Genomic DNA, 54,851 nt, shown 5'->3' with positions numbered 1-54,851 from the left:
TCTTCTCTGATTGCATTGTATTCCACATGCATATTGTTGTTGACATTGCTAATGAGTGTATTATTTCATGTGTGTAGTGTGGGTATTTACATACCTTATACCACTTAAGCTGCTGATCACTTTATGAAATAAGGACAGAAATTATTATCCCTATTCCATAGAAAAGGAATCTCTGAGACTGCAGGATAATTTATTAACAACTGGTTTGAGGAGGGGGGCTTCCCAGGTGGCACTGTAGTGAAGAATCTACTTGCCAGTGCAGGAGATACAAGAGATACAGGTTCAATCCCTGGGTCTGCAAGACCCCCTGGAGAAGGAAATGGCAACCCACTACAGTATTCTTGCCTGAGATACGCCATGGACAAAAGAGCCTGGCAGGCTACAGTCCATAGGGCCACAGAGTTGGTCACAACTGAGCATGTAGGCATTCATGGATTGGGGACTCACTCAGCAGTTCCTTGCTTAGCCTAGATTTGCATGCAAGTCCACTGGAGAAATTCCCTTCAAGCCCAGGTGACTTGACTCCCCTCATTGACCACCTCCAAGCTTGGAAGGCACTTACTTAGGGGACAAATCGCATTAATAATAGCTAAATGTTCCCTCAGAAGTCATTCTGAAGTACCAGAAGGGACTTCCAGGAATGATACTCAGGCGATGGATACACATTTACAGCCAATTTTTAGAAGGTGAAGGCAGTTTCTTTGACTATATGCCCCACCCCCATCCCCACTGGCTCGCTCAGTGACTTTGGACAAATCACTTAACCTCTCAGTACTTAACATTTACACTCCTGTAAACCGAACGTGTAATATGCATCATTACTTATTCCGGCTCGTGCAGAACCCAATTTGAAAATTAGGGACCGATTTATGGTGGATCGTAAGTAATAACGTCAAATTTTCAACACAATGTACATCTTCTGAGCCCTCTCCATTCCTCAAAGACTATTTTTCACTCTCATTTAAATGGCAGTGGCTATTTTAAAGGAGGCTGAGTTTATACTTTTCAGTGATCCATAACTTTTACATCACTAAGGTAAGAATGGTTTTTGCTGTGAAAAAATTAAAGCAACGCCTAACTAGACAGCAAAAACTGGATATCTTCTATTGCCCTTTTCATCTGTTCTGGCTTTGAAGATTTGGGGAGAAAGCAGTTTGCTAACCAGAAGTTTTAGAACTTTATTTCAGCACTGATAATAATGCTTTGATGAGAATGCTTTAGGTTCTACATGTTGAGGAAGAAGAAAGGCACTGAGAAGTTCCAAATCCAGGAAAGTTGGGAAAGATAAACTTGGGAGCCGGTGACTGCCAGCGCCCCGGGCCAGTTCCCCACTTGGGTTGTGGGTCGGGTGGCCGCGGTGTCTCGCTGACCCCTGGAGGTTCTGGCAAAGAACCGGAGCCCCCTCGCGGCCGAACTGCCCGCAGAGGCCACAGGTCCCTTTAAGGAGTCCCGCGGGCAGGGACCCGGGAGCTAAGGGGGCGGGAGGACGGCTTGAGAGCGGGCGCCACGTGACTCGGCTGCCAAGTTGGTTCGCGAGTTTGACAGAAGTTTGAATTGGACTCGGGGGCTTTCTGCAGCCGGCCGGGCAGAGCGGCGGCCGCGGCCTCGGAGAGCGCGAGCAGCAGCGCCCCCCGCGACTCACCCAGCCAGCCTGGATCCCGGGCGGCCGACGGCCGCTCCAGCTCCGGTACCGCCCGCTTCCCGCGCCGCGGGTCAGCAGCCCTCAGCCCCACCACAGTCCCCGCAGCCCCCGCAGCCCCCGCGCCGCGCCCCGGCCCCGCTGCGCCAGCATGTCCTCGACGGAGAGCTCCAGCCGCACCGCGGACAAGTCGCCGCGCCAGCAGGTACTCCCCTCACGCCCCTGAGGCTCCCTCTCGCCTCTCGTCCTCTACCGGGGTGTCGGGCCGACCCTTATTCCTCCCCTTCTCCCGAATGTGAGTGGGAGAAAGAGGGCAGCGCCCTCCCTGGTCCTCCACCGCCCTGACCCCGGGCGGGCTGTGTCTCTGCAGGTGGACCGCCTGCTCGTGGGGCTGCGCTGGCGGCGGCTGGAGGAGCCGCTGGGCTTCATCAAAGTTCTCCAGTGGGTGAGTTGCAGCCCCAGCCGAGGGCTATTTCGGGAGCCTGGGCTGTGACGCTGACCCTAAGCAATGTGGCCGGAGTTGGGGGGTGGGGTGGGGAGGTGCTGCGGCTGGCCGGGCGGAAGGGTGGGGGGCGGCGACAGGTGGGCGGGGGAGGGGTGCGCTGGGGTTGCTTCTCCAGCACTTGGTGGCAGGAGGGTGAGGAACGAGGCATGCGGAGTCCCGGATTCAGTCCTTCTATGTGCAAGGAGCTTTTGCCCAGGGCGCTCACATTTCACCCGGGCGAGAGGACCCGGGTGTAACCTTTCCAGAACTCTGATCCTGCACATACCACTCCTGGGTGGCGGGAGGGGGGAGGAGGACAAGGGGGACGAGGAAAGCTGCGGAGGGCAGAGGAGGGAAGGAGGCAGGCGACGGGTACCATCCTGTCCCCAGACCTGCCAGGGCCTGACTGATCCTGGAGGTGGACTCAAGGGACAGGGTCCTGGCTGGCAGGCCTGCTCTATTGAGATCACGTGTAATCTGCGTTGCTGTAACTGCGGGAGCAAGTGCGTGAATGAATGAATGGATTTCATGGCCCGAGGATGAAATAAAGAAAAGAAAAATAAGACAATAAAAGTCAGCCAAAACGTGCCTTGTAGACTAAGATATGGAGAAGGCAATGGCAACCCACTCCAGTACTCTTGCCTGGAGAATCCCAGGGACGGCGGAGCCTGGTGGGCTGTCGTCTATGGGGTCGCACAGAGTCGGACACGACTGAAGTGACATAGCAGCAGTAGCAGCAACAGACTAAGATAGAACATTGAGCTGGAAAGCTGGGGCCTTAGGATACAGACCTGGACCTGCCTTTTCTATCTACTTGACCTTGGCAAAAATCTCTTCTTTGGGCTTCAGTTTCCAATATTAATCAAATGTTGATCAGACCGTCCCTAGAGTCCCTTTCTGCTCTAAATAGGTTGGCATGCCAGAACATTACCCTGATTAGACTTATTCTGTGGCCTTGAAGAAATCATTTGCCCAGGGCCTCAGTTTCCCTGTAGTGGTATAGGGGAAACACCATCTTCTCCTGCCTGACTGGTACTTTGAGACCTTAGCATGTTCTCTGTCCGTCCCAGTGTATAAATTAGGATCCTGGACAGGTGCAGTCACTCTTTCAAATTATAAAGACCTGTCGGGAGCATTTAGCGCACTATCAGAGAAGAGATTTGTTAGACAATCCGCACACCAAATGGTGTGTGAATAACTTAATTAATATGCTTTCAGCACAAAATTCAGCTGGGGAATAAGTTACCATTAATACTGAGGAGGATTGAGTTCTAAAGGGCTTTTAACTCACTGGAGACAGGAGTTAACACTGTGTCACTGATTCGTAAATCGTCCTTTGGATGAGAATCATCAGATCTGGAATTTAGAAGCAATAGTGCATTTGGGGTTATCTTCCCATATCTGACACCCTGACTGGGGCTACAGGCCAGACTGGGGAGCTCCCAAGTGCAAACTCTGGGACCTAGTGGGGACTTTCCACTCTCCCTACTGCCTCAAGAGCATTTGGAATAACTGCTGACTGAGCTCTTTCACCTCTCCTCACTTCCCTGCTCTGACGCACCCCTTGAGTATCTGAGGGGGCCATGGAAGAGTAATCTTAAGGCTCTGTGTGTCTGCTATCCAGAGCTGGGAAGCCATTATGAGCAATCCAGAGGAGCAGAACCGGAAATAAAACAGTACGGTTTTATCATTAAACTAGACAATTGGATCTAAGGGAAATTTGAGAAAGACTGTCAAGGGATGAGGAAAACAATGAGGTTATTAGACCACGGAATCATCCTCCATGGGGGGCGGATTCTGAAAGGCTTCTTTCTTCAACCTTTCTATCCTTTTCCCAAACCTACCCCAGCCAACACCCATAACATTTCTGTAAGGCTGCACAAAGCAATGCCTGGTCTTGTCCACAGTCAGCTCTGATCCCTAAGAGTTAAAACCTGTTTGACTTTTAAGATCCTCAGTTTCTTAGAGAGGAAGTTATGCTTTTCTCTCATAATACTCAATCCAGGAGTCCATGGCTAGGTTCTGAACTCAGCTTTCATTCAAAGGGTAGCTTCATAAAGAGATGCTTTGCTTTTACTGCCAACCTGGTAACCTGAATTCAAAGTGAGTTTCACTTGCCCTGAGTCTCTCCAGGTGAACACAGGTACTGGCCCCAGGAACCAGCACCAAAATGACAGTGAAAATATCATTTGGGACTTTTTGCATATTTCCTGCTTGGAGGGATCAAATACTCCTGTCTCGACAAAGGGAAAAAAACACCACACACAAAGCTTGCAGTTATTGTAATGATAACTGAAAACTCTGTTGTCACTATTACCAAAAAAGCAAAGCTTTTACTGGAATCCTGGTGAGATAAAGTAATGTTATTCTTCTATTAGCGTATCTTTTTAAAATTTTAACATGAACTAATCTCACCTCAATTTCAGTTCTGGGGTCTCACTGAGTCTACACTAAGCTAGGCAAAGAACATGGGCATATACCAATTATTGGAGAACTAGTTTTTCTCAGCTTTCTAGCTATGGAAGCTGGGGTAAGTGATGAAATCTTCATGGGTCTAAGTTTCTTATCTGTAAATGAGGGTAAGATACATCTCATGAGCTCTCTGGAAAGATTACAGAAAGCAATATCTGTAAAGCATTGGAGCATCTGAGAAGACCATGGTGAGCCTGGCAATCCAAGAGGTATTCAGTAAGTATTGGTTCCCAGACCTCTCATTCTCCCTAACTTTCCCCCTTATGCAGACTGTCAGCTAGACTTGTCCTTTGGTAAGATCATTTAGATGTTACTGCCAAATCCCTATTCTGTTCTTGTTCATTAGCTAAGTTGTGTCCAACTCTTTGTGATCCCATGGACTGTATCAAGCGAGGCTTCCCTGTCCTTCACCATCTCCTGGAGTTTGCTCAAACTCATGTCCATTGAATTGGTGATGTAATCCAACCATCCCTACCTCTGTTGCCCCCTTTTTCTCCTTATCCTCCTTCTCCCCTTTAGCCCCCTCTGAGGGTAAGGTATGAATCGCTTGGATTATTCAGTCACTGTTCCAATGAAGTGAAAGTGAAAGTTGCTCAGTCGTGTCCAACTCTTTGCAACCCCATGGGTATAGTCCATGGAATTTTCTAGGCCAGAATACTGGAATTGGTAACCTTTCCCTTCTCCAGGGGATCTTCCCAATCCAAGGATCGAACCCAGGTCTCCTGCATTGCAAGCGGATTCTTACAAGGGAAGCCCGCTGTTCCGATAATGTCATATTATGTTTAACTGGGCATGCCCTTGATCAGTAACTCACCTTTGAGGTACCAAAGTCACTTATTTGGCTCTGGGGTCTCGGTAGTGAAAATAAGGTATTTCAATAAATATGGAGAATTCAAAAGCACACCATCAGAGTCTGTAACAACCAATGAGATGATTGTGGGAATAGGCTTTGGGGGAGATCTTGTCTTCCTTGTGCTCTGCGCTAAGTGGAAATGTTAGTGTTCTCAGGACTGACAAAGGTTATCACCAAAAAGCAAGTCAGCACCAAAGTGGAGCCTCATCCTTAAACTAGCAAGGTTATTCTTACATCTTTCCAAAAGAGATGCAGAGGCAGGAGAAAGAGGAAGAGGAGGAGGAGGAGGAGAGTGTGGCCACTGCTGTTCCCAGCAATGCAGGCCCATGAGGAAGAGGGCTAGTTGGTATCAGAGCCCTGGAGATGCCCCTTGTCTCAGGGTCTCCATCCTTCCTTGGCTTCTGTTCTTCATGACCAGCTTGGTGCCTAGTAACAGGGGTGATTACTGGTCTTCTGCACTCTTCCCTGTGGCTCAGTCCCCTGATACAGTTCAGGAAAAAGGCATATCTGGTGCAGAAAGGTGGAAGGAGCTGGGAAAGCATCTTTCTCTGCTCCTGCATCCCAAGGTGCACAGCTACTTCCTCCCTCTTTGCAATCCTCCCTGCACAGACTGGAGATATCTTTTTTCAGCCTTAATAATTCTGTGATCCTGGGTTATGTTTTGGCTTTTATTTGAGCATGACTCCTTTCTGGATGCAAACTCTTGAGAGCAGGTACTGGTCTTATTCATCTTGGATTCTGCAGCGTCTGGCACAAAGTAGATACTCGATAACTCTTTGTTGATTAATGAATGGATGACATAGAAAGAGCAGTGAACCGGTAATCAGGAGTTGTGAATTCTAAGCTTGGCTCTCACATTGGCTAAATGTGACCTTGGGAAAGTCACTTAATCTTTTGGGACTTCAGTTTCCACCTCTATGAAATGAGACTGTTGCGCTTGATAATCTCTGAGATCCTTTTTGCTCTGCTGTTCTGTGAACCTGAGAGATTTTCCCGAGATTCCACCGTCCATTCACTTAATAGCAAACTGTCATCTGTTATCTGACACCTTCTGACTGTGTTGTTCTGATTTAACCATATATTCTGGTTAATAAAATTATATAAGTTGTTTAGAGACTCCTGACTTTCAAAGAATCAGAATAGAAGAGAATACAGTTAATACTAATGTTACTATGGGTGTATTTTGCCCATGGAGGAATCATAAAGCAGGGTTCAGGATTTTTAGAACCTCAAGCCTGTCTTCTGGACACAGCAGAACTTTCTGCAATGATGGAAAAGTTCTATAATCTGTGTGGTTCAGCATGGAACCTACTAGTCACATGTGTCTAGTGAGCACCTGAAATGTGGATAGTGTGACCGAGCCACTGAATCTTAAATGTTATTTAATTTTAATTAATTTAAATGTAAATAGCCACATTTGGCTAATTGCTACCATAGTGGATAGTGAAGCTCTAGGGTACAAGCTCCATGAAGACAGAGATTTTGCTTTTCTTTTTTGTTCACTAATAAGTCATATTGCCTAGAACAATGCCTGGGACATAGTAGATGCTCAATAAATGACATCTTTCTGTAGCTGGTCAGGAGTGCCAGTCAAGAGAGTGCTGGTAAAACAGAAGCTCCATAACTAACTGTTCATTGCCCTAGGTGAGAAGTGCCAACTTTTAGGGGGGACCTATACAGAGCCACTCACTAACTGCTAACAGTAAAAATATATCCAACTGTCTGCCCTTCCTAGAATGGTACGTCCTAATTGTGTCCAGTTCTGGACACCAGAAGCTAAGAGGAACAAAGAAACTTCCATGAGGACTCAGAACCACAGAGCTGACAAAAGATTAGAGAATCCTTATGAGGGTGAGCTAGAGGAGTGCCATGGTTATGCCAGGGAGGCCACTTGGAGTATGTAAAGGTAATGATGCAGAGGTTTTGAGTGACTTCCCTTCAGTTCTGTCAAGAAGATGAGCAAACAGGGTTCTACTGTGGCCTCTGTAGTTTAAGTCAGATCAGGAGGTTATTCAGGCACTGGAGAGAGATTATACTATCTCCTTTCCTGGAGGAGTGTTAAGATGGAGACAATTCTTGTTTGTTCGAATTAAACCTCCTAGAAACAGAGAGGTACCCATTATGACCTTTAGAGAGGGGTCAGTGGCTCCAGCCTGGAGAAGATCTGCCAGGCCAGGCGATGCAAGGTGGGGCAGTGGCACCGGACACCACCCATGGCCAGAGCGCAGCTGCTGGCAAACCCAGCCAAGAACACATGGAGAGAGCTACCCTCAGAGTGAGAGAACCACAGAGCTGGAAAGGCCTTGGGATGGCCTGCTCCAAACCTCTCGTTTTACAGATGAGGAAACTGAGATGCCGAGAACAGAATGGCTTGTTAGAGGTTACTGGCTCATTAGTGACAGGACCAGGACTAGGACCCAGATTTCCAGACTCCTAACCCAGTTCTCTTTTCCTTCCGCAACACTATCAAGCATTAGCAAGATACCATGCACACAACTCTATTCTATCAACTCTGGATGCAGGGTTGGGATGTGAATTAGCTGTCTTCTAGGTAATTCATGTCTGAGATACTGAATCACAAAGAAACATACAAAAAGTGAACAATTAACAGAGTAAGCTCACTGCTTAACACAAAGGATTATATCATGCACAAGCCAATGGTAAGAACACAGGAAATGGGGCCTCAACAGATGATGTGGGAGAATAAGAAATTCCAATTTCTCACCTTCTTTTCTAACCAAAGTGTGTGTCCCCAGGAAGAAATTAGAAAATTGTAGGATGAGGAAATTCCATTTCACTCAAGATAGGAGGTTTAGTAACATGTGATGAAAGGTGAAGAGGAAAACAATTCAAGTAATCTGAAATGCCTTTGGTTCTCAACACCGAGAAATGGCAGCATCAACAGATTATAAAGTGAAACACCACTGGGGAAATAGCAAAGGCTGATAAGGCAAGTGGAGGATACTTTTCTCTGGGTTTGAGCCAGGACTGCTGGTAACCCAGCCAGCACTGTTGCTGAAGGAAAGGTGCCTTTAGGGGAAGAGAAGTTAGCTGGTGGTACCGTGGGACAGCAGCCCAGCCCCTGCCCCCTTGGTCCCTCTGAAGGCTTGGCAGAAGTGGTCCCCTCCAGCTATATCTCCACTGAGGCAGGAAGTCACTGTAAGTTAGCAAGAAGGTAATGACAAGATTGAATGATGCCTTCAAAGGAGAAATGGAAAGAATTCCATGCATGCCTGATCTCAGTTGGCACAGGGGAATTTCTAGGATGCCTCTCCCTTGGGGAGGAAATTCAAGTGCACCTTTGAGATAGAAGTTTCTAAAGCCTAAATTGCTTTGTGTTAGTCATCATCTTAAGGAGGCTATCTGTGGTCTCCAATGTCACATCCAGTGGGGAGACTTAGAAACTGCCCATTTCTCCCTCTTCATTTCCCTCCCAGGTAGCAGTCAAAGTCAACCCTATGCATTTGGCTATTTGGTCCAGCATCCTGTGCAGTGAACAGAGCACCCTGAGGCTGGGAGACCAGCAGAAGCCACGGGTCCCTGGCCAGAAGGGACTTGATTAAAGGGACTCCTGGGAATGGCTAACCACTCCAGTATTCTTGCCTGGAGATTCCATGGACAGAGGACCCTAGTGGACTATAGTCTGTGGGGTCAAAAAGAGTCAGACATGACTGAGTGACTTTCATTTTCACTTTCACTTGGCCCCATCCCATATCTGTACCTGCTAGGAGTGAGAGGGTGGTTCAGAGGGATAGATCTTGGCCAGTTGAGACCTTCTGACTCTCAATCGGGCTTCACTCTCTCTCAGCTCTTTGCTATTTTCGCCTTCGGGTCCTGCGGCTCCTACAGCGGGGAGACAGGAGCAACAGTTCGCTGCAACAACGAAGCCAAGGATGTGAGCGCCATCATTGTTTCATTCGGCTATCCCTTCAGGTGAGCATGAGCTGATTCTGACCCAGCACATCCTCTCTCATTGCATTGGGAGGACCTGCATGGTCTCTTCCTCCTCCAGAAACCTAAAGACCTTTTGTTGTGTGCCACTCCAGTTTCAAATAGAATTACAAGGCACAGGCCCTTCCTGCCCTTTAGGAATTTCAGACAGGAGAAGGCAATGGCACCCTACTCCAGCACTCTTGCCTGGAAAATCCCACAGACGGAGAATCCTGGTAGGCTGTAGTCCATGGGGTTACTATGAGTCGGACACGACTGAGCGACTTCACTTTCACTTTTCTCTTTCATGCATTGGAGAAGGAAATGGCAACCCACTCCAATGTTCTTGCCTGGAGAATCCCAGGGACGAGGGAGCCTGTTGGGCTGCCATCTCTGGGTTGCACAGAGTTGGACACGACTGAAGCGACTTAGCAGCAGCAGCAGCAGCCAGAGAAAAATATAAGGGAAACTCAGATAAACCCTTGTTTTAATAATGTTCCAGTCTATGAATAACCAATAGCAGGTAATGACAGCTCCTACAGAAAGAACCCCACTGTGTGGGGTGGAGACTTATAGGAGTCTGGGCTAGTTGAGCAAGTCTCTTCTACCCTCCATAGCCTCCTCCCTGCCTTGAAGGTAAGGAAGGCTTTCAGTACTCAGATCCTAAAGAGCTGAAGGGGGACACTCACCTGTACCACCAGAATACAAGGAGGCACACCTTGACCAGGAGGTAGAAGGGAATACTCTTTCCTGGGTATCTAGGAGCTTAGAGAAGGGGGAGCCCAAGTGTTCAGAGGAGAATAGGGACAGGGCTCACCTCTTCAGAAATTTCTAGTAGCAGCATCCAAGTTAGATCAGCTGTCTCTTGCACATAATAGTGTGTTTGTTTTTGGTCTAATGTAGTCTCACTGGGGGACTTAAAGTCTGAGAACGGGTAATTCCAATCTTAACTTGGGCACAGTGCTTTCCCAGGGGCAGAATGAAGCTGATTCCCCTGATGGTTTGGCTGACAGAAATAGATGAACTATATATATTGTGGTTATGACTTAAAGGGTCCTGGAGATACTTGGGAATACAGGGTCACCATGTCTGGGCAGGATGGATGAATGTGGGGTGGTGGCCGAGCGGGAGGTAGAGTTTGGCCAGAATTCCAGGGAAATTCCTGTCTTGACTCCAAGGTTCCCTCCACAAACTTTCCTCCCTACATGCCCCTCTCGGCTCTGCAAGAGTCCTTGGGTGTTAACCGGAGCAGGACTACCCCTGGGGCAGGGAGGGCCTGCTGCTTGCACAGGGAGAGGATCGCCCTGAGCTCAGGGTTGGCTTCATGCCACCTGCAGGTTGAACCGGGTCCAGTATGAGATGCCCCTCTGTGACGATGAATCCACCTCCAAGACCATGCACCTCATGGGAGACTTCTCTGCCCCCGCCGAGTTCTTCGTGACCCTGGGCATCTTTTCCTTCTTCTACACCATCGCTGCGCTCGTCATCTACCTGCGTTTCCACAAACTCTATACGGAAAATAGGCGCTTCCCACTGGTGGTGAGTGGGCACAGCCAGGAGGGATGGGGTGGGGAGGAGATACTGAGGAAGTGTACATCCTGGGCTGAAGACAAGCATGGCAGCTTTCCTGGGTCCCTGACCCTCACAGGTGAACCTTCCCGATCTCCCTGGCAGCTCTTTGCTGTTGGTCCCTTTGGGTGCTGGGGCTGCCAGGTCCTTGGGCCTGTAGAAGGCCCACGTCTCAGGGCTCTGTGTCTACCGACTTCCCATCACTTGCTCTGCTCACAGGAGGCACAACAGCTTCAGGAAGCAGGCTCTGGAGTCAGATTTGCTTGGGTTCAAACCCCAGCAATGTCCCTTACTAGCCATATGCTCTTGACAAGTTATTTAACCTCTCTAAATGTCAGTTTCCTTGACTAAAAAATGGAAAGAAAACAATAACTATCTCACTGTTTTGGAAGGATAAAATATCTGGTATAAGAATATCTAGTATATAGTTAGCCTCCATAAGTGCCAGCTATTATTAATACTATTTCCCCTTTGCTTTCTCCTTATCCTAGGCATGCAAGGTGGAAAGGGTGCCTTAGGGGATCCCCACTTATCTCCTGCAGTCTGCCCTAACTCTACCACCAGGTGTAACTGAGCAATGGTGATCAAAGCAAAGGCTGGGGCAGGGGAACGTGGTGCGTTTAGGCTGCTTGGGCTTGGGGATGACACTGACCAATGGATGACTTGTTCCCTGACCTCAGTTCTGAGGGCATGGGCAAGGGTAGCCCTGGCTGGCAGGATTCTCTTGATGGCAGATTCCCCAGAATGATCTAGGCTCCCTGAGCCTCCAGGTGTCAGGTAGGATGGGAAGAGGCAGCTGTCCTGGGACCCCAGGATCACAGTGCGTTAGGGCAAGAGGAAAAGAAGTGCAGAATCATGGATTCCTTTCTGACTGTATTTCCTGTCCCTCTGCTCCTCCCAGGACTTCTGTGTGACTGTCTCCTTCACCTTTTTTTGGCTGGTAGCTGCAGCTGCCTGGGGCAAGGGCCTGACTGATGTCAAGGGGGCCACACGGCCATCCAGCCTGACCGCCGCCATGTCTGTGTGCCATGGAGAGGAAGCAGTGTGCAGTGCCGGGGCCACACCCTCCATGGGACTGGCCAACATCTCCGTGGTGAGAGTTGTGGCCACTAATGGGGTGTGGGGGAGGCAGCACTGTCCCTGATGCCCAGGCCAGTCACAGCAGTAAGGGCTGAGAAGAACAGGGAGGGTGTCCTCACAGCTGGTATCCCCAGCACCTGCAGCCAGCACATCCCCTCTGCTTCACGCTGGCTGCTGGCCTCTGGCTGACCCCAAGGGACATTTGGGAAGGGCCACTCAACCTCCCATTTCTTCCCTCTTCTGCCCTCTGCCTCCCATTTCCCTCCATTCTCCCCACCTCTTGGCATGCTCGTTGAGACCACCTCCCACTCCTCCTGTCTCTTTATGTGTATGTGTGTGCACACACATGAGCACATGAAGAGGGCGCCTAGGGCTGTGGTGGGGCTCAAAGCTGGGAGCTGACCCAGAGTGCATGAGAAGGAGCTCCAGGCTGGACAAGAGTTTTGGGCAGTGGTGGGTCCAGCTGGTATGCATGTATTGGCCACCTTAGTTAGAACATCAAAATATCTCTATATCAGTTGGTAGATAGCTGAGGCCTTGAGTTTTGCAAATGTACCCCTGTCATCTCAGCCACCTCAGCCCTGCCCTGGAAAGCTTTGGCTTAAACATCCCCAGATAGAGACCTGGGTTCAATCCCTGGGTTTGGAAGATCCCCTGGAGAAGGGAAAGGCTACCTACTCCAGTATTCTGGCCTGGAGAATTCCATGGACTGTATATCTATGGGGTTGCAGATTCGGACACGACTGAGAGACTTTTACTTAGGGAAATCTCTCCCTGAAAATGGTCAAAACATCTCCAAAGCCCAGTAACTGAAAGGTTTAATGGCTGGTACACCAGGGAGCTTTCTAGACCTTGCTGGAATTTTGATGATAGGTTCCACCTCCCTGCACCCCCCCCCAAGACTGTACTGTAAAAATGTTCACGTACAGTGAAGTTGAAAGAATTTTTACAATGAACACCCACACACTAATCAACTAGACTGTACCATTAACATTTTACTAGACTTGCTTTATCACATATCTATCTGACTCTGTTCATCTATCAATCCATCTTATTGTTAATGCATTTCAAAGTTAATTGCAGACATCTGTACACCTCCCCTAAATACTTCCTGCTGATAGTTTTTTAAGTATTTTGAGTAAATATTTGGATAGAGCCAGCTGGGTGGCTGCCCTAGGAAAGGAGCACCTTGGACAGCTCTGGCCCCGCCCACCCCAGGAGGCCCCAAGGATGCTGGGCGAGGCTCCATGAGAGCCCTTGCTCTTTGCTCTGCTTTGCATGATGCTCCACTCCAGGAATCACATTCTCCCAGCGACCAAGCCACAATTTGGGTGCATGCTGCAGACAGAGTTAGATACCTTCATCAGAGAGCTCCTTAATGGGTGATGGCCCTAAACCGTGCTCCTCTGTCTTTCAGTCTTTCTAACCCTCTGTGCCTCCCTCCCTCAACCTCATGCAGGCATCCCTCCTCCCTGTTCCCACAATGCCTTCCTTCCTATTCTCACGACCTCCCTCCTCCCCCTACCATGTCTTTGCAGCTCTTCGGCTTTATCAACTTCTTCCTGTGGGCCGGGAACTGTTGGTTTGTGTTCAAGGAGACCCCGTGGCATGGGCAGGGCCAGGACCAGGGTCAGGGCACCAGCCCGGAGAGCGCAGCTGAGCAGGGAGCGGTGGAGAAGCAGTAAGCAGCCCCCAGCTACTCCCGAACAGAACAGCACAGAACAGCACCTCTTCAACCACCTCCGGCTTCCAGGACCTCCCTCTTCCTTCTCCTCCAACTTCCCTCCCCCATCATTCTGGGCTTTGAGACGTCTTCACTGATGGGCAGGCACCAGCTGTCGGAAACCTGGGCAGCCCTCCCAGTGCCTTCCTATCCCTCCTCTTCCTGGAGTCCCAGATGGCAGGAGCTCAGCGCTTCTTGTCTACTGCCTGGACCCAGGCATCTTCCTTGGGGTCTTACATGTACCCTCACAGCCTCTGAGAACCAGCCTCTGCTGCAGGCAAGGGCTGGGGTCAGGAGACCTGAGACTGGTTCCTTGCTGCCACTTCTATCGATCTGTCCAGCTTCAATAAATGTGGGGGGAGGGGAAATTGGTTGGCAGCCTTCTCCCTGCTCTCTTGCATGGAGTGCCCACCAGTGGTTTAGTGACCTCTCTTCAGTGGCTGTCATCAAGGCCCCATGTCTGCACTGACCTGACATCAGTCTGAGCTCAGTATGTTCCCCACTCGCTCCTCTGGCCCCTGTTTGCCCACAGAGTCCATCATGTTTGAACCCAGGAGGCTGACTTGCCTAGAAAACAGCCTTCCAGAGGGTCCCAGTTGCAACTGAGTTGCAACTTGAACAAACAGTAGCCAGGAAACTTGCTGGGATATCAGTTTTTTCTATTCCTTTAGTTCTCCCACCCCTCCCTGCTGGGGCACTTTCCACCAATACTCTCAACTCCTACTTGCCCTAGAAACTCTACCTTTCTCCCTGTCCTCCTTCTTGGGCTTGTCTTACACTTGGGACACAAGATGAGGGGGTGAGGAGGCTCTCTGTTTCAGCCCTCCCCACCTCCTGCCTCTCTGTCCAGCTCCTTTCCCCAGCCTCTTGGATCTGAAGCATTCAAGATCCCTTTCTGAGTCTGTTCAGGCCTTCCTTTCATTCCTGTGGGGTCAGCTAGGGGCTCTGGAAGGAGGAAAAAGGACCATCACGAGTCTAAGCTGCCCCAGAGCCCCGGGACATGGATGGATGGGCCCACTTCCCCTTCACTCTCTTCTTTTTTTTCTCCTCCCTGCTCCTTCTCTGGACGCTGGTTCACATTTCTCCTTCTCACCTTTATGAAAGAATATGCCCTCTCACTTTGTCCTCCATTCCTCCTCTGTCTCCTCATTTTTTTCCAGGCTCTATCCCCGCACCCCTCACCCCCACCTCAGTCCAGGGCAGGCCGATGCTATTGGTGCTTCTTCACTTCGGGACCCAGTTCCATATTTGTCCTTGGTGTGTCTCCTCTTCCTGATACCTCCTTCAGTCCCTCTCTGGACCCCAGGGCCCAGGAGTCACTGCTGACTGGATAAGGGCCACCTGCCTCCCATGCCACTCAAAACGTTTCAGTCTGCCCTGGCCATAGAGCTGCCCAGGGAAGAAGGACAAAGGCAGATCCAGCCATTTTCCAAACCAGTGCCAGTTAGCCCATTTGTCATCCCAAAGGTGGGTGTGTCCTGTGCCAGTTTCTCCTCAGGACTGAGTCAACCCCTCCCACCTCCTCACCTTCCTCAGCACCCTCCACAGTAACATGTGCATTACTGGGGAACCCGGGTGGCAGGACCTTTGACTTTGGGCCAATCTTTTGGGTCAGAGTTTCCCCGCTTGATAGGGGAGTGTGAGATTTATATCTTCAAATGCCCCAGATTCCTTCAGTGAAAAATTAGGTATTTTGTTTTTTTAGCTTTCGGGGAGAGGATTTGAGGAGGGAAGCTGGGAGATGGGGATGAGGGTGTTTCTAAGTCTGAACCTCTCTCTGTCCTGAGCTGTCCCTGTGATTACTCAAGGACAAGGTGGGACAGCTTTGCCTGCAGCTCCAGAGCCTCAGAGAACAAAGGGGTTCCTTCATGGTTCTTCAGGTTGGCCCCTGTGAGGGTCTGTGCGCAGCTTCTACTGGAACTATGTTTCATTCTGTGTACGTATTTATAATTCATCTGAAATGTGATGGATAAAGTGTTCTCATTTGGGGGGCCTAAGTTACTAATTGGCCCTTCAGCTAGGGAAAGGGGGTGGGTAGGTATACACTCCTACCAAGGACTCCTAGCCCAGAGCTCTCCCTTGGGCCAAGAAGGCTCTTTTATCCTCTTCAAGTGGCTGGCTTGTTCTCAGCCAGAAGAGCCTTGATCTAGGCTATGGCCTCTCTCTTCATGGCCATCCTAAAAGGAAAGGCTGCTTCACCTCATTACTTTTAGAGGGCTGGACTGTCCTCAGAGGACTCATGTTCCCTCCAACCAGGGCTGGCATCACCACTTTGCCTAGTGGGGCCTGAGGTAGGACAAGGTGTCTGGTTTCTCCAGCTGCCGGGAGGAAGCCAGCTGGCAGGGCACTTGCCTTTGCCCTAGTAAATTCTGACCCTGCCAGGATGCCCACCTTGGACCTTTTCTGAACACGAGTTCCCTCCACTATTATGGTCGTAGATGTCCTTCTTCTGGGATTGCAGATCAGGGGTGGGGGGAGAATGTTGCATGTTGTTTTCTGGTGCTTGTCATTATACATATGAATAAACAGTGCTTCAAGCATTTGCCATGAAGGAGCCAAGAATGTAGCCCTTATGGGGATTTTTTTTCCTCCTCCCCTTGCTTTAAGTTCTTGGACAAATATCAGCATTTTCAACCAAAACATCATTCTACTCCTCTCCACTCTGCACTCCCAGCGATAAGAGTCTGAAGGCTGAGTTGTTCCTGGCAGACCCCAGCCTGGTGACATCTCCTCAATCCAAAGTAACTGAAATTCATTAATAAATTTAGAGCAAACTCAAAAGGCAGGAGATAGTGGCTTCCACAATGCTGTTTCCATTTGTGCTCTCCTACCATTTGTGACCTAATCTAGCTTCCTGTCAGGAGTTGAGGGCCTTATGCATTGCCCTCTTAACCTTACAAACTTGCACCTCTATGCCCCTTCTGACAGACAGTTATAGGCTTCATTTATAGTCCCTTGAAAAATACACTTGGGCACAAAATTATGCTCAATGTCACCAGATTTGCCAATCTCCTAGGAATCATCTATGGCTTTCAGGTTAAGAAGCTCTACCATCAGAGATCATCCTTGAAGTACTTTAACATTCCTTGGGTGAAAATGAGAAGACGCTCAGAGGTCTTGAAGTCACAGACCTTGACTTCTTTGCCTCCAGTTTGGTTTCCCCTGAGATGAAAGAATGAATACGGGGTGAGGTGTAAGGGAAAAGAGAATTAGGATCTCTTTTCCGATGTGATGGGGTAGGGGACAGGCTTTTGTGTCTTGAGTGTATGAAGGTGAGAAAGAACGTTATCAGCTGAGGAGAAAGATGTGGGTGATTAAGGTATCAATATTTTCTAGGCCTTAGCAAGGAAAATAACAGATCTGATGAGAAATCACCCTATGATGAAGCTCTGGTAGCAGCCCTGCCAGCACAGAAAATATTCGTTAGAAAAAGAAGCCAAAGTGATGGATGGAGTCGGGGTCCAACCAGGATTTGGGAAGAGGCGATACAGGGTATCGATCATCGATCGCAGTTATCAGAAGGGGAGAGACGCATCACCAGAGATGCTGCAAACACCAGCAGCCTCGGGGCTACCCCAGTTCCGGGGCTGGCTCTGGCTCACAGATAGCCTTCTGTCATCCTGACAGGTGATCGTGGTCAGCTCAGCTAGGTCCTACCAAATCCAGAAAACGCTATTCCAACCCTCTGCTCTGCATCAGGGCAGCGTGGGTTTCCCACAAAGACACACCAGAGTTGAGGATTCTCCCCCACTCCAACCCCTGTGTCCTTCAGCACATCCTACAGACCCCCTCCCTTTGCCCTTCTGATTCATAGCGCCCACCTCCCTGCACCTACCCTATTCGATCTACAGGGAAGCGAAGTCGATCGTGGCCGCCAGCCCGAGAAGGGGAGCCAGCCAGCTGGCGGAGGCACGGCTTAAAGGGGCATCTTGGGCAGAGAGGTTTGGGACTGGGGTCTGTGTGCAGTGAGTTTAAGAGAGGGGCTGGTAGCAGAAAGAATGTGTTCACAAGGGTTAAGAGAGGAGGTCCTGAGGCTTTGGTCTCTTTCTCCCCCCGCAATCATGCATTTTGGAGGGGCTCTCGCGGCAAGTTCAGTAGGCAACAGCACCACCTAGCTGACTACATTTCCCAGAAGGCTATGTGGGCGAGAGACTGAGAGCCAGACGAATAGTGCTGCACTTGCGCAACTGAGCTGGAAAGGTGGGAGGGAGAGGGGAGGCGTGCCCGCGGCGGGGATGAGGGGAGGGGGCCGCGCGGCGGCGGCGCCTGGGCGGGCGCGCGTCCGCGGCGGTGATGGCGGTGCGTGAACGCGCGGCGGCAGCAATGGCCGCTCTGGAGCGGCGGGTGCCGAGTCTCGATGACTTCGCGGGACAGAGCTGGAGCTCGTGGGTGGAGCGGGCCGATCTGCCCGCGGCCGATGGTGAGTGAAGCTCCCCTAGAGTCTGAAGACCCCATCCCTGTCTCCCCTCCCCCGCTCCGGGCCCCCGCCAGCAGAGGGGAGCTGCCGACGGGAGCCGCCGTCCGGCTCCCCGGCCCCCCAAACAAAGGACCCGCCGGGTCCTAGTGCCCGCCTTCTCCGCCACCTTCGCGCCTCCGGGTCCTAGCGCCGGCTCTCCGCCAGCAGCCCACCCTGCCCACCTCTGTCTCTGCCGTCGCCCAGTACCTGCCCCTACATCTGCTTTCCTTTATGTTTCTAATTGCCTGCTGTCCTCCAGCTTCCGCCCCTCCTGCACCTGCCTCGGGCTTTCCCCATCCGCAACAGTCCTCTCCACGTGTTTCCCACGCACCCCACTTCTGTGCCCCCCTCCCAACCCCCCTTGTTCCGTCGCCTTCTGCCCCACACCTTCTGCTCCTTTTCGGCGTTTGCCTGTCGACTGCAGTGCCACTGGACCCCCGCCTCCTCCGCATTAGTTCATCGGTCCATCCATCTATCCATCCTCCCTTCCTCCCTCCTTCTGTCCATCCATCCATGCCTCCAACCCCTCGTCCTTTCCCGGGCCTCTTGCCCTACCTCCCGGGCTCTCTCCCCTGACACCCACCTTCTCTAGGCCCCTGAGTGCTTTTGGTGGAGCAGGCTGACAGCCCCTTTCCTGATCTTTGTCTCCTGGGCCCCAGGGGGCATCTGGCCTCGTGGTCTTTGGGGTGACAGCAGGCATCACGCCCCTGAAGAAGTTTGCAAGTGAGAAGAGGTGGAGGAGGAGACCACATGGAGCCGTCTCTGATGACACTTGTTCTCTTCTGAGACATCCAACTCCCAGCTCAGTTCTGTCCATTACTGCATTTTAACCGACTTCAGAGTGGGGGCTGCCCCTTGTCTCTTGCATACCTAACCCACCCCCCCCCCCCTCACAGCTGTAGATTATATAAGACTCTCAGTATTCTCATTCTAGAAAGGGGCAAGTCTGTTAGTAGGTGTCAGAAGCAGACCTAAGTGGGAGCCTCAGGCCACCCTAGAACTGCCCCATGCTGGGTGGGCAAGGATGGGGCCATTGTCAGGGTCTGGGTGCATTGAGAACCGGAAATGGAATCAGACGGGTTTGGTGACTCAGAATTGATTTTTTTTTTCCAAGGGACAGGGAGGGGGCGTAGAGGAGGGAGGGGAGAGCAGTAAGGTAGGGGGATGGGGAAAGAGCTGCTTTGCATAGCTAAGATGTTTTTGTCATCAACCCAGAAACTGAGGTACAAGGGCAACCCTTGCCCAAACCCCCTTAAGAGGAAGAGGGTTTTCGTAGCTGACCAAGGGGACTTTGAAGATGCTGAAGGGCCCCAAGATAGCAGTTTCTCTGCTGTATGGCCATCCTGTCAGTGCAGGACCTGAGTAACTGGGTGTAACTTTCACAATGGCATGGCAACCCAAGTGAAACAAAATTGAGGTTGGGGACCTGGGAGAGTATCTGTTTGGGATGCCACAAAAAAGCAGAAAGAACACATCTGAGAAATGTCAAGGAGGGCCTCAGGGATCTGTAGTAAAATAAGTGAAGGACTGTTCCCCATTTACATGGGGAAGCAGGCCCAGAAAAGAGACAAGTACCCACAGTCACCCAACTAGTCAGCAGTGGGATCCTGAACTGCACCTTGGAGTAAAGGAGCCACACGAAAGGATCCTCGAGGTGGAGCCAGCTTATTCCAGAGGCAGCAGGTGAAGGAAGAATGACCACTTGAGAAAGATCCACTGAATGGTTCTCTGGGTGGTCCTGAGCACCGGGTGCTTGTCAAGAGGCAGGGGCTTCCTCCTGCTTGGCCACAGCACCTGGTCGGGTTGGAGATGGGCGTCTGGGATGGGAGTGGTCCTTCTGAGCTGTGTTTCTCCTCCAGGGGCTGAGTTGGAGGAGAGTAACAAAAACCCGAAGAAGTTGGATGCCATGACCCTCATTAAAGAAGGTGGGAGTCGGCACACATTAGGGCTGGGGCCCAGGGCAGACAGGACCACCTTTCCTTCTTCTACCACCACCTAGGAGGTGGCTGCAGCCGGTGAAGCAGCCAGTCTGGGCATTCTCACTTTGATAGGTCTGAGTCAGCCTCTTCCTCTGGCTCCTGTGACTTACTGAGGGAGATCCTAATCATTGGTGTTTGGTGCTCTCTCACCTGAAAGCTTGCATTCTTAGGGATTGGTTAGATTGAACTCTGGAAGCATCCATCATAAAGCCTGTTATATCAGCTGGGAGGGGAAGTGTCATCTGAGTGGTGGGTGGGTCTCTTCTCTGATCTTACAGGGAAACACTGGCATCCCCAGCCCCAGTGATAAGGGCTTCTGTCGTTGCAGACATGTCCATCTTCGGGCACTGCCCTGCCCATGACGACTTCTATTTGGTTGTATGTAACCATTGCAGCCAAGTGGTGAAGCCTCAAGCTTTCCAGAAGCACTGCGGTGAGGGGAGCCCTAGGGAGGAGATAGAGGGAACAGGGGAAGGTGGAACTTGGAACTCTGAGGACAGGGCCAGTTGGGAGGTCACGTGGGTAATGGAGGGAGGCTTTGTGAATAGGAAGGTGGGGTGGGGTGGAGCTTCAGACATTGTGGTTGGTTGGGATTATTGTTGAAGCAAACTTCTAGCATCTGGTGGAGTAAAGTTCTAGCATCTGGGAAGAGCTAAGAGGTTCAGGAAGCAGAGTCCTAGAATTTTCAGTCTTGAAGGTGCAGATTCAAAGGGGAAGGAGGCAAATCTAAAACCTAACATTCGGAAACTGCAGATTCTCTATCATAAATCTGTGAGCAGGGTTAGGAGGATGAGGCAGGAGGCAGTTAATAGCACTCACCTCGATTGCTCTCTCCTCCTCCTGCGACAGAAAGAAGACATGGGCCCCTCAGCAAGCTCTACACCCGGGCCCCACCTCCACCTCCAGCCCCTGCCAGCTCTCAGAAATGCCATGTAGTGAATGGGCAGGGCCCTGCTTGTAGGGGCCCAGGTTCTACCAAAACCTCCTCCAGGGAGAAGGGCCAGGGGTCTCGCAGCCGTGGCCATCAGCCTCCTGAGAAGACCCAGAAGGACAACCTCTGGTAAGGAAAGGCTGGAGACTCCCTGAAACAAGCCCTGACCACACAGCCCAAGGAGGGGTTGACACAAATGGAAGCAGCCATGGGGCGATGGGCACTGCTCATGGTGGGAGGGAGCCAGCTGTCTCTGCAGCTCCCTTCCGCTTGCTCCAGGGAATATGGGATTCCCTTGCCCCGAGTTCTGCACCCCTGCAGGAGCCCACCCAAATTCCGGGAAAGGAGATGGTCCTGGGCTAGAATCCGGGGCCCAGACCCAGCCTCCCTACCTCCCAGCCTACACCGTCTCTCCACGTATAGCCTTTTCGTGCCTGTGGTGAATCTGGAGAAGATGTCCAGTCTTCCGAAGCCCGATGGACATGGAATCAGGGTGGCCCCGCCCTCTGCTTTCCTCAGCCAGCCAGGTGGCCTCACCAAGGACTCCCCTGGAAAAAATCCCATGGCATCCCCTTCTAAAGAACTTCCTGGCAGAGAGAGCATCGAGATAGCCCCCAGCGAGGGTCCCAGTCACCGGACTGAAGGCAGCCCTTCTGAAAAGGAGCCTGGTGGGGCCAAGCTGCCCCCTAAAACCCACCGCAAGATGGCTCGTGAGTAGTCATGGTCTTGGGGGTCAGGAAGGTAGAGTGGGGACTCCTTTGGACAACTTTGTCCTTGGGTCTGATGGAGAGGGGGTCAGTGAAGAGGGGGCTTGGCCATCACAGATTGCTGGGGTACAGGGACCCCTGGTCATCCCTTGACACGGGCACTCACTCGACCTGCTTGCTTTCTTGGAAGATTCTCTTCAGTCCAGCTGTCCTGATTAAGGCTGTGGGAGCCTGTGCCCAAGGGTGAAGGTATTGTTCCTCACCCTGGGCTATGGACCTTTATCTTTTTTCTCACCTAGATCCAGGGCACCAGAAACCTCCCATAGCTGGTTTCCCTGGCATTCCAGATGCCTGTGGCTGCTCCTGTTTCTTGGTATATGTTGCTCTTTTTGGGGCTTGGAGCCCCTCAAAGGATTCTTGGGCTGGTAATGGGGACGGGATGGTTCTTATGCCCAGCAGAATGCTGCTGATGTCCAGAGGAGTTTGTCTGGAAGGCTACAGCCGCAGACTTGAGAGCCAGAGGCTTTCCTGCCTTAGGCCCAGCTCTTCCCAGGCCTTTGGCATGAAGATGCCAGACCTTCCCCTGGGCCTCCTCTAAGTGGCTGTGGGGTTCATGGGACCTGCTTTCCCCACAGGGAAGGAGTGCGACCTCAACAGGCAGTGTGGGGTAATAAATCCAGAGACCAAAAAGATCTGTACCCGCCTTCTCACCTGCAAGGTAAGCTCTACTCCCTCTGCCTGGTGAGGGAGAACATGGACCCTGGGAAGGGAGAGGAAGTGCGATCTTATCCAAGGTCCAACTCAAGGGATGGGGATTAAGCCCAGACCAGGGATGGGGAGAAGGGGCTGCCCCAGTGGGCCCAAGGTAGGGACAGCAGGCAGGGGGGTGGCTCCCAGATCCCCCCCTAATCTGTCTGCTTGCCTAAGCCAGAACACACTGCTTCCCCTTCCCCTGCTCAGCTCACACCCCCTCCCCACCCTCCACCCTGCTGTGTTCTAGATCCACTCGGTGCACCAGCGCCGGGAGGTCCAGGGCCGAGCCAAGGACTTTGACGTGCTGGTGGCAGAGCTGAAGGCCAATTCCCGCAAAGGGGAGTCTCCCAAGGAGAAGAGCCCAGGGCGCAAGGAGGCAGCTCTCGAGCGCCCCTCCCAGGAGCCCCCCGCCTCAGTCCAACTTGTGGCAGCAGCAGCTGCTCCCAGCGGCGCCTTCTCTGCTCGTGCCAAGCCGACCTACCCCTACTGTGCACTGCCCAGGTAGGTCCAGGAGCCAGCACCCATCTGACCTGGGGACGCTTGGCCCCAAACCGTCAGGGACCCCTGGAGACAGGCCCCGGGGTGTCCTGGAAAATGCTGCTCACTCCACCCTGATGTGGGGGAGGAGACCTGGCAGTGATGTGGAAGCAGGTGATTTCCCCGCTGCTAACCTGGCATACTGCAATACCCCTGCCTCTCTGTAGCGATCCAACACCCAGGATAAAAACACTCTCCCAGCTGCTCCCACCAGGCGAAAAGTCGTCATCGGGGAGCCAGAAGGGTCAGGGTCCTGGGTGAGGCAGTCCTTCTGTGTATTTATTCACTGGCCCCTTCGTGTGCAGAGGCTGCGCTGGACCCGGGGGAGAGCCTGCCTTGCTGAAGGAGACACACACCCATCTCTGCCTGTAACACGAGGGGCAGACACGAAACACAGGCTCAGCTCACAGAGAGGCTCACAGGAATATGTGATGCAAGAAGGGGGTTGAGAAAATTGACTGGGTTGACCCGAGCTGAGTGCAGTTACACTCAGAAGATTTTCTGGAGGAGGCGAATCTGGAGCAGACTTTCCCCCTGAGGATGCAGGGCCTGGAAAGTGAAGGGGCTGGGGAGAGAATCCCTTGGGAGCTGTGGCCCCTGATCTTTCTGGCTCTTGACTCTCTGAGCTCTGCTGTCCCCTCCCTCCCTGGCCCCCTTCCTCTTTGTCTGATGGCCCACAGGGTGTCTGCCCTGGCTTTTTGAGCTTGGTGGGTTCAGAGACAACCCACTCCCGCCCCCGACCCACGTCTATCACATTGCTCTCACATCCCCTTTGGCCCTTCCAGGTCCCGGGCTTCCTCTGAGAGTGAGTTGGATGATGAAGGCCCTTGTGGTGATGGGGATCCAGGCCTGTTCCCCTTCCCCCTGCCCCGGGGTGGGGCCCAGGCCTCCAGTGAGGAGAGTGAGGAGGAGGGGACATCTGATGAACTCCACCTCCCCACTGACTGCCATTATGCAAACCGGCCTCCTCGGCCACAGGCGGTAAGGACCCAGGGGGCTGGGGGTGAAGGGGCAGCCCTCCTGGCCCAGAGTGTGGGAAGGAGGTCCGATTCTGTGTGAAGGTACCCTCCCTGTATTTCAGGCACCGGTAACCATGTACCTTCCTTCTGCCTCCAGTTCTGCACCTTTGGGAGCCGGCTGGTGAGTCCAGGATGCTACGTGTTTAGCCGCCGGCTGGACCGGTTCTGCTCGGCCCTGAGCTCCATGCTGGAACGGCACCTCAGCTCCCACATGTGGAAGTGAGTCTCTCGGCCCCAGAACTTCCCTCCCTGGGTCCCAGGCACTCATGGGCTTCAGAAGCCCTAATTCTTCACACATACCTAGAGACGTGGCTTGGCTATTGGCCAGGAAACCCCCAAGTAGGATGAAGAGGAAGTGGGGAAACTTGGCGGCCTGGAGCTAGGCTAAGGTCGGGCATGAATGGGTCGTCTGGGGGTGGATCTTAACTCTTACCAGTACCTTTTAGGTAAGTAGGGATAGGGGATGGCTAACCTGAGATTTACAGTGAGATTCTTAAAGCATCTATATATTAGTTCCATCTCTGTCTGTCCCTGGGCCTTCTTCGTGTTCCTCAGTTCCAGCATCTCCCAGAAGATGGCAGCACCACCAGGGTTTCTGGGCCATTTCTCCATGGGGCGGAAAGGCTGTTGTATATTGGTAGGGATGCCCTCTGGCTTGTTTGGCATCACAGTGGGGCTCTCTTTTTGCCACAGGAAGATCCCACCGGCGGCTGAGCCTCCATCCCACCTTGTCAGCTCCCTCCCATCTGCTCCCCTGAGTCCATCCCCTACGGGCAGCAGCCCTCGCCTTCCAGGCCCACCTCCCAGACCCACCTGCCCCGCCTCCACGCCCCCCACCAAGGACAGCCTTGTCCCCAGCTACCCTGCAGGCTCCCCCAACGTGGCAGCCGCCTGTAGTCAGGCGGAGTGCATAGGCGGGAGCCAGGCCATCACCTCACCACTGCCTGCCAACACGCCATCCCCGTCGTTCAGCAAGCTCCCACCTTCCAAGGCCAGCAAGTCGTCCAAAGGCAAGGACAGGCTTGAGGTGGAGGCTCCTTCTCGAAAGCGAAAGTTATCGCCCGGCCCCACCACTTTCAAACGGACTTGCATCCTGGAGCCCACTGGAAAAGGCAAGCCCTCTGGATGCCGGGGCCTCACAGCCAAGACTAAACCTGCTCTGGGCCTGGGGCTTAATGGGACGGTGGGGCCAAGAGTGAAGAGGGCAGGGCCTCTGGACTGTCGGGGTTCCCCTCATCAGCCCCCCACGCCAGTCAAGGCCTCTCAGCTGGACAGCCAGGGGGTGGCTGGACATGCGGCCAAGGCCCTGCCGACCAACTGCCTCTCTGAGGAGGAGGTAGCCAAGAAGCGGAAAAACCTGGCCACTTACTGCCGGCCAGTGAAGGCCAAGCACTGCCAGGCCGGTGCCCCTGCTGACGCGGCCTGCTCTGTGCGCCGCAAGAAGCCGGGTCCGGCCCTGGCCTTTGAGGAGAAGTGTTCTACACTGCAGGTACCAGCCCGGCTCCCTGAAGATCGGGGGCGGGAAAGGGTCAGGATGGATGAGGTTGGCGTGCCCAGCAGGAACCTGACAGAAAGAGGTGCCTAAGTAAAAAATTTGTGCAGGGAGGGGAAGACTGGGGAAGTTGAGAGTTCCTGGGCCATCTTCTCTAGGAAGAGGTGACCCCAGCTCTTGCTTGATGGGCCTTCCCCTTCCCCAGCCCTGTCTCTTGGGCTAAGGAGATGTTGCCTCTGCCTCTCCCCCTTCCCCAACTTTTGCTTTAATTAAAGGGCCACTATCTGAATTGGCTGTGGCCCTCACTCCAGGAACTGGAGCTACCTCTGTTCCCTGAAGGAAAGGAAGTTGGACTCCATGAGCTCTGATAAGAAAGGTTTGGGCAGTGGGGTTGAGCTGGGGTCCCAGAGCTGTGGCCTAACACACTGGGCACAGGGTGGGTGGGCTGGTCTTGTTCGTTGGTTTTGTGTTCGGGCATTAGGGCCTGAAAGGGCAGGGACACCACCCAAGGTCCCCATATGCATGACTGCCCACCTTGCACATGTATCCACTGCCAGGTTTTCAGGTGTCAGGCAAACTCTCCAGGGTTTCCAGTAAAGCCAGCAGCCAGATTTATTTGCCTCTTCTGATGGGAGCCCTGAAGTAGCATGCTCTGAGCTTTACATATGATCTTAGCCAGGAAGGATGAATTGGGTGGGAAGAGGGGATGCCATCCTGGTTTAGGCACTGACCAGGTGCATCCCAACACATTTGGCACCCATATGAGAGTAATAATAAGTTGACAGTTGCCCAGGGTTTGAGTGTGTTTGTGTCCCCCACTTGCATGGGTGATCTCCAGACTGCCTCTGCTGGGCAGGCATTTATCCTCCCCCATGCCTAGCTTTATGCAAGACCAGCAGGAGGAAGTGGAACCTTAGCTTTTATGGCCCACATAGTTCACTGGATAGGAGGACAGGTAGACCCCCTAGCCTGACCCTGTCTCTTGCCTCTTGTCTTCCTGCAGTCAAAAGCCCATTAACGAGAAAGTGCCTGCCCACTGCAATGGAGCCGCCAGCACCTCCTCCCCTCCAGATCCGGGCCCCAGGCTGCTGCCGCTTTTTATAACTTTATATTATTTTTTTTAAGAAAAAAAAAAAAACCTCTTTAAAATACCTCAAGACTGTCTTCCTGTTCTGTTGCTGCTAAGAAAATATAAAAACAGAAACATAGGAAGGAAAGAAGTGTAATAAAATGAGTGTCCTTACTGTCCCCAGCTACACCCCAGGAGGCTGACCTGATAGGCAGCCAGCCTCCAGCTCCTATCACTTGCCTGCAAAAGAATCTCTTATGGTCATATGTTTTTGTACTTTTAGTCTCTGGAAATGGCTAGGGGTTGTGTCACTGGGGGAGTCTTGGGATGAGGAGGCATGGGGCTCCTAGTGAGCAAGAGGACTACAGTCCTTTGGGGGAAGGAAACTTGATGGGGGAGGGGAGCCACACCTCTGGGTCTACTCTTGGATCTTCGCCTTGAAGGTCTAGGAGAATCAGCCTGTGGCCCTCTTCTGGTCTTCCAGCAACCCGGCACCTGCATCCTGTCTCTGAATTACTGCCTCAGTTTCTTCAGCTCCCCCTGCCTCGTACTAGTAGCCTCATTTTCTCAACCACTGGAGCTGAAGTAGAGTTTGTAATTGCTCTCAGGATGTCCCTGATTCCTGTGGGATTGCCTGTTTTGGTCTCTCGCCCCATGGCCTGTGGGTTTACTCTTAAGGAAGGGGTTCAGCCTCTCCCAGGTAGGCCTTCTTAAGCGGAAGCACACCTTTTCTGGAGGCAGAAAGGGAAAAGGTAAGACCACTTACAGAAATCCCCTTGGTGTGGGAGGCAGCCAGCGTGTGGGAGGTCCTAGTCCCTCAGGATCACCTGGCTCCCCAGGGCTGAGCAGATGGTGTGCAGGCGGCAAGGGCTGGGAGTGCCCTAGATTTTCCATTTGTCTCACTGGGGACAAGAGCTACTGTTCAGATAGGGGACACGACTGTTGCGTGTCTCTCCTTTGGTCCTCAAACCCTAATTCACCAGGCACGGGGCACTAGTTTTTAGCTTTATCCGTTCCTTTTCAATCTCCTTGCTTTTAGGCAGAGGGGACTCTAACTCCCTTAACAAGACGGAAGGAGGGGTGGCGGGAGAGTGGGCAACTAGGGAAATCCAGTATTTTTGGAAAACTGCTCAAAACTGGTTTCACACTCTTGGTTCTGTATATCAGATTTGTGACTTGGGTGAAATCAGTTGTCATGAAAGTAATTTTCACAGGCTGAGACATAAGCCTCATAAGCCCGTGTAGACATAAAGACACCAATGAGGTTGGCTGAAGAAAAAAGGTGGGCCCGCAGCTGTCCACTCACTTTCTGCCCGCGGGGCTGTCCAGGACCGAGGCTCTTTCCCCCAGTCTGCAGAGGGCGCTGTGGGCGAGCCGCCGCATTGTCGGCGGCGTCCCGGGGAGGAGCCTCTCCCGCATACGCGGCCGCCTCCGCGATCGCAAACCCGGAAGACTTGCCCTGGCAGCTGGGAGTGTGCGGCTGCCGGGCGCCGCCATGCAGTCTCTGGAGGTAGGTCTGGTTCTCGCTCCGCCGAGGGAGCCGAGACTGACCCGCTGGCTGCGGAAAGGCAGTGGGATCTTGGCGCATCTGGTTGCTATGGGTTTCACCATCTTCCTGACTGTGCTGTCCCGGCCAGGAACCAGTGAGTGTGCCGGGAGGGGCGGGGCCAGGCAAGGGGGCGGGGCCAGGCAAGGGGCGGGGCCGAGATGTTTGAGGGACTGCGCTTGGAGCGCTAAGAGGCGTGGAGTGGGGACTCGCAGTGGATGGGCGACTGTCGAGGTGTAGTAAGGGCGTGGTGGGGCGTGGTCCTGGGGGTGGGTCCTGGAAGGGTGGGGCTTTGGGTGCTGGGAGGAGAGGAGAAGCCTGAAACGAACTAACTGAACTCGCTAGTTCGTCACCAGCAGAGCCCCTCACGGATGCAACAAATAAAGGAGAGAGGCCTGGTAGCTGCAAAGTGTTGAATGGGGAATCCAGGCCAAACTGGTATGTTTGCCCTGTTGGTTGCTCAGCCTAAGGCCCTTTGGCTGCACCACTTTGTCTGGAGGTTCTGATACTGATAAGAGTTGAAGACACTACACTGACCTTTCCCCTCCAGCCAGATTCTTTGGGCTCCAGCCAGCCACAGGGGCAGAACCAATGGTGCCCCGCCATCAGTCTGTTCTCTTTGATTCTTAGGTCTTTTCTCCTGGCACCCTGTATTCATGGCCTTGGCGGTGAGTTTGGGTGATTGGTTTGGATATGCCCCTAAGGAAGCATCTAGCCTTTAGAAGGCTTAACCTTTCTTTGACTCAGAGAGGTGGGGGGAAATACCCAGGGCCCCATCTTTCCTTGCAACCACTGAGATCAGGAAACATGGAGGGCTGGGCTATAGGTAATCAGGTGGTATAACGCGGTGGGAGGGCATGGAAGATACCATCATTTTCTCCACTGTGGGCCTGAAAAGAGGAATGGAAGGGGCGTTATCCAGTTGCTCCCCACCCCCAGAGTTCAGGAGAAAGTTTAACTTTTGCTGTTTCCATTGGTCAAGAAATGAGAGTCCTTGCTATTGAGGATGTGGGGCGGGGGGTGAGGGGGGGTAGTAGGGCATGGATGTCAGCCTGAATGATGACACTTCCACTCAAGCGTGGATTCCTAATTCTGCCCACAAATGCCTACCTGTGAGGCAGGTGGTCCTGGTGGGTGTTCTTTAGCCCCCACCCTTTGTCTTCCTTGTTTGGATGTATGAGGGCACCTCCCCTTTTGCAGGCCTCTGAGCCGGGCCTGAGGCTCACTGGCCCTCTCCTGTGTTCACAGTTCTGCCTCTGCATGGCTGAGGCCATCCTGCTCTTCTCGCCCGAGCACTCCCTGTTCTTCTTCTGCTCCCGAAAGGCCCGGATCCGACTCCACTGGGCAGGGCAGACCCTAGCCATCCTCTGTGCAGCCCTGGGCCTGGGCTTCATCATCTCCAGCAGGACCCGCAGTGAGCTGCCCCACCTGGCGTCCTGGCACAGCTGGGTAGGGGCTCTGACGTTGCTGGCCACTATCGGCCAGGCACTGTGTGGACTTTGCCTCCTGTGTCCCCGGGCAGCCAGGGTCTCAAGGGTGGCTCGTCTCAAGCTCTACCATCTGACATGTGGACTGGTGGTCTACCTGATGGCTACAGTAACAGTGCTTCTGGGCATGCACTCTGTGTGGTTCCAGGCTCAGATCAAAGGTGCAGCCTGGTACCTGTGCCTGGTGCTGCCCCTCTATCCAGCCCTGGTAATAATGCACCAGATCTCCAGCTCCTACTTGCCAAGGAAGAAAATGGAAATGTGAGTTCCTCCAAACTCTGAATCGAAATGGGACACTTGACTTGGACTTCACTGGCTCCTTTAGCGACCTTCAGGGATCCACTTCAGAAGGGGTAGGGTTTTTGTATGTCTTAGCTGGGGTGGAGGCTGCAGAAACCCAAGCTGCCGTTGCCGACAGATGACTCAGTGGGCCAAAACGGCGAAGTGGATGGGGCATAAGTGATAGGTGATGGGGAGCTTGATCCTGAAGCCTCCACTCTTGATGGGAGAGAAGTGTTGGGTGGTACTGGCAGTCATCTCTTGCTTGCATGCCTAATGAAAAATTGGATTCCTGTAATTTATCAGTGGCATCAGCTGTTTGGGTCACTTTGAGAAAGCAGTATAGTGGAGAGAGCCAATGTACATTTTTTTTATGGGTATGGTCCTTATAGGCTCTGTTGTGCAACCTTATGTGAGTCCAGTGTCTCAGGGACTCAGTTTCCTCATCTGTGTAATGGGTGATTGTTTCTAAACAATCTCTCCTACCATTCAGTGTCTGTCAAGTTGATGTCACAGAGCATCTTCCCACCTCTGAACCATGGCTGGACCACTCATCAGACTCAGGGTGTAATTCTTACATTCATTGTCTCCTTACCCCTCTAGAGGGACCAATATGGCCCCCTGGCTTTCCCAGAACCTGTGCTGATTTGGCCCCTGCACCAGGGAACAAAGCATCAGGGGCTGTGGAGAGAAGGGGCCCGGGTGAAGGTCTGCAGCTCCTACTTGCCAAGACATTAAGGGCACTAAAGACACCTTAAACTTTTGGAGGAGCAGAAAGGCATTGGCTTAACCAGGCTTTGGCTCCTGGCTGGGTGTCTTAGCCCAGCTAAGAACTTCCTTCAGCTAATCTTGGGATCTGGGCTTGGGGCCGCGAGACGTCCATTCTCAGTGGCAGAGCAGTCCTGAGCATCTCGTGTTTTGCCCTTCTTGGGGCTTGGGTCCTTGCCTTAGCACATAGCTTCCTGGAGCTATTCCAAAGCTTTTAGAACAAAGTAAGAACCAAGGAAACAAGGCAGGGCGGTTCTGATCTAGAGAAAACAGTCTCCCTGGTTCTCCTTTCCTCATCAGCTTAGCTTCCCTTCAGTGTCATCTCTTGCCAGCTCTTTGGCCCAGGAGCGGGCTGAATTTGGTGCCAGCTGGCAAATGAGGGCTGGGCTCTGTTCCCTGCAGAGACCCCTGCTCATTCCAGACTGAAAGTAGTTCCACAGACTGCCCTCATCCCTCGTTGGTGAGAGCTGGATGTTACATTGGTTAACTGTGGTCTGGCTCATCGAGGAGTTGGGACCTCCATTGTGGTGGTTGATGGTGGTTTAGTTGCTAAGTCATGTCTGACTCTTGCGACCCCATGGACTGTAAGCTGCCAGACTCCTCTCTCCATTGGATTGGGACTTCCATAGGTCATGGCGAAAACTGAGAATGGCCAAGCCTGGAAAGCAGTGTTGAGGCAGGTAGAGAGAGCTCAGTGGGGACTCTGGGAGACCTGTGGAGTAGGACCTAGGATTTGAGGTCCCAGGAGCAGGGGGAGGTGTTCCCAGATAGCAATAGTCTGTCTATCCCAGGCCTTTAGAAGGTTCCAGACCTCCTCCCTGGGTGACTCAACAGCAGGGAGGTCGGTATGATTCGACAGGACAGGCATGAGAATGGCAGGGGCAGAAGGGTCCTCAGAGCAGACTGTGCTGGTCAGATGGCATCTCCTAGGAGTGCCCCAGACCCTGAGCATCTCAAGGGGGCCCCTGCTGGTTATTCCTGTCTCTTTCATTGCCCTTTTCCTACTTTCCAGCTCTCCACTGTGGTCTGACCTTGGGAGAGATGGCTACTGGGGCTGCATGGAGGAGATTGTCATCTTGGGTCATTCTGGCCAGGGAGTCCCTCTCTGATGGCCCGTACAGTCAGTGCTGGGAGTCCCACTCTGTCTCCAGCAGGGTAGGAAGGCCGGGTGAGCTTGCTCGGGGAGCCGAGCAGGCAACACCAGAGAGCCCGAGCCTGCCTGAGGTGTTGCCTCCTCCCAGGTGGTGCGGGGGACGGTGGGCGGGCAGGCGGGCTGACAGCCGGCAGTTTGCGTGGGCAGTGCCAGCTGATGTCTATTCCCAGCCCCGGGAGGAAGGGGGAAGTCATTTATATTCTGCAGGAGGAAGGGGTCCCAGCTGTCACTTCTCTGACCAGTAGGCCCCGGCTGGGGGTAGGCAGGGGCACAGGGCAGAGAGTGGGGCACAGGTGGTCTCTGCTTGCTTAGCCAGTCTGATTGCAGTATTGGGAGGAGGTCACCAGGAGGAGCCCTTCTTCCCAGCTGGCCAGATTGTGGAGGGACTTCCCTCCCCTCCTCTCCTTGCTCCTTCCATCACCACCTGCCCTCCCATCCCAGGGCAGCAGCTGGACAGCCATTCGACCTCAGTGCCAGGGCACTCTTCCTCCAGCTGGGATCTTGGTGGCTGGTGGCTGCATATGCCTCCTGCTGGTGTTTCCTCCCCCTGTACCCTCTTTTCCCCCGTCACCATCCAGTGTCTCCCCATCTGGGGTATTATCTGGGCTCCTCAGAAATGAGGCAGAGGTCTTGAAGGAGAAACAAATGGCTGCCCTTTTGCCCTTGTCTGACTAAGCAAAGCTGCTAGTAGCCAGCCTCTTTTGCCTTTAAAAATAAAAGTGCTCGAGATTTTTTTAAATTTCCGTGTCGTTTGCACAAATTTGCATGTCAGGCTCACTGAGTCCTGATTCCAAATATGATTACATTCAAACTCAACCTTGAGGACATTAGAAATATAGATGGTTTTTGTATCCAAATCCAGGATGGTAATAGGATTATCATTCTGGATTCAGATACCACACCCAAGCCCCCATCTTTCCCTTGGCCACCCTTTCCCCTCCATACTCCACTCCCCCACCCCCCACTGGGGGTGGTGTTGCATGGCAGGAGCTCTGTGTGGGGAAGTCTCCCAGCCTCACCTTCTGGGCTTTTCAGCTGCATTAAAGGTATCTCTTCAGCCTGTGCTGCCTCCTGGCCCCACCCTCTCACAGGGCAGACTACCCCACCCCACTCTCTGACACTAGCCTGGCCTCCCCCCGACCCCCACCACACCAGGCATGGCTGCCATGGGTCTTGTTTTTAAAACCTCACTGTCGGAGATCCAGGCATTCTCCCAGAGCCAGCTGGCTGCTATGCCAAGGCCTGCTCAGAGTTAATAATAATCATTAGCTGAACAGGGCTGAGGCCTTTCAGCTCCAGATCTCCAAGCACTTGCAGACTGAGTCAGCCAGCCCTCACCGTCCCCCTCTTCCTGGGCTGCAGAGGGAGGAGGGGTCAGAAGTCTTACCTCCCAGCCATGCTTTGAGCCTGCCTTCCTCCTGGAAGCATCCCTGAGCGTCTGAGTAAACCAGTCAGGCCTTTTCACCTGACCAAAGGGCACAGTGTATGCTTCGCTGACACTGCTAGCGGCATTGGTGGCTGTTGACCTTGAATCTAGCACTCCTGCCTAGCCGTCTGTTGACCTGTCTTGGCCTCCAGGGGACACCCCTGACTCCCCCAGCATTTCTGATGACTCTCTGCAGGCTTAGGGAGCAGGGAGTCTCCTGGTTTAGTGCTCCCGCTGCCCCTGCGTTTAGTTGGCGTAAAGACCCTATGTATCATGAAGTGAAACATCGATCCGGGAGCTCGGAAACTTGCAGTCTGGGTTTACCCAGCCCCTGACACTGGTGTGGCCACAGGCAAATCACTGACTACGTGACCTGTCTCACAGGGATGTTGTGAGCACTAGATGACAGAATGCGTGTTAACATGCATTGGGATGTTCAAAGTAGTAAACACATGTAAACAGGTGGCTTATTATGTTCCTGTCCTTATCTCTTTCTCAGCCTGGCTCTGGGTTTTATGCTTCTTTTAGGGAGGCAATAAATAGTTATGGATGATGATGCTTAGGGGATCCAAGTCTCAGAGAGGTTGTGTTTCTGGCTACTGTCAGAGAACACAGACATTTCCTCCTAGATGCAAGGCCAGGAGTGCTATGGAAGCTATGACTCTAGTGAAGCTTGTCCTAAGTTGCTCCCAGGTGATATGTTCAAGTCATGGGGCTGATTGCAGATCTGGAGTCAGTCCAGTTATGCCCCAGGTCCAGCCTGGAGCTCCTGGTTGCTAGTCTATCTAAGTTTCTCCTGGCTGATCCTGCTCTTCTGAGGGAAAGGTGGAGCAGACAGGCCACAGACAGGGAAGGGAGGAGCAGCAGTCGACACACACTGCCACACCAGCTCTCTGGTTGCCCCCGGAGCCACAGGCTGCCTCAGGCCCTCACCCAGGGTGGAGGTGGGAAGCTGTGAGGCACAGCCCCTGGCTTGTTCACAACTTTGTTTCTCCTTGTTTCAGGCTCTTGGAGTAGGATCACTGTCCTTTCCTCCTCAAAGGACATTATTGGAATTAACACACACACATGCACGTGTACCATGAAAGCAGTTATGTTTAACTTGAGGATATTTTCCATTCCATTGGTTTGAGAACAGTCAGCAGTCTTCCTAGAGTGGACACAGAGAGGCAGGCACCATAGTAGCATGGAGGCTTCACTATTTTTTAATCTTGGGTGTTTTTTCCTCCTTTATCCTGGGATCCAGGAGTGAAACACTGATCAGTCATTGTGGTCATGGCCTCAACAACTGTCACCAGTGTAGACACAGGAAAGACATAGCTGAAAGGCAGGAGGACAGTGCCCCAGGACTGCTCCGGAGGGTGATTTAACATAGATGGTCTCCAGCTCAGCTTAAAGCAGGCAGATTCCCTCCAGTAAGACGACCTTCTCCCTACCCACCCACTCACCCAGAAGCCTTGACTAACTTGCCAGTGTGCAGGGAATAAGTTTTAAATCTACCTGCTTCTATCAGAATTTCCTAGATTTTGTAAAACCTCTTGTGAAAGCATTTTAAGTAGCTACTTCAGGTGATTCTATCCTCTGGTACCAGAGGATTCAACTCTGTCTGAGTATTCATGAGGCCCCCTGGCACCCTTGTCTTTCAGGCAGATCCCCCGTTATCTCCCAGTGCTTTCTAAGGATTCCCAGTACTGGGCTAGACCTTTCTACTGAGGTCCACACCTAAAGCAAACTACAGCCAAGGGAAGGAGCAGTGGGAGGTGAAGGAAAAGCAGCATGAAGTTCTATCCAGTTGCGGCGCTCCCTAATCTGTGTGTGTTTGCAGACACATATGCATACAAGCCTCCAACTCTGGGGTCAGTGACTTACTTTATGTATGCTAATGCTGTAGGGCACCTAGAAGTCCTTGCAGGGTCCTATCTATGTCCTAAAGGTTGGTTCTCTCCACACCCACTGTGATTCTGGGACTGTAACCAGGCTGATGCCAACTGGAAGGCCTCAGGGCAGGTCTAAGTATCTTCACCACTTGATGTTTTCCACACAACAGGCTATATGCCTGATGATGGGGCCTGATGTGGCAGCTGCTTTAGCTTTCTTCTCTCAACTCTGGGGAGAGAAAGCATCCAGCGGAGGCTGCCTGTAGCCAGACCAAACAAGCTGACCATACCACTGAGTGGTCCTGAGTCTTTTCTGCAGTGTGGGTGGGGCAAGTGAAGCTTCTCCAGTGGTTGCTTCAGACACAAGAGAAGGGGTCCAAGAGTTACAACTGCAGAAAGGGAAGGAGTTGAGAGATCAGATGGGAGAGAGACCAGGCTGGCCAATCCACTGAACTCTCATTTTCTGTTCTAAAAGATAACCATCATATTAACCTTTTCTATTTTCCCGCAGTGCCACCTAAGAGGAGCTAGGGGAAGAGCCGCAAGACATGGCAGACCATCTTGGCCAGAATTTATGGAACTTCTTGGGGGACTGGCAGGGGGATGGGGAGGGTTGAAGAGATAGAGCCTTGGGATGATGGAAAAAGGAGTATCAAAACTTCCTAAGCACAGAGACAGGGCTTGACACAGGCCAAAACAGAGGGGAGGATTTTCAGTAGTCTTCCTCCCCAGACCTGTTCTCTTTACCAGCTCATCCTCTTGGCTAAACTCAGCCATAGCAAAAACTGCTTTGAAAAAATTTAAAAATACCAAATACATGTAGACTCTGGGGGCGCCCTGGCATCAACATCTGTCATTTCACTGACTGCCAAGGTTGATATGTCTGGTGTGACTGGCTGTGGGGTGTCTCCATCCCTCACTCTTTAGTTGTTCCCTCATGGAAAGAAAAAGACAACTTTCCAGACAGAAGAGGACCGCCCTTTAGTCAAGATTTTAGCAGTGTAATAAATGAGGTAATTATTCAAATTCTGATTCTTTATTTTTTTTAGCTGCGCTGTGTGGCTTGTGGGATCTTAGTTTCCCACCCAGGGATTGAACCCAGGCAGGCCCTGGGCAGTGAAAATGCCAAGTCCTAACCACTGGACAGCCAAGGAATTCCCCCAATTTTGATTCTTTTCTTTTTTTGTTATACCATTTCCCCTCCCTTTTGGGAATCTACCATGACAATCCCCTTCCAGAAATACCAAGAGAGTAGCCAAAGAAACTGCCTATTCAGAGTTCAGTAGAATCTGGGCCAATTTCTGATAGGCTGTCTTCTGTACCAAGAAAGCGGGGACTGCATTTCTCTGTCCAATGCCATGCTAGGACACACTACATTGTCAATGAATACCACCTGCCCATTACACTAATATACTTTAAGCCAAACTAAGGTGGTTACCACTCACATGAACATATATTGGTAATAATCAAAAGACTGTGGACCCAAGCTGCTCACCGTCATTTCTTTTAACCCAATTCAAACATTTACCACAGTACAGTTTGTAGGCTTGATCCAGACTTTCAAGAGGGCTCTTCAGGGAGACAACCCTCCTCCCCAGGGATCCAGAAAGCCTTCATTATCTACAGACTCTAGCCCCAAGTCAAGGAATTTCTAGACTCTCTCCTGCTAAAGTGTCAATGACATTTCTTTTGAGAACATTGGGTTGGCAAATTTGTCCGCTGGCCAAAACCAACTTGCTGCCTGGTTTTTTGTGGTCTGTGAGCCAGTAAGTTTTTGCATTTATATGTGGTTGAAAAAAACCCTCAAATACATGTTACAATGATATGAAAATCACATTTCAATGTCCATAAATAAAGTTGACTGGAACAGAGCCACTGTCTGTGCACTTTCTGTACCTTCCTGCCACAATGGCACCACTGAGGAGCTGTAAAAGAGACTATACGGGCTGCAAAGTCTAACATGTTTCCTGTCTGGCTCCTCACAGAAAAGGCTGGCTGACCCCTTGTCTGTCTTTGCGCCTGGATGTGGACTCTACCCATGCCCTAGCAACAGCATTTAACTATTCTCCCCCTAGACAGGTTGCACCCTTCTGAGGTGCTGTGAACCCTCCCCACTGGCTGAAAAGATAAACCAGTCACAGACTACACCAGAACAGAGACTCAAGCCAGGTTTTAATGATCATTGTCTAGTTTTCAGAGCCCAGAGGCTCCAAGGTTTGCCAGCCTGGGAGCACACAAGTGGAAGGACTAGGATCCTGGACGTGGGGAGGCCTGCTCACTTCGCCAGCAGGGCTAAAAGGAAGTACAGAGGTAAGGACACACGGAAAACTGGAATCAGTCGCCTTCACTCTCCCCAGCTGGGGTATCCCCACTCCCAGCTCCTTCTTAGGAGCCTCATAAATACAGGGAAAGAAAGAAGATTACAAACAATCACACAGACAGATTGTACAGCCCTGACATACTCTGTCTCCAGGGACACCTGCTTCCTGGGAGACATGTCTGGTTGACTGATGGGGGTGGGGGTGATCACTTGACCTTTTCTTATAACCAGACCTGGCAGTTTCCTACACAGGGTTCCAGTGAGCTTACATCTGCTGAGTACCCAATCCCTCAAGTAGAAAGCTACCTTTGGGTTCTAGTCACTGAAACCATGGGAAGAGGCCAATCAGTTCAGTCTCTTGGTGGGGAAGCCAGGCACACCTACCAGGCTCTCAAACTGGTAGGTCCTGGCTAACCTAGTGGATACAGTGGGGAGACTAAGAGCCTCATGCCCTAAACTGGGTAGGAGTTAGGAGGAAGATGGCCTTCCTAGTCCTTGGGAACTCAGGATGTCCAGAGGACCTACTTCATCTGACATCCACTTGAAAGATTTTCACAGCCCTAGATGATGCCTAGAGGGGAAGCTGCTGCCTGGAGGTGAGATTTTCTCTGAGAAGTCTGAGGAAGGGATCCTGGTTCCTATAGCTTCAGTGTCAGAATCTTTAGAAGTCTCTGGAATATGACCACACAATTTTTCCCTCCTGCCTCTGGCTTACTAGGGCAGTTACCATAGGAAGAGCAACTTACAGCTGCTTGGTCCCTTGCCAGTGTTCTTCTGGATCTGTCACTGACCTAGTTTTACATTTATTTCTGACATACCATTACTCTAAGGAAGGTTTCTGAGGAGTCTGAAGAGCCAGCTTGCTCCTCATCAACCCTTCTCTCAGGGTCTTCAACCTGCAGCTGTCCTAAATCTGGGCTTTACGGAGTGCCACAGAGATGTGGGTGAAGATTTAGGCAGTTCAGAAATCAAAAGTACAAAAGTTTGTATCTGCAGAGCCTGGCATGGTCACAGTCTCCTACAGGGCAAGAAAATTGTGTGCATGAAATTGTGCACATAAGTAGAAACCACTCTGGAAGTGGACATTAGTGGGGACTGAAGAATCATCCTGATGGAAGTCAAGGTGCTGGGGTGCATGCAGACCTATAAGCATGCATCCCTATGAGCATGCAAGTACTTGAGGGAAACGCTGCACCTCTCTTGACAAAGCTAGGTTACTAATAAAGGATGGACAGCGGTCTTGACATCCCAGCAACAGACAAGGGGAAGATGTTGAGTTCTAGTCCCCACCTCGGATCTTAACAGGCAGTGGGAGTTAGGACCTCCTAGCAAGCAGCCTTCACCCACAGGTAAATGACACTTCTTGGAACCTAAACAGCAGATTGGAAAACTGGAAGAGCTGGAGAACTTCCAAGGACAGGGGACTTGGTGGGAGAGAGGGGACAGACTGAAAAGATGGTCAGAGAACATTTTCACCTTTGCCCTTCAGGTCCCCTTGCCAAAGTTCAGAGCAAACCAACCCCCAGGGCCTGCAGTAGAGTCAAAGGAAGTGGCCACCTCTATGCCCAAAGTATTCTGCCACTTTGATGGAATGCAATGTTGGGCCTGTCCTTAAGTTCCTCTGGCCTGACAACTGTGCACACCTCTGGCTGAGAGGGTCGCCTCCTGAAAGTTTAGTGCCACTGACTGTCTCTGTTACAAGACTGCCTGGAACCTTGTGGAGAGGGCATAACTCTAAGCCACCCTCTGAACCGCCACTCCTCTGTGGCAGGGACCACTTGATTCCAGCTCCGCAGATGATGAATCCCATGCTCCAGCTCTGCAGCAGGGGTGAGATCTCTAAGAGAGGAGCAAGGCGGCTTTGTCAGCACAAATGAGATGTCTGCCTGGTCCCCTCCACCCCTGAGCCCAAGCTAACCCAGCTGGGGCCAGACTTCTTGGATTCCTTCTTTTGCAGAGCAGCATATTAGGGAACACTTAGAATTCTACCTGAGCCTATCAGGAGAACAAATGAAGAGATGGCATACACAGAAAATCAGGTAGATCCCACTGGATGCTACGTAGCAGTGGCTGGTTTACCGTCCACCTCCTCATGCAAAGAGGCCCTCATCCCACGTCTGTGGCAGGCATCCACAGACACTCTGCTTCCAGCACCCCACACCTTGACCCGACACACAGGTGCTGGGAATCAGATGCTAACCAAGGGTTTCACCAACTGGTTCCAATCTGGAGTTTATCCCCCATCTACAGGTTTTGTGCTGGCGTCTATACTGTCACAGGGACCCCTTGGTTCATGCTGTACCCCTCTGCGCCACTGGTCCCATGACAAGACACAGATACCGCATCTCATATTGTTGCCATATCTGACAGGCAACAGGCCAAGCTCCTGCAAAAGACCCGTGCACGCAGGGCTCCTCTGGAAGGAGGAAGGTGTTCCTGGGAAGTCTTACAACAGCTATGGGGAATGTTATTGAGGTCCCAGGCTTTTCCTGACTTCTTTTCCCAAAGGTTTCCCATTTCCTCAGCTGTGACGCGTGATGTGACTTTCTGGCCAAGGAAGACAATCTAGCTCTTCCCCAACGTGGCTCCTGTGGAAGTTCCCCCCAGTACACACAACATCACAGGTGTGGGTGGGCAGAGAAAGGAAAAAAGTGACTCTTTTTCCTGAATGATTTTCTCTGAAGGAGCTAGAGATGACCTCAAAAAAGTTTAGGGGATCTGCTTTTTCACCCCTTTCCTCATTCCCACCAGCAGACACCCTCTTATTCCACACCTTGAGAACTGTCAGGGCTCTGGGAAGGGGTGTCGTATTTGCCTGAGGATTAGTATATCCACATTTGAAAATCATGGCAGCCACACCCTGCTTGGGGTCTTGCCTGCTGTTGTACCTGTGGCCAATTCCCTTGAGTTCGAGGGGAACCCACTCCCTTGGGCAGCTAGCCCTCTCTTCCACCCCCTCACATCCTTCAAGGGCGCATTACCTCTCCTGGGGCAGAATCTCCCCACCAACCCATTCTGCTCACACCACAATGGGCGTATCAGAGAAGACCGAGCTGACCGATTCCGGATCCGACATCCTCCGCTGGCCCTTGCCTGTCGCCTCTGGCACTGGCAGGGTGTTGCCCGGCTTGAGCTTGCCGTTTTGACCCTGCGCAGGTCCAGCAGGTTCCAGAAAGGCCACCCGCCTGTCAAAACCATCATCCTTGTCCCCGCCAGCCATAGGGTCGTGGTTGGGTGTGGTACTAAGCATGGAAGAACTGAGGCTGTCTGCCTGATGGCTGGAAGGTTTCTCGACACCCCGACACCAGCAGCGGCACGGGGTGAGGTACAGGTATATGAGGACCAGGACTACACTGAGGATACAGCCCACAAGGGTGGTATAGGCAGTGTTGAGGGTGTCGTGGTGTCCGTGCAAGGTGAAATTGTACACTTTCAACTCCACAGACAGGGTCTCATTGAAAGCCTCCCCCATGGCATAGCAGGTATACACACCCCCATGCTCAATCTGCACCTGCTGGAAATGAAGACTGCCATCCTTGGACACGGTCACCGTGCTGTTGGCCATCTCATCCAGCACCCGTTCATTGCTGGGTGTCACCCACACCTTGGTCATCCCCTGCTGCTTGGTGTCACACTTGATGGTCAACGAGTCACCCAGGTGGGCCTCCCAGGCACGCTCCTTGTACTCGCTGCAGTTGAGGAAACTCAGGTTGAAGACATTGTGCAGTTTCTTGGAGCTCATGCAGTACAGGTCCTCCTGAAAGTCCATGACGGAGCTCAGCTGCCGGTACTGCCAGTGGGAAAAGAGCTGGTAGAGCTCGCAGTCGCAGTGCAGGGGGTTGTTGTGTAGGTACAGCCCATTCTTGATCCAGGCGGGCAGCTTCTGCAGGTCAGGCAATGGTAAGTTCTTCAGCTTGTTGGAGGAAAGGTCCAGGAGCGTTAGTTTGGGGAGCTTGGCTCCTTCCTTGACCAGTTCCAGAGGGAAGCGGGAGATCTGGTTCTGACTCAAGTAGAGTTTCTGCAGCTGGGTCATGTCATCGAAGGCGCAGCGGTCCACTGCCATAATGTGGTTATTGTAGAGCAGCAGCACCTCCAGGACCTGCAGTTCACTGAACAGGAACTCATCCAGCGTCCGCAGCTGGTTGGAGGAGAGGTCCAGGTAGCGCAGGTTGGGAACTGGGGAAAAGGCCTCAGAGGATATGAAATTCAGGTGGTTGTGGCTCAGCAGCAGGGAGTGCAGGTGGGTCAGGCGCGTGGGGGTCCACTCGGCCCGCAGGCGGCTCAGGTTGTTGTGGCTGAGGTCCAGGAGGGCGGTGTAGCTGGGCAGGGAGTGGGGCACGTTGGGCAGCTGCTGCTTGGAGCAGCTGAGGATGTTGCTGGCGCACAGGCAGGAGGCAGGACAGCTCACCACTGGCCGGCCAGCTCTGGCCACCTCAAAGAGGAGCAGGAACAGGGACAGCAGCAGGAGCCAGAGGCCTCGCAGGTCTCCTTGGGGTTGCATAGTGTCACTGCGGAGGGCGAGGAAGGCCACAAGGAAGATCTGGGAGGAAATCACCCGGGCATGTTCTGGTGGGGTAAGGAAGGGTCACTTTCACTACAGGCTTAAGAGAGAGTATAGGTTTGTGGTCATCAGGGTCTCTGGAGGGAAGGACCCAGTCTCCCTCCTTCCACTCTCCTCCCCCAACCAACCCCGCACCACCCCTCGTAGGGCTAGAAGAGAAAGGAAGCGATGTTGAGTTGTTCCCAGGTACCGTGCGGGCGGTGGGCTCAAAATACTGGGACCGAGGAGGAGGTGAGCACAAGGGCCTGCCAGGCTGGGGTAACAGGAGAGGAAGGCCGGGATCTCCCAGAATGTCAGGGGCTGTTGGGGTCACAGGGGTTGCAGGGCCCAGGTCTGGAGGCGGGGTCAGCAGAGCCTTTGGGGAGGAGCTGAAGGAAGGTCGACACCGCACAGGCTGGGCAGGGCGAGTCCTAACCTGGCTGAAGGGGCCTGTTGAGGCGGGCCTCCCCCGCCCCCCCCACCCGGGACCTCTGATCACTGCACCTGCTCGGCGAGGACGTTTCTCAGCCCATGGCGGGTCCGGGAGCTCCGTCGCGGCCTCCCCCAGCAGCGCCTCACCGGCTGGCCTGCCGCGGCGCCCGCCTTACGCAGGGGCCCGCTCCCGATCACATCGCCTCCCCGGGACGCGCCGGGCTCCGCTCCGCTCTCCCAGCGCCGCAGCGTCGGAGCCCCCAGATCACGGCCGCAGTCTCCGGATCCGCGGGGCAGGCGCGCAGCGGTGCGGGGAGCTGGAGACGCAGCGATCAGAACGCAGGGAGCGGCGTGGGGGCAGCGAGCACCGCGCGCGCGCGCCCGTCGCCGCCGCCGAGGCTCGGGGCGCGTGCGCGCGGCGGGGGCGGGGCGCACGTGCGTATGTTTGTGTCGGAGGTGGATGGGCGGCCACGCGCTGCTCATTCTGTGTTAGAACAGGTCCTGACCTGGAGAAGGAAACTGGCCCCTTAGTTCTCCTATTACTTCTTCCACTTTTTTCCATTCCCTTCATCCCCCAACTCCCCACCCTTCTACTTACCAAAACCGCTCTCAGGAAAAGTAGGTCTAACTGAAGTGAATTCGCTGCAGTTGACTCCAGGCCAAGACGCGTCACATGTCTTCTAATTTTACAAATTAGAAAAATCTGGCTCAGCTCCCAGCTGTCAATGTTGGCGGGAAATTCATTAGTCACGTTCCGAGGTCCTCTCTCCCCTCTCGCTAGGGTTGTGAAGTTCCAATGTTGTAGCCACGTGGTCTGGGAAACAAACTCACTCAGAAGGACAGTGCAGATAGTGGAGTGCAGTTTATTACACCTGCAGGCCCAAGGCAGTCTCCTCTTAGCCAAGGACCCCGACCAGCATATGTGAAAATCTTTTATACCCCATGTGTATGTGTCCAAACCCACCACCCCAAATTCCTTGAGACTTATATAAACCAAGGAAAATACAATCCCAATAACCCCATCATTTACGTCTTGTGCTCAAACAGTCAAATAATTAGCCAATAATCAATAAACCCAAGGTTACACTCCGATAGATACAGAAAAATTTATGGCCTGTCTGGAGGAAGGGGTGATTAGTGTATGTTTTTTCTTAGGTGATGAGTAACCTAGGTACGATCTTCAAGGTTCTCCTGTCTGGAGAGGGTCTTATCCTTCTGTTGTTTTCATAGGCACTAAACACAGAGTTCAGAGTCCATTGGAAAGGTGGCTGAGCATGATCAGCATGAACAGGCCTAAGATGGAGTCCAGGCCCTATGAATTCCTTCTTCACCAACATTTTGGGGAAAGATTTGGAGAAGGGCCTTTTTCTTAAGACTTGATGCCACGACCTATGGGGTACCACTTAAAGGGTACAGCTCTACAACCTACAAGCTGGATGGGCAGGAGTAGGGGTACACCCTGTGAAGCAATCTCTCGTTCTCTGTCAAACACACACACACACACACACATGCACACACACACACACACACACACAACCCGATTTCATGCAAGCCAGGGACAAGTTTCCTTTTCTGGAAGCTCAAAATTCTTTCCCAGCCTGGGGGAACTCATTCCTCCCTTAGGCCTGGCCACTTGCTGTCTTCCTAAACCAGTATAATTTCTTTCCACTTCCTTCATGGGGCAATTCCAGCATAGTTTCTCTGTTACCTAATCCTCAAAATGAAGGGGGTGGGAGGCTTGTCATCTTTAGGGTAATCCCTGAAACACCAAGAAGCTGTTAACCAGTGTGGGTTTTAGGGTTGGGCATGGGAAGAAGGGCATATAAGCAGAGTCTAGATCTTATAATTAAAACTTTAGCTGTTCTTCAGATGCTAGAACCTAAGGGAGAATTTACCTTTCTATTCTTTCTAGTTTCTTACAACAGCAAGAGCAAGACTGAAATTAATGTCTCAATACATTAGCCTGCTAAGAGTTTTAAAAGGAAAGATTATATATCTGTCACAAATTTTACCATAAATTTAAGGGAATGTATTATCTCTTCAAGGGGTTATGTTGTTAAGTTGCTAAGTCGTGTCCAACTTTGTGATCACATGGACTGCAGCACACGAGGCTCCTCTGTCCTCCACTACCTCCCAGAGTTTGCTCAAATTCATGTCCATTGAGTTGGTGATGCTATCTAACCATCTAATCCTCTGCCGCTCCCTTCTCCTTTTGCTTTCAATCTTTCCCAGTATCAGGGTCTTTTCCAATGACTGGGCTGTTTGCGTCAAAGTATTGGAGCTTCAGTTTCAGCATCAGTCCTTCCAATGGATATTCCGGGCTGATTTCCTTTAGTGTTGACTGGTTTGATTTCCTTACAATCCAAGGGACTCTCGAGAGTCTTCTCCAGTGCCACGATTTGAAAGCATCAATTTCTCGGCTCCCGGCCTTCAAGGGGTATTAGCATGTTAATCCTATGCACAGTGTGAAAAGGTCTTTCCTATTTATTTCAGGCATCAGTGATAAGATAGGGAAGGTATTGAGGGGGTGGGAAATTTTGAAGTCACATTGTGTTAGTTCTTTATTGCAGCATAAAAATTACCCCCAAACTCACTGTTTTAATATAAGAATAAACATTTATTGCCTTTCACAGTTTCTTTTGGTCAGAGATTCAGGAGTGGCTTGCAAGGCAGTTCTGACTTGGTAGTTGCAGTCAAATGGAGCTACAGTCAATGGAAGGCTTGACTAGGGCTGGAGAATCAACTCCTGCAGAGGCTCAGTTCCATGGCTCACTTGTATGATGGGCTGGCTCTTGGCCAGAGGGCTTGAGTCCTGTCCATAAAGGCTTCTCTATGAGACTGCGTTTCCTCACAGCACGGTAGCTAATTTCCCTCAGAGCAAGAGATCCAAGGGAGAACAAGGCAGAAGTCACCATGACCTAGCTTCCTGAGGTCACACCTGTCACCTCCACTTTGGTCACAAGGATCAGTCCTAATTCATTTTTGCAGGAGACTACACAAGTTATGAATACAGGAGGAGATGATCTTTGGAGGCCATTCTTGGAGGCTGAATATCACATTCATCATCTCTAAAAATCACGTCTATTTTTCAATTTTGAAAAATTTCAAACATACACCAAAGAAAAGAGTCCTATGAATGCCCATATACCCATCATCCATATTTAGTAATCATCAAGGAAATTTCATCATTTTATTTTGCAGAGGTATCCCTGAGAAACTCTTGTTCTTTCCATCCCATTCCCATATCCTGTATTAACTTTCCTAAAACCCAGCGTACCAGGCTTTCTCCTTTTCCTGTTCACTACGTTTATGGATGGATGAGAGACAGATACAAAGAAGGTCCTTTATGCTGGACACTGGCCTCAGGTGTGGGTGTCTGCAATTTGAAGAGGTCACCACAGATATGGTGGTCAATCCCTTAAAAAAATTTTTTTTAGGTCATTCAGAAGTAACCTTACCATTTTCAAATTTTAACGTGCGTACAGATCGCCTGGGGATATTGTTAACATGCAGATTCTGAATCCTAGGTAGGGGGTGGGGCCTGAGATTCTGTGTTTCTAAGAAGCTAATAACTTTTTGTGATGCAGACACTGCTGATCCACAGGGCACATTTTGAGTACCAAGGATCTGGAGCTATGACGTCCAAGACAGTAGCCACTAGCTACATGTGGCTATTTAAATTAATTAAAATTAAATAACATGATAAATAATTTCCTTAGTTGCCCCTTATTAAGCACTTAATGGCTACATTTGGCTAGCTACCCTTTTGAACATAATCATGGAAAGTTCCACTGGATGGCATTGGTATAAAAATTGACTCATGATAGGTCTGCCACAGGTGCTTTCTAGACCAGAAGAACCGTCTATTAATTCGCAACAAAAAGAGGACTTTGGCAGGATAAATAGCAACAGGTTATTTATAGTGGGTGTTTATTTCCTCTTGCTGGAGTGCATCAACCCAGTGTTCCTTAGTAAAATTTGAAAGGTTGTTTGGTCAGCTCAGTATTTGAGCAAAAAAGGTTGGGTATGTCTACCAGGTTATGAAACTGGATGAATTGCTTTTCTCTGTACTAGAAGTGGTTTTTTTTTGTTTTTCTTTTTCAATAACTAGCACTGGGCACTTCAGTCAGAGCTGGTGAAAGACACCTTGTTAGGAAGTTACCTTTTGACTTCTTTCTAAAGACTCCAGGCAGCTGGCCACTCTTGTTTTAGGACAACACAGTCTAATTTGCTGGGCACACTTAGATGTTCTTTTCTTATATATATGTCCTTATGGGATTCCCAAGTGTAGTGGTAAAGAACCCACATGCCAATGCAGGAGATGTAAGAGACATGGGTTTGATCCCTGGGTCAGGAAGATCCCCTGTAGGAGGGCATGGCAACCCACTCCAGGATTCTTGCCTGGAGAATCCCATGGACAGAGGAGCCTGGCAGGCTACAATCCATAGGGTCACAGACTCGAACATGACTTAAGCCACTTAGTGAGCATACATACATATATTCTTATAAAACTTTTCATTTACAATTCTATTTACATATCTGCTTTCCCATTAGACTGTAAGCTCCTTGGGAGCAGGGATTTACCCTTGGTCTGGCTCCTAATAGGCATTAAAACATGTTTGTTGAATTAATTCATTAATTAATAATTGCATTAAATTAGCACATTCATTGGAGAAGGAAATGGCAACGCACTCCAGTTTTCTTGCCTGGAGAATCCCAGGGACGGGGGAGCCTGGTGGGCTGCCGTCTATGGGGTCACACAGAGTTGGACATGACTGAAGTGACTTAGCAGCAGCAGCAGCAGCACATTCATTATATGTTAATCTCAATGCCTAGTGTAGGGCTGTTGGGCTTCAAGCCTTGTAATTGCCCAGCCTTGAGACTGAAGAAAGAACCCAGAGACAGAGACATCAATGGTTTATTAGATAGGGGAGTCTTACACACCTGAAACAAAATATCTTGGAGCTACACCCCCACTGTGTATGGCAGGCGGCAGGCAGGACATGGCATCTATCTTTGTTACTCAGGGTAGGCTGCTCAGGAAGCTACCATTTATAGGGGGAATTGACATCAGGTTGGCTCATCAGTTACCAAGGAAACTCGTGGCTGGGTCAGGGGCAAACACATAGGCTATGCTATGCTATGCTATGCTAAGTCACTTCAGTCGTGTCCGACTCTGTGTGACCCCATAGATGGCAGCCCACCAGGCTCCCCTGTCCCTGGGATTCTCCAGGCAAGAACACTGGAGTGGGTTGCCATTTCCTTCTCCAATGCATGAAAGTGAAAAGTGAAATTGAAGTCACTCAGTCGAGTCTGACTCTTAGCGACCCCATGGATTGCAGCCTACCAGGCTCCTCCGTCCATGGGATTTTCCAGACAAGAGTACTGGAGTGGGGTGCCATTGCCTTCTCCATTAACACATAGGCAGTTACCATTTAAGTGCTATAATTAAGATTGGATAGTCATGTGAGTAAAGCAGGGACTGGTTTATATAAAGAGAGCAAGAGAACAGCCACTTTGGGGAACTTCCCCATGGTCCAGTGGCTAAAAATTCACTTTCTCAATGCAGGGAACTTGGATTCAATCCTTGGTCAGGGAACTAAGATCCCGCAATTTGTAGGGCAATGAAGACCTAGCACAGCCATAAAAAAAGGAAAGAACCCCACACTCATGTTGAATGGCCTGACCATACAATAGGTAAGGGTGAAGCATAACGTTTGGTCTTAGAGAAGTCAGCTGTATACTGGCTCTGTGACCTTCGGTATTTCAGTTTATTTTTTACTGAATCTCATTCCATTATCTATAATGTGGGAACAATAATAGCACCTGAGCTTATTTCATAGGATTGTTTGGGAGATCAAATGAACTAATAGTTGTGAATGTGTTTTATTATTTATAAGTATTATCTTTTTAAAAACCTAATTTTCTCCATGAGAGTTAGGAGATCCCCTGGTCTTGATGTCAACATATGTACAGATCAAAACATCAAAGATAAATAAATAAACAAAAGTAAAAAACCCAACCCCCTCCCCCCAAAAATGTACAGATCACCTTGCACGCCTGTCTGCCTTGTTCCCATGTTCTAGGGTTTTGCCTGTTTAGAGCATTCACTCATATTTTTAAGTTCTCACTCTCTGGGCTATCTTTTCAATTTAAAAATATTTACAAATTTAAACTTGAAAATTTAGTTTTAAAAATATTCATTTTGTGGAGAACCTCAGTGGTATTGATGCTGTCAAGATGAGTTTTGTCATTCGTAGAGTTATCTCCAAAAAGAAGGGGCACCGGGATGAAGCCATTTCTGGGAGGGTTAGCAATAAAGGTGAGTGCTTGGCTAAGTATTGCTTAAAGGGTTGAAATTTAAGCCCTCCCATTTGAGTTGAGCCATTTCATATCTAGCAATTGACCAATGTTTCCGTTTCTAGTTTGTCCCCGAAGGCGCTCAATCTGGAAGATTCCTGTTCCTCCCATCTTCAGTCCTAAACTGCCATTCATTTCTCTGATTCTTTTAACTTGCCTTTTAGCATGCTCACCCATTGTTTACTGTCTTTTTGTTTAATGTCTTTTTGGACATCTGACATCCAACTCCCTTTTTGCTACTCATTACTCTTTTCTTTTTGCTACTCCTTACTCTTTTCCACCTCCACCCTGCACACTTTCTGGAAACTCTGCAAGGATGTGAATACTGACCAGGGGCAGAAAAGGAATCATTGGTGTGGGTAGAAGGGTGCCATAGACATCTTTCAGTGTCTTGATATCTTCAGTTTTGTCAAATAATTCTTTTTTTATTAAACTTTTTATTTTGTATTGAAGTGAACTCCTTATTGCCAAATTCAGACTTAAATTGAAGAAAGTAGGGAAAACCACTAGACCATTCAGGTATGACCTAAATCAAATCCCTTATGATTATACAGTGGAAGTGAGAAATAGATTTAAGGGCCTAGATCTGATAGATAGAGTGCCTGATGAACTATGGAATGAGGTTCGTGACATTGTACAGGAGACAGGGATCAAGACCATTCCCATAGAAAAGAAATGCAAAAAAGCAAAATGGCTGTCTGGGGAGGCCTTACAAATAGCTGTGAAGAGAAGAGAAGCGAAAAGCAAAGGAGAAAAGGAAAGATATAAACATCTGAATGCAGAGTTCCAAAGAATAGCAAGAAGAGATAAGAAAGCCTTCTTCAGCGATCAATGCAAAGAAATAGAGGAAAACAACAGAATGGGAAAGACTAGGGATCTCTTCAAGAAAATCAGAGATACCAAAGGAACATTTCATGCAAAGATAAGCTCGATAAAGGACAGAAATGGTATGGACCTAACAGAAGCAGAAGATATTAAGAAGAGACGGCAAGAACACACAGAAGAACTGTACAAAAAAGATCTTCACGGCCCAGATAATCATGATGGTGTGATCATTGACCTAGAGCCAGACATCCTGGAATGTGAAGTCAAGTGGGCCTTAGAAAGCATCACTATTAACAAAGCTAGTGGAGGTGATGGAATTCCAGTTGAGCTATTCCAAATCCTGAAAGATGATGCTGTGAAAGTGCTGCACTCAATATGCCAGCAAATTTGGAAAACTCAGCAATGGCCACAGGACTGGAAAAGGTCAGTTTTCATTCCAATCCCAAAGAAAGGCAATGGCAAAGAATGCTCAAACTACCGCACAATTGCACTCATCTCACATGATAGTAAAGTAATGCTCAAAATTCTCCAAGCCAGGCTTCAGCAATATGTGAACCGTGAACTTTCTGATGTTCAAGTTGGTTTTAGAAAAGGCAGAGGAACCAGAGATCAAATTGCCAACATCCATTGGATCATGGAAAAAGCAAGAGAGCTCCAGAAAAACATCTATTTCTGCTTTATTGACTATGCCAAAGCCTTTGACTGTGTGGATCACAATAAACTGTGGAAAATTCTTCAAGAGATGGGAATACCAGACCACCTGATCTGCCTCTTGAGAAATTTGTATGCAGGTCAGGAAGCAACAGTTAGAACTGGACATGGAACGACAGACTGGTTCCAAATAGGAAAAGGAGTTCATCAAGGCTGTATATCATCACCCTGCTTATTTAACTTATATGCAGAGTACATCATGAGAAACGCTGGACTGGAAGAAACACAAGCTGGAATCAAGATTGCCGGGAGAAATATCAATAACCTCAGATATGCAGATGACACCACCCTTATGACACAAAGTGAAGAGGAACGCAAAAGCCTCTTGATGAAGGTGAAAGTGGAGAGTGAAAAAGTTGGCTTAAAGCTCAACATTCAGAAAACGAAGATCATGGCATCCGGTCCCACCACTTCATGGGAAATAGATGGGTAAACAGTGGAAACAGTGTCAGACTTTATTTTTTCGGGCTCCAAAATCACTACAGATGGTGACTGCAGCCATGAAATTAAAAGATGCTTACTCCTTGGAAGGAAAGTTATGACCAACCTAGATAGCATATTCAAAAGCAGAGACATTACTTTGCCAACAAAGGTTCGTTAGTCAAGGCTATGGTTTTTCCAGTGGTCATGTATGGATGTGAGAGTTGGACTGTGAAGAAGGCTGAGCGCTGAAGAATTGATGCTTTTGAACTGTGGTGTTGGAGAAGACTCTTGAGAGTCCCTTGGACTGCAAGGAGATCCAACCAGTCCATTCTAAAGGAGATCAGTCCTGGATGTTCTTTGGAAGGAATGATGCTAAAGCTGAAACTCCAGTACTTTGGCCACCTCATGCGAAGAGTTGACTCATTGGAAAAGACTGTGATGCTGGGAGGGATTGGGGGCAGGAGGAGAAGGGGATGACAGAGGATGAGATGGCTGGATGGCATCACTGACTCGATGGACGTGAGTCTGGGTGAACTCTGGGAGTTGGTGATGGACAGGGAGGCCTGGCGTGCTGCGATTCATGGGGTTGCAAAGAGTCGGACACGACTGAGCGGCTGATCTGATCTGCAGCCAGTTAGTAATGTTGTGATAGTTTCAGGTGGAGACAAAGGGACTCAGCCATCCATATACATGTATCTATTCTCCCCCAAACTCCCCTCCCATCCTGGCTGCCACATAACATTGAACAGAGTTCCCTGTGCTATACAGTAGGACCTTGTTGGTTATCCATTTTAAATACAGCAGTGGGTACATGTCCGTCCCAAACTCCCTAACTATCCCTTCCCCTGCATTCTCCCACCAATTCCCTGCAACCATAAGTTCATTCTTTAAGTCTGTGAGTCTGTTTCTGTTATGTAAATAAGTTCATTTGTATCATGTCTTTTTAGATTCCGTATATAGGGGATGTCATATGATGTTTCAGCATCTCTGTCTGGCTTACTTCACTCAGTATGATAATCTCTAGGCCTGGTGGGCTGCCGTCCATGGGGTCGCACAGAGTCGGACACGACTGGAGCGACTTAGCAGCCGCAGCACGTCCATCCATGTTGCTGCAAATGGCATTATTCCATTCTTTATGATGACTGAGTAATATTCCATTGCACAAATATATTGTCTAATAATTCTAAAGTCATCTTGTTCAGTCTGTAGTGATTGCTCTTGGTCAGGGTTGTTCTGCTTCCACAGAGGTGATCATTCCTGATGGCTAAATCATACACCCTTTCTTGACTTTTGACATCCACGTATGGACCTCTCAAAGTAGTTCTGCAACAGGTCATCAGATAGATGTGTCTTTGAAATATTGCTGACAAATAAATTCATGGTTCAGAATAATATTTTAGCCTTTAGCAGTGGGGTTCGCCTACCTCAGTCAGCCTGCAGCTGACCATATATCTCAGAAATGAAAGACTTTTGTTCCAAGGCATTGTGACAAATAAGACTACTCTGGAGCTCCTCCCTGGAAGTCTGGATAACCAGGAGGTCCTCCAAAAGAAATTTGGGGTGTTTTTTTTTAACACATTTTAAGAAGTTAAAAGAAGTTTTGTCAGTCTGAAAATATTTTCTCTTCCTGCACATGCAACACTGTCTTTTGATTTTGAAAGGCTTTACATTTAAAATTAAAATTTAACTAACACGAGACTTCTAAGCTAGTTCACATTGTATGAATCTTTGATTCGTTTTTATTATATGTGGAGTTAGTATTCCAGTGTAGGAAGCTTGTATTTTTATGATTTTGTAAAGGATTATAGTTAAACTAAATGATAAACTTGCAGTTAAGGATTTTTTTTTCTCTTATCTAAGGCCATTGGGCCAACTCTTTGAATTAATAAAGTGTTTCCCTGTAATCATACTTCTTGAGTCTTTACCTATTCATTTGTGCCTGAATTTTCTACTCTTTGACCACTTACATTCTACTGTTCTTAGCCTGTTCTCAGGCTAATCACACTGCACCTGGGCTGGTACTAATTTATGAGATGAGAGAAGTTTAGACTACCAGTGCTGGAAGATGCCTTAGCAGTCAAGTTCACAAGCTGGGTCAAGGCAGAACTGAGTTGACCTTGAAAGAGAGTATAACTTTGTGGTTAAGACCACAGTGTTTGGAGCGAGGCTCCTCAGGATCAAATCTTGGCTCTGCCACTCACTGGATGACCTGAACCAATTACTTAACCTGTAAAAAGGGCATAAAGTATCTACCTAATGGTGTTGTGTATTTAATAGGCTCATGTGCCTAATAGAGGGCTTCCTAGGTGGCACTAGTGGTAAAGAACACGCCTGCCAATGCAGGAGATGTAAGAGACGGGGGTTTGATCCCTGGGTTGGGAAGATTCCCTGGTGAAGGGCCTGGCAACCCACTCCAGGATTCTTGCCTGGAGAATCCCATGAACAGAGGAGCCTGGCAGGCTACAGTCCATAGGGGTCACACAGAGTCAGACACAACTAAAGTAACTTAGTATGCATGCTCCTATGGAGTATGTAATGTGTGATATGCATTCTGTAAATGTGGGGAGGTAAGAATGGTCTGGTGCCCATCATCCTTGTTTAGGGTTCTTTTCTAGGAGTAGTGCAAAGAACTACTGGGGGAAAGCTGTCAAGGTTATGGGTATAGCAGAGTTCTAAGTGTTGATGAATGGGAAGCTAGAATTAGGAAGCCACAGTGGAGGCTGAAGGAGGGAGGAGGCCCAGAACCAGTAATAGAGCTGTCAGCTCCTCTTGGTTTCATGAGGGCACACCCCAGACTGGCAGGAAGGGCAAGGTCCTGTTCCCCAGAACAGACAGGAGTTCCTATAAAAACATGGGCAAAGGAGACCCTGCCATCCTCAGTTTGGGTCAGACCACCACTCGTGTATCAAGCTCAGTTCTGGGCAGCTCATTTACAATCTGGAGCACAGCCAGAGGAAGGAGATAGAGCAGCACAGAGTCCAGTAATCATACAATAATGCGTTCTCTCACAAACATCTGTTGAGCCCCTAGGGCAGACCACTGTATTATGTGCCTTGGGGTGAGGCTGGGTGGAACAAGATGCAAATATGCTTTATAGAAATCGTTTCTTCCCTCTAGAACCTGCGTGGATTCTATTTAACAAACCTCTATCCATTGCCTATTATGTCCAGGCCTCTGTACAGGTGGTGTGGCCTTTGTGACCAGCAGAAAGAGCGTGGGACTGAGTGTCAAGAGAGCTGGATTCTGATCTCACCCCTGTTGTCAACTATCTATATGACTGTGGATAAGTTACTCTGGGGCTCAGTTTTCTCACAGATAAAATGGACATTATGCTTGGTGCATGCTCAGTTGTGTCCAATTCTCTGCAATCCCATGGACTGTGGCCCACCAGAGTCCTCTGTCCATGGAATTTTCCAGGCAAGGATACTGGAGTGGGTTGTCATTTCCTCCTCTAGGGGATCCTCCTGACCCAGGGATCAAACCCGTGCCTCTTGGGTCTCCTGCATTGGCAGGCGGATTCTTTACCACTGTGCCACCTAGGAAGTCTTGAACATCAAGATGTCTACCCTATTAAAATTCCAGAGCCTCTTATCCACTAAATCAGAACTTCTATGGGCAGAGTCTGAGAGGCATTTTGATCATCAAGGCAGTTGGGAAAAACTCCCAGGGCAGTGTTCTTCTTGTGAGGGATTTAGACTACCAACATCAGAATCTCCAAGTAACTTGTTTAAAAAATGAATATCAAGGCCCACCCCAGACTTGCTTAGAAGTTGTGGGCTTGGGAATCTATATTTAAGGTGGAGTCAGGTGGTTCTTTGTACCCTACCCAAGTTGAGAATGACTACTGTAGGATTTTATAAGGATTTAATGAGAATGTGTTTGAATACTTATTTTGGTAGCTCATATATGAAGGATAGCTTAGCAATGAGGATCTTATACTTTAGAAGGAAGTCATAATAACCACTTGTGAAAATTGGAGGGTTGTGTATTAGTCAGAATCTTTGAAACTGC

General features: G+C 50.5%; 4 protein-coding genes across 14 annotated transcripts; 3 read left to right on the top strand and 1 right to left on the bottom strand.

Moving 5' to 3' along the window:
* The first annotated feature begins 1,505 nt into the window (after positions 1-1,505).
* On the top strand, positions 1,506-16,304 carry SYPL2 (synaptophysin like 2). Its single transcript, XM_027536283.1, has 6 exons — positions 1,506-1,844; positions 2,010-2,084; positions 9,257-9,381; positions 10,716-10,917; positions 11,849-12,040; positions 13,566-16,304. The coding sequence occupies exons 1-6, from the start codon at positions 1,791-1,793 to the stop codon at positions 13,710-13,712; spliced, it is 795 nt and encodes a 264-aa protein (XP_027392084.1). The 5' UTR covers positions 1,506-1,790; the 3' UTR covers positions 13,713-16,304.
* A 1,704-nt stretch (positions 16,305-18,008) lies between these two features.
* ATXN7L2 (ataxin 7 like 2) lies at positions 18,009-26,776 on the top strand. Of its 5 annotated transcripts, none has more exons than XM_027536273.1 (12): positions 18,009-18,170; positions 20,066-20,131; positions 20,514-20,618; positions 21,035-21,245; positions 21,636-21,826; positions 22,459-22,541; positions 22,824-23,077; positions 23,899-24,094; positions 24,230-24,351; positions 24,826-25,621; positions 25,936-26,000; positions 26,628-26,776. In XM_027536273.1, the coding sequence occupies exons 1-11, from the start codon at positions 18,044-18,046 to the stop codon at positions 25,990-25,992; spliced, it is 2,208 nt and encodes a 735-aa protein (XP_027392074.1). In that variant the 5' UTR covers positions 18,009-18,043; the 3' UTR covers positions 25,993-26,000; positions 26,628-26,776. The 5 variants fall into 5 exon arrangements, with proteins under 5 accessions (XP_027392074.1, XP_027392072.1, XP_027392076.1 ...); XM_027536271.1 differs by having other exon boundaries at positions 21,540-21,826; XM_027536276.1 differs by lacking the exon at positions 18,009-18,170 and adding an exon at positions 19,369-19,889 and having other exon boundaries at positions 21,540-21,826.
* Positions 26,777-27,293: 517 nt separating this feature from the next.
* Positions 27,294-37,100, top strand: LOC113889514 (cytochrome b561 domain-containing protein 1). Of its 7 annotated transcripts, XR_003510277.1 has the most exons (5): positions 27,294-28,336; positions 28,870-28,907; positions 29,488-29,987; positions 34,999-35,208; positions 35,741-37,100. XR_003510277.1 is itself a non-coding variant. In XM_027536279.1 (4 exons), the coding sequence occupies exons 1-4, from the start codon at positions 28,189-28,191 to the stop codon at positions 35,748-35,750; spliced, it is 696 nt and encodes a 231-aa protein (XP_027392080.1). In that variant the 5' UTR covers positions 27,294-28,188; the 3' UTR covers positions 35,751-37,100. The 7 variants fall into 7 exon arrangements, 4 of the variants coding, with proteins under 4 accessions (XP_027392080.1, XP_027392079.1, XP_027392081.1 ...); XR_003510278.1 differs by lacking the exon at positions 34,999-35,208 and having other exon boundaries at positions 29,488-30,079; XR_003510279.1 differs by lacking the exon at positions 35,741-37,100 and having other exon boundaries at positions 29,488-30,079; positions 34,999-35,086.
* A 280-nt stretch (positions 37,101-37,380) lies between these two features.
* On the bottom strand, positions 37,381-42,909 carry AMIGO1 (adhesion molecule with Ig like domain 1). Its single transcript, XM_027536277.1, has 2 exons — positions 42,594-42,909; positions 37,381-42,115 (listed from the first exon to the last, which is right to left on the bottom strand). The coding sequence occupies exon 2, from the start codon at positions 42,048-42,050 to the stop codon at positions 40,569-40,571; it is 1,482 nt and encodes a 493-aa protein (XP_027392078.1). The 5' UTR covers positions 42,051-42,115; positions 42,594-42,909; the 3' UTR covers positions 37,381-40,568.
* Positions 42,910-54,851: the final 11,942 nt, after the last annotated feature.

This window comes from Bos indicus x Bos taurus, chromosome 3, assembly GCF_003369695.1.
Source record: "Bos indicus x Bos taurus breed Angus x Brahman F1 hybrid chromosome 3, Bos_hybrid_MaternalHap_v2.0, whole genome shotgun sequence".
Classification (NCBI taxonomy): Eukaryota; Metazoa; Chordata; class Mammalia; order Artiodactyla; family Bovidae; genus Bos; species Bos indicus x Bos taurus.
Note: the sequence above shows the minus strand (reverse complement) of the source record. Positions and strands in the feature narration are given on the sequence as shown.

Coding starts and splice junctions, on each gene's coding strand:
- SYPL2 (XM_027536283.1), top strand. CDS start 1,791: ATGTCCTCGACGGAGAGCTCCAGCCGCACCGCGGACAAGTCGCCGCGC. Junction 9,382..10,715: donor TCATTCGGCTATCCCTTCAG/GTGAGCATGAGC, acceptor TGCCACCTGCAG/GTTGAACCGGGTCCAGTATG. Junction 10,918..11,848: donor ATAGGCGCTTCCCACTGGTG/GTGAGTGGGCAC, acceptor TGCTCCTCCCAG/GACTTCTGTGTGACTGTCTC.
- ATXN7L2 (XM_027536271.1), top strand. CDS start 18,044: ATGGCGGTGCGTGAACGCGCGGCGGCAGCAATGGCCGCTCTGGAGCGG. Junction 20,132..20,513: donor CATGACCCTCATTAAAGAAG/GTGGGAGTCGGC, acceptor CTGTCGTTGCAG/ACATGTCCATCTTCGGGCAC. Junction 24,352..24,825: donor CTCAGCTCCCACATGTGGAA/GTGAGTCTCTCG, acceptor TTTTTGCCACAG/GAAGATCCCACCGGCGGCTG.
- LOC113889514 (XM_027536278.1), top strand. CDS start 28,189: ATGCAGTCTCTGGAGGTAGGTCTGGTTCTCGCTCCGCCGAGGGAGCCG. Junction 28,337..28,869: donor GCTGTCCCGGCCAGGAACCA/GTGAGTGTGCCG, acceptor TTTGATTCTTAG/GTCTTTTCTCCTGGCACCCT. Junction 29,988..34,998: donor CCAAGGAAGAAAATGGAAAT/GTGAGTTCCTCC, acceptor CTTGTCTTTCAG/GCAGATCCCCCGTTATCTCC.
- AMIGO1 (XM_027536277.1), bottom strand. CDS start 42,050: ATGCAACCCCAAGGAGACCTGCGAGGCCTCTGGCTCCTGCTGCTGTCC.